The 52,356-nt window shown below is 40.8% G+C and overlaps 1 protein-coding gene across 1 annotated transcript; it reads right to left on the bottom strand.

Annotated features, from left to right (window-relative positions):
- Positions 1-23,359: 23,359 nt before the first annotated feature.
- LOC147894728 (uncharacterized) lies at positions 23,360-29,979 on the bottom strand. Its single transcript, XM_087384946.1, has 3 exons — positions 29,500-29,979; positions 29,103-29,183; positions 23,360-24,242 (listed from the first exon to the last, which is right to left on the bottom strand). The coding sequence occupies exons 1-3, from the start codon at positions 29,846-29,848 to the stop codon at positions 23,797-23,799; spliced, it is 876 nt and encodes a 291-aa protein (XP_087241072.1). The 5' UTR covers positions 29,849-29,979; the 3' UTR covers positions 23,360-23,796.
- Between the last annotated feature and the right edge of the window lie 22,377 nt (positions 29,980-52,356).

Here is a 52,356-nt window from a genome sequence, read left to right as displayed (position 1 = left end):
GATACTTCACATCGATATGCTTTGTCTTCACATGGAAGATAGGATTCCGTGCCAACTGGATGGCACTTTGACTGTCACAGTCCAAAACTGGAACCTCTCCAGCAATGCTCAAGTCTCCCACTAGACGAGTAAGCCATATAGCTTCCTTGCATGCCTCAATGGCTGCAACATACTCTGCCTCAGTGGTAGACAAAGCCGTACATGGCTGCAAATGAGAGACCCATGAAACTGCACCTCCAGTGAATGAGAAAACATATCCTGTAGTAGACCTCCTGGTGTCTACATTCCCTACAAAACAATAGATGTGTCCTTCCTCCCAAAGAAAATGCACATGTTCTTTGTACCATTCAAGTATCTCATGATACCTTTCACTGCCTCCCAATGCTTCTTACCAGGATTCGCCATATACCTGCTAATAGCTCCCACTGCAAAAGCAATATCTGGACGTGTAGCAACCATGGCAAACATCAAGCTTCCTACTACGGATGCATAAGGTATCTTTGCCATTTCATCCCACTCCTCATCTGACTTAGGGCTGTCCGCTTGGCTGAGTTTCACATATGGAGGCAACGGAGTACTTATGGACTTCCCCCTCTCCATATTGAAACGCTCAAGTATCTTGCTAATGTACTCTTTCTGTGACAAATGAAGGAGTTTCTTGTTCCTATCCCAAACAATCCTCATGCCAAGTATGTGACTGGCATCACCCAAATCCTTCATGTCAAAGGTCTCATGCAACCTTTTCTTCAAGGCATCCACATCCAAAGTAGATTTCCCAGCAATAAGCATGTCATCAACATATAAAATCAAAATAAGAAGGCTGCCATCTGATGCCTTCTTTGTGTAGAGGCAATGATCTGTCTCACTCCATGTCTACCCTTGGGATTGCATAAATGCATCAAACTTATGGTACCACTCCCTAGGAGTGTGCTTCAGCCCATAAAGACTTTTTTGAAGCTTGCATACCATCCGTTCTTTGCCCTGCACAACAAACTCCTCTGGCTGCTGCATATAGATGTTCTCATGAAGATCTCCATGTAGAAAAGCTGTTTTTACATCCATTTGGATAAGCTCCATGTCCTCTCTGGCAACCAATGCAAGCACTATACGAAGGGTAGTCATCTTCACCATTGGGGAAAAGATCTCATCAAAGTCAATACCCTTCTCCTGCTTAAAACCCTTGGCTACCAACCTTGCCTTATACTTAGGCAATGCATCTGCTAGAGACATCTTTAGCTTGTAAACCCATTTGCATGGCAATGCATGCTTTCCTTTGGGCAAATAAACCAAATCCCAAGTAGCATTCTTCATCAAAGAATCCATCTTTGACTACATAGCCTTCTCCCACTTATGCTTGTCATTCCTAGACATAGCATCCTCAAAGCATGAAGGCTGACCATAATCTATCAACATGACATAATCTAGAGATGGAGCATATCTCTGTGGAGGTCGTGAGACTCTAGTGGAACGTCTCAACACTTGCTCACCATGAGCATCTTGCTGTCCCAACTGATTTTCCTGCATAACTTGAGGTTGCCCATCTAGATGTGGCTCTCCCACCTCACATTCTATGGGCTGTCCATGCCCTACATCATGTGGAATAGGTTGTGCATGCCTCTCATATGGTGGTTGTCCATCCTCTTGAAACACCACTCTGCGAATCTCAACAGTCTTTTCTGGCTTCTTGTGCATCTTATCCTCATTAAAGATAATATCATGGCTGCATACTATCTTCCTGGCCTCTGGATCCCACAATCGGTATCCTATCTTGCCTAAATCACCATATCCAAGAAAAATGCACTTCCTTGACTTTGGATCAAGCTTGCTGCATTTTTCCTTAGGGATATGAACATAAGCTTCACAGCCAAATACATGAAGATGCCCATAAGATGGTGGCTTGCCTGACCAAACCTCTTCTGGCACTTTCCCATCTAGTGCCTTGCTAGGCGATCTATTGATAAGATGTATTGCTGTCTTGATAGACTCAGCCCAAAAGCCATGAGGTAGACTAGATTAGAAAGCATGCTTATATTTCTTTCTTGAATAGTTCTATTCATCTTCTCAGCAACCCCATTCTGAGAAGGATCCTCAGGAGTAGTCAACTCCCGCTTGATGCCATGTAGCTCACAAAAATTCTTAAATGCATGAGAGGTATACTCTCCTCCATTATCAGTGCGCAAGCATTTGAGCTTCTTGCTCGACTAATTTTCAGCAAATGCTAAGAACTTTTGAAATGCATCAAAAACATCACTCTTCTTCCGGAGAGGATAGACCCACACTTTCCGTGTAGCATCATCAATGAAAGTAGCAAAGTAAGAAGCACCACCCAATGAGACAGTAGGCATAGGTCCACACACATCACTGTGAACCAACTCCAATGGTTCAAGCCTCTTCTTGCCTAAAGATTTTTTATGTGAAGACTGTGTTTGCTTCCCATACATGCAATGATCACACATGCTAAAATCTAAAAAATTAAACACGGGAACATACTGCAAACCAGAAAGTATCTTCATTCCTGTCATGCTCATGTTCCCCAACCGATGATGCCACAAAGAGACGGATGGCTGCTCGGTCACATTGATTATATTATCTCTTATGCCTGACACATGCATTGAGTACAACGTTCCATGCTTGGAACCTCTAGTAATCACGAGTGACCCTTTGCTAATTTTCCATGTATTGTTGCCAAAAAACACATGATAGCCATCATCATCAAGTTGTCCCGTAATTATCAAGCTCTTTTCCAGATTTGGAACATGGCTAACATTCTTGTGTACAAATGTAGAACCATTAGGAAGAGAGAAGTGGATATCTCCCACTCCAACAATGTCACATGGATAATCATTTCCAAGTCTCACAGTTCCTTTTCTTCCTGCATCCTAAATGGTAAACCACTCCCTATGTGGAGTGACATGGAAAGATGCTCCTGAGTCTAGTATCCAATTTTGTGACAATGCATCATCACTAGTCACAAGAAAAGCATGCTCAAACATAGAGGCATTGTCACCCTCATCACTATTGTTACTTATGGCATTCACTTCCTCTATATTGACCATGGATTTCTCTTCCTTCTTCGGCTGCACATTAGCTTTGCCTTTGCCTTTATCGTTCTTCCATTTGTAGCAATCTTTTTTGAAATGGCCTTTCTTCCCACAATAGAAGCATTCCAAATCCTTTTTGGCATGAGATTTTTCTCTAGATTTGCTTCTAGACTTGCTTGTATTTCTGTCATGGTATTTCCCCCTGGAATATGACCTCCCTCTCACATTGAGAGCACTTGAACTTTTAGTTCCAGTATTGTTCTTTCTATTTACCTCCTCAATGAGAAGGCTACTCTCAACATCACTGCTTGTTAAGCCTCCTGTAGGGCTAAATTACTTATAGTAGTCCTAAAAGTGTCCCAACTTTTAGAAAGGGTGACCAATAAGAACATTGCCTTAACTAAGTCATCAAAGGCAATTTTCTAAGCTGAAATTTGACTGAAATTTGTGTTAAACTCATTTAAATGGCTAGACATTGAAGTCCCTTCTTCCATGCGAAGATCTATGAGTTTCTTCAGCCAATACACTTGACAAGCGGCACTCTGCTTCTCATAAAGATCATGCAACTTTGTCCACACACCATAGGCACCACCTGCAGTATCTTTCACATTGAAATACACCAATTTTGAAAGGATGGAGAGGAGCTCTTATCGGAGAGCAACAAAGAAAAGGAGAACACCGAAAATTGAAAGTGTGAGCATGATCATGGAGCGTGCAAGCTCATCCAATTCCTTGCACTCTTCATCATCTTCCCAATCCTTTGGCTTTATGCCTTTGCGTTTTATAGGCTTTACTTGCTTCTTCTGCACTAGAACATTGTAGATTTGCTCCTTTCAATAGGAAAAGTTTGTGCCATCCAACTTCTCAATGATAAACAATGCATTCTCTGATGCCGAAGCCATCACAATGGATGACAGAACAACCAAGATACACTGCATCAATGTACCAAACTCAAGCCCAAAAAATATCAACTGCAATGACAACAGCCACACTGTCACTGTCACAAATACATGTTCTGCTGTAAATGACCTCAGGGCATCCCAAAACTAGCCAATAGCTTTTGCACGGTAGCTCCGATGCAAAAAGTATAAACATAAGAAATGTAGCTTGTAGGAAACTCTACAACTTCTCACTTTATAGTAGGTCCAAAATCCTTACTGATTTTTCAAAATTTTCTATTGAAAATAGCCACTTGCTCACTATGTACTGCTGTCACAAGTTGCAGACCGCAACTGTTTGCTGTATTGCAGGTCTGATAACTTTTGACAGAGAATCTAGATCAAGTTTGAGAGATATTCTCTTCTGAAAGTGACTTGTAGAGCATAAGCATTGACTGTTACATCAAGAGCATAAACCACTTTCTATAATTGCATACCATGGAATAAAAAATGCCTTGTAAGTGCCCCCAATATGCATTTACTGCATGTACTTGGCCTCACTGCATATGAGCATCCATTTAGGCATCAAATATATGCATTTGCCACTCACCAATCATCCAACTTAGTGTCCCAAAAGTGCCTGCACAAGTCAAAAATTGCTTTTGTTGCTCCAAAAGTTGCATCAGCTCCCCAATATGATAGGCAATGATGTAGTATTCAGATCCAAGATTTGTGGTGCTTCCACACGCTATAGGTGACCTTCCAAAATGACAAAGCAAGGCTTCCTGCAACAATTCCAGCCACTATAGATGGCAATGTAGCGACTATGGCTTGTTCCCAAATGAACTTCTAGCTCCGTGGAAGGCTAGAATATAGAGAAAACAATTTTGAGAGCCTAATAGAGCTCAATTTGGAGCTTCCAATGTTGAAAAAGAACACTTTTACTGTACCGGACTGTCAAAAAACTGCTTGAAGAAATTTCCAGCCTGCTAGTGTGTGCTTAAAACTACCATTTATAACTCCTCCAAGCTTGCTACAATGCTCTGAATTGTTAATCAGGTGCCCAACTAGTATCCAAAGTTTGGGAAAATCTCAAACAAGCTTCCAGATGCAGGAAAGAACCCCGCAACCATGTGCACCTGAGATTTTTTGATTGCAGTTCTATAGGAACAGCCTGTAGCATAGATAACTCACAAAACACAACTCATTACAGCCTGGTTTTGGATCATTCTAGGTTGAAGTTACTGCAACAATTCTTCCTGTAGCAAGGCAAGTTGAAGAACATCTTGTTTGCAGTAGAAAAGCTTGAGAACTCCTTGTGTACAGCTCAATTTTGTCCCTTGAGAGTTGAGAAGCAGTTCAACAAGCTTGTGGGAAGATAGAACAGAATCCCAAGAGCTTTTCTAAAGCTTCTATAGTGAAAAACGAACTGTTCTTGAAGAGGAGAAACTGTCCTATGCTTCGCATTGCTCTTCAAGAAAACTGCTACGTAACAAAGATGAAGCTGCAGCTCACGAACGAAAACTCCACAAGTTTATGGATGAGATCTCCACCGATGCACGGAAGTCCCTTGCAATCCTTGGCAATGTCCATGGTGGCGATGTCCTCACCGACCTTGTTCTGCAAATGCCTTTACCTCGGAGATCACCAAGTACATCAAAGGCAAAGAATGCTTTGCACCACCTAGTGCATTCTCTTCTCCATCTCTAGGATCTCCATGCACCGTGAGCTCTGATACCACTTGATGGAGAGGAGGTCTTATCGGAGAGCAACAAAGAAAAGGAGAACACCGAAAATTGTGGGTGCTAACTCACCTAGATCAAGGTAAGCTCTTATTATGTATGTATGGTACAAAGGGGTATATCTTGGGCCATTGGCCTATACCCCAACATGTATTAGATGCTCTTGGTAGGTTCAGTTTATTTCTCTGATTGTTTGTGTTGTCAGCTCCCCATTTTGGTTGTGGGGGGGGATTGTTGGCATTATTGGTGTATGCACTCCCTCATGGGGGCCTACGTGATGGACAATGGACAGTGATGGGTCCATACGATAGGTTGGTACGTTGGCCAATGCATGAGAGTTGCTATACACTTGGCATGTATCTATGTGCATCTCGATGCTGGTTGTTCTTAGAGAGATCGATGCATGGGAAGGCGGTGACTGCAAGTGGTTGCAGCTCTACATACCTTGCTGGTGACACTTCTTTAGGTCTTCTTGTCGAGGCCATGGGCTTGCTGTGTCTGTAGTTGCTACTAGTTGGTGTCATAGGCATAGTCTTGTCATACACAAAGCTTTGGTCATAGACCTTTTTTGGTGAGGCAGCAACAACCTCGGTAGAGATGAGCTGACCAAATCTCTGTGTCGTAGTTTGAGTGTCTTTTAGAGTTATATTCATGAGTTGTATTTTTTCATTTTATGCGGGTTTCATATAAGTTCATTGCTCAAGTAAATGCGTGATAGTTAAGAGCTAAATCTACAGGAGGGAGGGAGGGAGGGACAGAGAACAGAGAGAGAGAGAGAGAGAGAGAGAGAGAGAGAGAGAGAGAGAGAGAACTGTGAGAGACAGCCAGAGAGAGGGAGAGAGAACTGAAACACACACACATACACAAAGAAAGAGAGAGAACAAGAGAGGGCGAGAGAACTGATTGTGAGAGAGAGAGAGAGAGAGAGAGAGAGGGAGAGAGAGAGAACTGGAAGAGAGACAGATAGAGAGAGAGAGAGGGAGGGAGAGAGAGAGAGAGAGAGAGAGAGAGAGAGAGAGAGAAAGAGAGAGAGAGAGCTAAGAGAGAGAGAGAGAGAGAGAGAGAGAGAGAGAGCTAAGGGAGGGAGGGAGGGAGGGAGAGAGAGAGAGAGAGAGAGAGAGAGAGAGAGAGAGAGAATTGGGAGAGAGACAGACAAAGAGAGGGAGAGAGAAATCTGTGTGTGTGTGTGTGTGTGTGTGAGAGAGAGAGAGAGAGAGAGAGAGAGAGAGAGAGAGAACTAAGAGATAGACAGAGAGAGGGAGAGAGAACTGAGAGAGAGAGAGAGAGAGAGAGAGAGAGAGAGAGAGAGAGATTGGAGGAAGCCTCATGGAGAAGCGTATTTGCTCTAAGGTTTCCTAGAGGCTTCTGATTAGTTGATAGTAGTGGAGCTTGAATTTTACTGGGCCATGCATCTTGTTGATGGGCAGCTAGTACGTGGTTAACACATGGCAAGGGCATGCATACTTGATGTTTAGAGAGGTGCTAGGAGCATCTTCACATGGTGGCGATTCAATCGGTCCTTTTGTTGAGGCTACAGCCTATAGAGGATGTAGCAGCTACTAGTTAGATAGTATTGTAGGGTCATAGATTGTGTTGAGCTTCTTGTTACTAGTAACAAAACCGGTAGGGGTGTGGTGAGGATCAGAGTTCTTTGCTTATGTTCATTTTATGAGAAGATCTATAAAGCTTTACGGTTCACAATTTTACTGTGTGGCTCTGATTATCGATAATTAAAAAGAAAATATATGGGATTTAAACCATTTAAAATTGCTTTAAACATACCTAAAAGTGCTTTCAAACACCTGAAGGTGTTGTTTCTCTAATAGAAATGTACCTTATAGCCCTTAATATCACTTTAAAGTTATTGCAAGAACTTGAACATGTAGGATTTCATACACACTTGAAAGTTATTTCAAGCACACATGAAAGCTCTTTCATGCACTTGAAAGTTCTCTTCTCTGTTGTACTTTATACCACTTGAAAGCACTTCAAGAACTTAAAAGGAGGTAGGAGAGAGAGGAGGGTGGCAAGCTAGTAAGAACTAGAGTAAGAGAAATAAATCCTAAGAGTAAGCTAATGGGGTTTGCATATAACATCAATTTGTATCAAGATTCAATATCATTGGATCCACCTAGATTTTGACATGGTTAGTAGTGTTTTTTTCCTAATTGCATGTTGTGGAGGGGTTAGTAAAGAAAATTGTAAGAAGGTATCTTCTTGATTAAGCAAACATGTTCTTTTAAGAAGGTATATTCTAGATTCTTGACATGTGTTGGTTGAAGAACTAATAGTACTTTAATATTTAATAAATCAAAGAAACATTGTAAATAAAAGAAACATATCTAATAAATCAAGCTATATCTAATAGTACTTTCTTCCTTGTGCCCGAAGAAATATTGGAAATAAAAGAAACATCTTTAAGAAATCAAACTATAACAACATAATACACTTTAGGAAGCTACTTGAATAATGGGAGAGTTGAGTTGTTTCCCTTATACCCAAAGACAACGAAACTTGTTTTTTGCAAAGGATGAAGGAATTGTGACATGCCCTAGTAGAAGAAAGGGAATTGTACATGCCCTAGAAGAAAGGGAGAGAAAAAATATTGGTAGTGATTTTTTTAAATTATTCAATCATTTATTACGTCTCTTGCATTTCATCCTTGTAATAACTTTGTCATCAATTGTATGTAACTTATCAAGAAGTGGGCATTGAGAAGATAAAATGTAGAGGAGAAATAAGTTATAAGCTATTGGTCTATGCAAACTTCTTCTTAGCAAACATAGTGACTATTATGCTTGCTTGAGGTGATGTGTAATACTATGTTACCCTTTTTGTAATTGGATTCAAAGCTTTGATCTCTAGTACTTTAAGAGTGGTGTAGGGGTGGTTGGGATGAATCAAAACCTTCGAAAGATTTTCGGTAGAGTGAAGGATTATTGGGTAGTTTTTCTCCATATCTAGTCCTAGGGGGTCACTTAGTGTGTCATGTGTATTCAAGGATTGTTTTCTACATCCTTATGTACCCTAATTATAGAATTTCATTATACCCCTAAGTGAAAATTTATAAAACTTATAAATCCCGTTATGTGAACATATTTTTTTCCCTAGAGGAATTTTTAAAGGGTTATGCTCAGACCCGCAACATCAATGGTTCACTTTACTACTTGACTTTCATCGACGACTATAGCATATATTATTGGGTCTACTTTTTGAAAGAGAACTCTGAAGTGTTTTCCAGATTTCAAGAATTCAAAGCCATGGTAGAAAACTAGACAGGCAGAAAGATCAAGGTCATGAGATCAGATAGAGGAAGTGAATACATGTCTTCAGCATTCATGAACTTTTGTGAAGTCATGGCATACGAAGACAATTCACATGTGTAGATACTCCTCAGTAGAATGCAAGAGCTGAAAGGAAGAATGGGACTTTAGCAGACAGTGCTAGAGCAATGCTTAGTGAAAAGCATCTTCCGAATCAGTATTGGGCAGAAGCAATAGCTACAGCAAACTACTTGATTATTCAGCTTCCTACCGAACCGCCTATCCAGGGTATGACTCCTTATGAAGCATTCAATCACTGGACACAAGCCACACATTGGATTGCAAGAAATTGGATGCAAAGTCACGCAAATGCATCATGGTTGGCTACAGTGAAGAAAGCAAATCATACAAATTGTATGATCCCATCAACTGCAAGGTCATTATCTCCAGAGATGTAATCTTTGATGAGGAATTAGAATGGAAAACCTCACCTACACAAGAGATAGAAGCATCGACTTCACAGTCATCTATAGAATAGGTTGATGAAGAAGAGTAAGAATTGCCAGAAACACCCCAAGTAGAGCCACAACAGCTTAAACGGTCTACTAGGGAAAGCAGACCTCTAGCCAGATTGACATATACTCAGAAAGGTAAAGCAATTCAAGTTGAAACCACCAACTATGCTCTTATAACTACCATCATGGCTACAAAAGAGCTAGTGTACTTCAAAGATGCAGAATTATGCCCCAGTAGCAAAGATGGATTCCATACGCTTCTTGATATCACTAGCGACACTCAGCAGATGGAACGTGTATTAGCTCGATGTCAAGAATGCATTTCTCAAAGGTTATCTAGACGAAAAAGTCTACATGCAACAACCAACAGGTTATGTTGAACCTGGAAAGGAGAATAAGGTTTGCCATCTCAAGAAAAGTCTCTATGGCTGAAATCAAGCACTCAGAAGTTGGTACAGTAGAATTCACAAGTATTTTGCTAATCTGGGATACATGAAATCCAATGCAGATCATACTCTCTCTACAAAGTTCAAGGGGAAGACATTACTATTGCACTTTTGTATGTAGATGATCTGATTGTGACAGGATGCAAGGATAGCTTCATCAGAAAACTAAAACAAGACTTATCTACAAAGTTTGACATGAAAGATCTTGGACTTATGTAGTATTGTCTTGGAATTGAGTTCTGGAGAGATTCAGATAGCACATTCATGAGTCAGCTCAAGTATGTTGATAGTCTCCTGAAGAAGTTTCATATGGCAGATTGCAAGATTGCAGCCACTGTTAGAATCCAAGAGCATGTGCCTAGCGTGCCCCCCGCAAAGACCGCTAGCACCTCACGGAAGTGCACAACCTTCATGGCCACTACGGAGGCTCTGGCATGTGTGTATGGCAGGTCCCCACCCCTGCCATAAGGCACCCTTGCCTAGCCAGCCCTCCAACCTCCACAAAAGGCAAGCTTGGGGGAATTGAAGATAGGAGGGGCAACTTGGACTATTTATGTCCCTTCATCTTCCACACACCTTTGTATGTGGGATAATTCAACCCTTTCTCCTTCTTCTTATCCCCTTTGTCCATGAGAGATTTGCACCTCCAACACCCCCCTCCAATCGATCATGGAGAGAGGTGGCCGGGGATCAGACCCGATCTCTGATACCATGTTAGAATCCAAGAGCATGTGCCTAGCGTGCCCCCCGCCAAGACCGCTAGCACCTCACGGAAGTGCACAACCTTCATGGCCACTACGGAGGCTCTGGCATGTGTGTATGGCAGGTCCCCACCCCTGCCATAAGGCACCCTTGCCTAGCCAGCCCTCCAACCTCCACAAAAGGCAAGCTTGGGGGAATTGAAGATAGGAGGGGCAACTTGGACTATTTATGTCCCTTCATCTTCCACACACCTTTGTATGTGGGATAATTCAACCCTTTCTCCTTCTTCTTATCCCCTTTGTCCATGAGAGATTTGCACCTCCAACAGCCACTCCCATGGAACAGAGTTTGAAACTTACTAAAGATTGAGAAAAGCCCATAGTCAATGATAGGTACTATAGCCAACTCATCGGATCTCTTATGTATTTGACAATCACATAACCAAATATTTGTTATGCAGTAAGCTCACTAGCACAGTTTATGGAAAATCCAAAACAGTCTCACTGGAATGCAGCCAAAAGAGTCTTGAGATACATCAAAGATACAAGACAGTTTAGGATAGAATACAGAGGAAGTCATCCATGGTTGCATGGATACTATGACAATGACTATGCCGGAGATCATGAGACCAGGAGATCGACACAAGGATATGCATTTTTCCTTGGTCAAGGTGCTATATTATGGTTGTCAAACAAACAGCCAACTATTTCTTTGTCTTCGACCTATAGAGCACTCACTATAGGTGCATGTCAGGCTATATGGCTCAGAAGACTATTGTTAGAAATAGATTACTTTGATGAGTCAAAGCCAACAACAATGTATTGTGATAATTGGCCAAGAATCCAGTATATCACTCCAGGACAAAGCACATTGATGTCAGAGAGCACTTCATCAGAGAAAGAGTGTTACTTGGTGACATCACACTGCAGCATTGTGATAGCAAAGAGAATGTTGCAGACATCTTTACCAAACCACTCGGTAAAGAGCTATTCAAGAAACACTGACTAGCTCTTGGTTGGACACAAAGGAAGGACATTCCCATTAAAGGGGTGTGATGGAATGTAATGCCGAGTTCTTCTTCGATTCCCCAAAATCATCATCTTGAGGGAAGGCCTACTTCATGATGTTGATCTTGAGGGTTCACACTCAACATCATGTGATCATGTGTGCATAGAACCATCACGTGATCATATGTGCATAGCACTAACCTTATAGAGTGCTATAAAGGAAAGGGTTAGATGGGTTTGTATATATTCTATTTTTTCAACTAAATCTAGTGTACAGTTAGTCATTTGTGGTGTGCTCTCTAGCTATGCCCTCTCTCCTTATCTCCACTCTTCTCCTCTCCCCTCTTCATATTTTGTCAAAAACAACTAAGAAACTTCAAAGGAAGAAGAAATAATCATCAGTGTCATGGTCATATCAAGAACAAGTTTATGATGCAACATAGAAAATATGTAGTCATTGAGAGCCTGCAAGACGAAACAAAAATCTAGCCTATTACAAAACCACAAGGATAATATAGTTTTCATTTCTACAATGCAAAAAAGAAAGTCAAGAATCATGGTATATTGAAAGTGGTGCATCGTCCCATACAATATGCCACAAGTAGTGGTTCATGGAAAGTATGGCACAAAAGATGTGGACACGTGGACTTTAGAAGCTCAATGTAGCTTAGAAGTTAGAATATGTCAATTAACTTAGATTTCTTTAAAAACCTTTTGAAGCATGTTGCTTAGGTAAACAAGGAAGAGCCATCGTTGGTGAATCAACACAAGGGTAAGAGGTGCCATTGATTTGATACACTTTGATGTATGGGGTTATGCACAAACTAGGAGCATCAATGGTTCATTGTACTACTTGACTTGTATTAAGGACTATAGTAGACATTGATGGGTCTACTTTATTAAATAAATCTTGAAGTCTCTTTGACAAGATTCAAAGCCCTAATTTAAAACCAAACAAGAAGAAAATCAATCTGTTACAACAGGAGAATACCTCTTTAGCCTTCATCATTTTTTGTAAGGATCATGGGATAAGAACATAATTTACTTATGTAGAAAGAGAATAAAATTTTAGTGGAAAGTGTTAGAGAAATTCTCAATGAAAAGCATTTGACAACTCAATATTCGGCAAAAGGAGCCAATGTAGCAAGACACTTATTGAATAGATTACCAACTAAACTAATACAAGGAATGACTCATAGGAATCAATATTAGTACATAGAACGAATAGAACTTTAGCAAATAGTGCTAGAGCAATGCTCAATGAAAAGCACTTGCCAACTTAGTATTGGAATGAAGCCCTCAATATAGCATACTACTTATTGAATAGGTTACCAATAGAAGGAATGGCTTCTAATGAATCATTTATAAGATACAAGACAAGGATTGGTCACCTTAAAGTCTTTAGATGCATAGCATATGCATATATACATGATTATCATATAAGAAAGCTTGATGTGAACTCTTGAAATTCATATAAATAGAAATGGATATGTTGTAAACATAGAATAGCCTATAAACTACATAATACAATAAGTAGAAAAACAATTATCCCAAGAGATGTATGTTTGACAAGGAATCAAAATGGAAATAATCAACTTCACAAGAGATGATTCTAGCCATAAGACATAGAAATAAGAACTCCTAGAACGAGTAGATGAGCCTATAAAAGTACAAGCGCTCAAGAGATCTAATCGAGAAACAAGATAATCACCACGATTGACATATGTTCATAGAGGAAAATTTATTGAGGTTGAAAGTACCAACTACATTCTGACAACAATTGTTGAAGGCATAGCCTCCACCCACGTGAACACTAACCATGGGATAGATTAAATACACCTCTGGTAAGAGGGAGTTATTAGAACAAGGTGGTGGGATCATTTTGTAACTATAGGGACAATTGTAACTGTCCCTAATAGCACTCCTTAGTGGCCTTATCCACCACATAATGTTTTTGACTAGGACTGTTACATTTTGAAACTTATTATTGCCTTACGATAGTCGGACTGATCTCGGATAAGTATAAAAACTTGTATCAGCTCCTATTGAGAGTTTGAGTTGTTGAGTTGATGTATTCTCTATCAAAACATAATATACACTGCTGGCACCTTGTTGTCAGGAGTGGAGATGTGTTTGTGTTTTTCACTTGTCTAAAGACACTCTGAACAATCAACTATCGTGCTAATAGAAGAGCCAATTTTCTTTGTTGGAGGTGCAACTCAAAAGTTTGAATGGTAGACATCAATACAAGAAAAAATACACTATGCATTAATAAGCTTAAAAATAGCAAACCAATGTAAGGAAACAACAAATGCTAGATCTAGAAACAATCTAAGAAGAAAGTAATAGACAACTTTAGGAGACATCCATTTCACAATCCCGAACAAAATTGAATTAGACATCTCTAAAGAGATAAAGCCTCTCTTATAAATATGATAAAGTCTTTTAGCACCAACCATTTATGAAGCTTAACTCTCTAACAACAACAAGGACTATAGTAGAATGAAATTACAAGCTCACATAAGCAAAGAATGGTGAGCAAGGATATTGACCAAACTTATGAACTTTATCACTCAAAAATGAAAGGCATACAAATATCAATCATTAGTTAGTCACCAAATTACTATATATTGTTTTGCCAAATTTTACTCTTAGAAAGCACAAGAAACCAAAAAACCTCAGTAGAAAGAATTAGAACCTCCACATAGCACCCACAAACACTTAGCTAATGAAACGACTCTAAAAACAACCAAGCAGAAGAAAATTTTATAATCAACACACCATTGTAAAAGGCGGCGGGAATACATCTAGACTTTTCAATGCCCCTAAAGTTCTCCAAACTAGAACATCTAATAACCGAGATAAGGAATCGACTTTGCACAACCAACAAATAAATCAAGTCGACTAGAACTCCTATCACACGCACAAAGAGTGGCATAGTAATATGGAAATGACATATGTTTTGTAGTTTTTACTTCATCAAAATTGAAGTAGATATACAATCTCCACATAAGTTGTTTGTGGATTATGAAAATCGTCCACAATGTATGTCATGTAAGGATCCATCGCTCACGTAGTAAGCATAAAAGTTCCTTGAACTTTCCAAATTTTCATAGGGTGGAGTCTGATCCTTCACACCCCATGACACACAATCAGTCATGGTGCTTTGTTATTGCATTGTAGTCTCCACGTTTTTTTCTCTATACCTTTTTGGAGTTAGTAGTATCCTTGTATGTCCTTTCAATTTTGAATTGATTTTTCTTTTGTGTGTGTGTGTGTGCGTGCGCATGTGTGCGCACATGTGTGTGTGTGTGTGTGCACGCGCACGCATGTGCATACGTGCGTGCGTGCGTGTCTACATGCATACAGTCACACACGCACGGGATGATATTTTTTGTAGTCTATTTATTTTATATTTATATTTTATATTATAAGAATCAATTTCCACATAGGTCACATGCAATTATAACTTTAGAAGATAGCATTGCATGATAGGTATGTACCCCTGCCTAGCAGGAGGGATCTAAAATAGCCAGAAATGCTTGCTAAAGCAAGCACTCGAAAAATGTGCCTATAGAAGTTGTTGTAGAAAATATAAGAAATCATAAGTCTTAAGGCAATGCCAAAAGAGGTGGGCCATGGACTCTCTTGAAGCTAGACATCTGTGACAAGTAGCAGGTATGTCGGTGTGCCAGGATTTGTCTAGATGGGATAACTCCAAGCATAACCCGCCATAAGAAATTTGTTGGTGAAGAGGGAGTTCACAACTCCAAAGTTGCTTTAAACTTTTCTGTCACCACATTGCATTACGAATCATAGACCAAATGTGATTCACACAATCTGATGGAGGCAAAAAAACATTATTATTCAATTTAGCAAAAGCATAAAAAGAGATCTACCCTGTGAGACCATCCGTACTCGAAGACTTCCAATTGCCACATGACTTTATTGCATTTTTCAATTCCCTTGATTTGAAAGGTGTGCTACATAGCCTATGTAGGGGATGCAATTGGGAAGATTTCATGCTGGAGAATCTCATGTCATGCTGACATCACCTCATGCTTAAACTATTTGACATAGTGCCTATTGCAAGCCTAGGCAAACTTTGCCTAAATTTTTAAATCAAGATGCCCAAACTGTTTCGCATAGTGACTCATGCAAGCCTGGGCTAATTGTGCCTATGAGGCTATCTAGCAACCATCAGTAGCTTTACAACAACCCTTGTCAAGAAAGGCCCTTTGCTTGGCCTTAGTTTCACATTTTTAAATTTTCATGTGAGCATTACATTGTAATAAATGCCTAGCCTGACATAGGTATGCACTCTCAACCTAAGACAAATCCCGCATGTAATAAATTTTTGTCAAACCCTAACAAGTACTTTTGACTTAACAATAGCCTCCCTTAAATCACCCATGCAATTCTTCTCATGTTCACGAATTGCATACTGCATTTAAGTGGTAAAGTCACTTCGTGCGTAATCAATATCAATCATATTCCATGCCCAAAGAGGTGCAATGGCATCCCGTACCATGTCTTTATATGTGTCATGCTACAAATAGTTAATACTTTTATTATGAGGAGCCTTTTATTTGGTAGCTTGTCATAGTCCACCCACAATTGGTAGGTAAGGGTGTCATATCAATGGGCATTAACCATATAGCAATGATCCAATCGTGCCCAATAAGTAGCCTATGCATTATGTTGGGAAAGTACACTTAGGAAGTCAGGCATGGGATTCTTTCCAAAGGTTGACAAGACTCAACTGAAGTATGAGTTGAGCCCAATATCATGTTTTGAAGCTAGCATATAGGTATGAACAAACATATTGGGGAGAATAAATTGAGGCAAACCCAATGATCTCTCCTTGTATGAGACATTTCATAATAATCCATCTATCTGCTTGATCATTAAACACCACTAAAGGGCATGTTTCACTAGAACAGCCACAGTAGAGAAGGAGTGTTCTCCTACATAAAAAATGTCAAAGTTGGCAAAGTGCCCCATCTTGTCTGCATACACAAGCTACTTATGCTCTTTTAGAGCTACTAACACAAGCCTACATAGGTTTCATTTGTGTAGATCACATAACCCTTGTACATTATATGTCGAACATTTTTAAAATTGTTCCAACTTATTTACGGGTATGTACAGGATATGTACAGACACTATTGCATAGAAGAGGGCAATTAAGATTGCATGTCAACCTCAGCAATACCAATACATATTGACCAAGTAGTAAAAGTGCTACTTCACCTTTTGAGAAAAGGGCTTGACATTCAATCATTGCAGCCCAAGTAATGTCTACACCAAAGTTCTCTATAGGAGTATGTCTATCAAAGGAAGCACCAATCCAACTACGAGGTGGAAGGGTCTTCCTACGCGGGGATGGTTTTTTGGAGAATTTTCAGCCTTCAATGGAGACTTTTTTAAAGCAAAAATAGGTATTGAGGCATTAGCATTTCCAACATGAATGATTTTAGCCTTTGCTTTGTCTTGAACAATATGGGCTAGCTTGTTGGTTGGATTTATTTTGTGTCTTAGAAGTCCCATGAGAATCCTTATTTTGCACTAATGCACGAATTGCCTCAAGGGGCATCTTATGCAAAGTTAATGGACATTGTTAGGCCATGTGCCCAAACTTGTGATATTCAAAACATACACTAGCAAAAAGGCCAGATGTAAGCTTGTGAAAGGCACTACCCATCAAAACTTGTGACATTCAAAACATGCACTAGAAAAAAGGCCCCATGTAAGCTTGTAAAAGCACTACCCATCACAACATTATTGACAATAACATAATCCAATTAGGGTCTGGCATCATCAGTGTCCCATAAGATGAAAAAACGATTGGAGTTTCTACTGAGGCGATAGGCCCACAACCTTTCCCAATGAAGTTGGCAACAAGGTCTCCAAGCACTTGGGAGGTCCATAATCAACTTAAATAGAGAATTGATGCTTAATCAATGATTATTAGTCTCGTGTAGGAGAACATGGCAAGACATGTACCATCTATCGACCATAGGAGAGCATTTGCTTATATTTCTCTTTGTCCAAAATAACCTCAAAGAAGCCTTTGGCTACACAAAAGACTTTTAAAACAATCTACTGCAATAGGCATGCAACCCAGAAAGATAATGATAACTACATTCTTTGCATATACTTGAACTAGTAAAACTAGCTAACATCACGCACAACACACAACCCATCTATAGACAAACACAAGCAAAAAAGTAAAACGATATCACACAACAAGCAAAATACAACACACATGACAAAAAAAAAGAGCGAAATCAAGTGCACGTGATAATGCCACAATAAAAGGTCAAAATTTGAGTCTCTCTCTCTCTCTCTCTCTCTCACACACACACACACACACACACACACACACACACACACACACACACACACACACATACGCATGCACACATGCAGGGCAAAGAGCAATAGGAAAAGAAAGTTGTGCATAAGGGAGAGAAGGGGCTAATGAGGCAAAGCAACGGTCACCAAACAAGTCACCGAGCAGGTCTTCAAGTAGTTTAAACGATTTGAAGGTTGCAACACTCTTCAAAGGCGGTTTTTCTACACAAGGGCAAACAAAGAAATGAACCTTCGAAAGAAGTGCCACACTGGAAAATTTTTCAAAAGAAGTGCCACATTACCATTTAAAAATAGCTTAACTAGAAGTAAAACTCTTAAATTACCCTTCAGAATGAAATTCTAGGCTAGGGCCATCAAATTTGAGGCCCATTCAATAAGAGGTGGTGGCGGATCTTTAGCCAGTTCATGACCTAGCAAGTCGCCACCGATCACACACATACACATGTGAAATTACACACACACACACACACACCCCATGCACTCATATACTTTTATATGATGCACTTCATTGTGCTTCTGTCTTACTCAGACTTACAGGTTTAAATGTTGTTAACCTCAAGTTATTGGTCCAAAGCTTGAGTCGATCTGTAAGTTTGTTAAACTTTTGTGTTAAATGCATTTTGCTTTTCATAGGAACCTTCATGATTTGTTGTAAATATTCCCTAGTTATAAATAAGGATATTAATGAGTTGTTTATAATTATCTAGTCCTTTAGAAGACCACCTGGAAGTTTTGTTTCTCTTAAACCATTGGCTTATGGAAACTTATTGGTGGCTCTTGCCATTTCATCTCATTATTCAAATATTATTTGTCTTGATTAGACTCTATAAGTTTGAGCCTTAAATGTTTAAAAGTTTCTTATAATAAACAGGGTAATAATCAAGAGTATAAATCATTTAGTAGAATGTCCCCAACTCAACAAGACTGCAACATTAGTTGTAATAAGTGAGGTGAGAGGGGGAGGGGGTTGCATAATTATGGGGGAGGAAAGGTTGGTCACCACTTTTGTCTCCCTTGCTTGCTATCTTGGCGCTCCATTTGCTCGCACTTTCACGTCCCCCTACTTTAGCTCCCTCGACCCTTGGAGCTCCCTCTTAATCAATGCATCTCCCAAATCTTCCTACTTGCCATCTTAGCATTATCGTTGCCTTGCACCCTCACCTCTTCCTGCTCCCACTCCCTAGATCCCTCTTAATCATTGGAACTCCCCCAAGTATCGTTCAACATTTTTCCTCCCTGGATTCTGTCTAACACAGGGTGATCGAGGACGTTCAGGGGTTTAAGGATGATGCCTCACTTAATCTAAATATATGACTCGATAGGGATCACTTTATCAATAAGGTTGCTCCAATCCAAATAACTCCCGGGATGTGTTACTAGTCTTCTTTGTGGAATCGTCATCACGCTATAGGTGGATGAATCTAGCTTGTGATTGGCCTACTAGTTCTTATTTAGTCCACAGACTTGATTTATAGTTTTGGTCTTCTGCTAATGGAAAGGATATCTCCACCTTTCGGGTCAAAGATCTTATTGTGCCTGACTTATTCCTGGTTTCCTCATGGGTTTGTGAGGCCTGGCATCCAGCGGCTCTGCGCGACTCAATGTACATTTGGCTCACGAGGGTTTGTAAGGTGACGCCTTGTGCTCGCCTTAATTTCACACTTTGGTGGGTGCTTTCCACTAAGTTGTTGGCTTTGGACAGATTGGAACATTGGACTTCACTTTCATTTGTCCACTGTGCAAGTCAAGTACAGAGACTTATTACCACCAGTTTTGGCTGTGCTTGGTGACACGCCCACTATGGTACAAGTTGTTTCGTTGGATACGAAGGGCCAACCTTTGCTTTCTGATCACTTGGACCATTGCCTTGCTCAGTGACAAGGGTAGACTTAACGATGCTTAGCATCGTATTTGGCAAGTTGTGCATGTCTTATTATTATATTTCATATGGAAAGTGTGTAACAATGTGGGGATTTGTTGAGGTCTCTCACCCTTTTTGGCTCTCGGCATGCCAAGTTCCGCCTTGCATACTTTGGATTATTAGCTACCAAGAAGTTTGGGCAAAGCAGATGTATTTCCCCTTTCTTCTTTGAAAAGTTATAGAATTTCTTTTTCTCCTCATTTTTTTAAATAAAAAAAATCATTCAATAACCTTCCCCCTCGGTGCGTCTTTACTCTTCCCTTGCCCTCCTCTATCTTCAACTAAAGGTGCCTCTCTCTCTCTCTCTCTCTCTCTCTCTCTCTCTCTCTCACGCATGCGTGTGCGCGTCCCTATATTCATCCTCGAATGAGCCCTCCACTCCGTGTTTGTAGCCTATGTTCCATTCTCAATGCCCTTTAAAAATCCATGTTTTGCTACCTAACCTCGTTCAACCTCTTCTTTCATATCTGCCTTGCTCATTATCTTCCTTCAATTCCTTCCACTTTGCTTGCTCCACTTCCTCGTTAGCCAAATCAGAGAGAGAGTGCTTCCACTCACATTTTCAGGATCCTCAAATGAAGTCTCTCCTCTTCGACTCCTTGGTTGGCATGTATGGTAGACCATGTTGGGGACTAGATCTCCATGATGTAGAGTGGGCTCGAGTAGAGCATCTCTAGGTTCTCATGCTATCGAGGATGATACAATGTAAGCCATTCGTTCCCGACCAGATCATCCAGGCCGAGTTTGGGTCATCCCCACTGTAGCTTGATGCAGCATTCCGGGTCATCACTCATCTATATCAGGTCAGATGATACGGCAACTGCACTTCAGGGCGACGCAGGCTACCATGGTTAGCACTATCCTCTTCCATGACCTTAGCAGTTGAGGGTGACCAGAGATGCTGCTATGTGAACACATGTAGGTGGTTTGAGAGATTGGAACTCCACATGGACAGATTACCTCCTTTTCAATATAGCATTGATGTGCCATTTCTCCTGCTTGGGTACCATGAGGTCAACCAGGTCCTACGCGAGCACCTCCCACAGTTACACACATTCATGACCTGTTTGGCACCGAGTGAGCTCCTAGTGAAGCTCAGCTTCTACAAAGATCACTGCCTATACATTTTTTATGAGGGCTTCATTGATCCTCTGGGATATACTCATCTCCTCCACTCATTTGAGGATCTCTAGTGGTCAGTTTGGGTTTAATCCCATCTACCCTGTATTGAGGTGGACGAGCTAAGGGATTACCTGGAGAGAGGCAGATTTGTACCTTGTGTGACCTATAGGAGATTGCTCAAAGGAGCATTTCATCTTCAAGTGCCCAGTGTACTATGAGATTTGAGGCCGCTACTACTCTCCCACTTCCTCTCATATCAAGATCAAAGATGCTTAGCCGCCTTCATCCATGAGGCACAATTAGGCATCGAGAGCGCCTATTCAAATTACAAAGACAAGGACAAGGGATGCAGGCAGGCCCATTTCAGAGCGTGATCGCATAGTTCCTCGAGCCAGATCGCACAGATGACGGTCCCACATGTAGTCGATGAGGTAGAGATCCAGAGCCAACAACACAGCACACCAGATAGAGGGAGGATGTACAAATCGTGCTTGGGGTTTAGACTCAAAGCTCAACCTATCATGCCCCATAGGAGTTACCATGGCCCTTGTCAAATGTAGAGCCACAACCAAGAGGACACGCCAACCCACACATTATAGACAACCATCAACGCTCTATTTCTTATCTTCTAGCACCACAGCCATGCCATTCATTGGGTCCCTCATGACTTCACCTCCACGAGATCCTCAGTATCTTCCATATACATTGGACCAAACTTGGGATCATATTTGATTTGACATGATGATGGTGATGATGGTGTAGATGATGTTAACGTTAGGACCGTGTAGTATTAGTGTCTTCTATGATTGTGTGACACCTTTAGCATCTAGCATGGGTGATGGTGCTCATTTCAATAGCTTCGCCCTCTTAGCTTGTTGTATCATCTTTCTTATAGTCTCATAGACCCATCAGCCTTCCAAAGACTTTAATAAACTCTCTCTCTCTCTCTCTCTCTCTCTCTCTCTCTCTCTCTCTAGGTGCTCATTTCAATAGCTCCACCCTTTCAGCTTGTTGTATCATCTTTCTTATAGTCTCATAGACCCATCAATCTTTCGAAGACTTAAATAAACTCTCTGTCTCTCTCTATACATACATACATACATACATACATACATACATATATATATATATATATATATATATATATGAAGACTCTTTTTTGTTCCTCTTTAAGGCATATAAAGTACTTTTATTTCCCACCCCATCATAGTAGTCATCTATTAGTGGCACACATATAGAGAGCTTTGATCCATTTCATAGTATATGAGCATAACTTTTTCTGGAAAACTTCATGTGCTTATTGCATTCGTGAAGAATGTTCTGCATCTAACGAGCATATCGTGAGATGTTTGTCTACAGTTAAGGTGTGAAGTCTATCATTTGAGCGAAATAAACTTTGCATTCAATAATGTATGATGGTACAACATTTCAGCAATACATACGTTGCATCCAATAGTATCTGATGTGCATCACATATTCGATTAAATTCTTCAAAAACTCTCCAATTTGAGGAAGTGGTTAGAGCTCCAACTATCATAGTAGTCATCTATTAGTGGCACACATACCACCCCTTCATGGTAGTCATCTATTAGTGGCACATATAGAGAGCTTTGATCTATTATCTCTGCTTTCATAATATATAAGCATTACTTTTTCTGGAAAACTTCATGAGCTTATTGCATTCATGAAGAATGTTCTGCATCTAATGAGCATATCGTGAAGATGTTTGTCTACACTTAAGGTGTGAAGTATATCATTTCAGCAAAATAAACTTTGCATTCAATAATGTCTGATGGTACAACATTTCAGCAATACATACGATGCATCCAATAGTGTCTGATGTGCATCACATATTCAATTAAAGTCTTCAAAAACTCTCCAATTTGAGGAAGTAGTCAGAGCTCCAACTAGATTCCAATCAAAGACAGGCCATCATCATGGTATAGCATCAATGGAGATATAGTTAATCTTTCACAATGAATTGCCATTCTTAGTCCATGTAAGTTGACTAAAAATGTGTTCTAAATTGGAGACTTTCTTTACTAATAAATCACATGTTGTAAAGCAAATGTTCTTGAAGATTGAAGTTCTTATTTACTAGCAATTCAAATCAATGGTTTGGACTGCTAAGATTCTTTGTTTTATGTCAGACTTTGCACTGTGAAATACACAAAATCTACAATCTGCAATGCTTAATTAAGATTTGTTAGAGTATTGTCGTTTATGTTTTCCCGGTACATCTTTCATTTAAAACCCACCCTCAGATTGTGTTGAAAAGAAGGCAGAATATGCAGCACTGATATATTGATGCTCCACTCTGTGTGAATATGATAAAAGGTGACATACACAAATTTAGAGCAATTGCAAAAAATGATGTATTGGGTGTATTCTCGTGTACAGAATTCAGTTCAAGCTAAGCCTTCAAACTGCTTTCTCACACATTTCGTTTTGAAGGGATAACATGTGCATTTGCTTCCACATCCCAGGCAAAATACGCGGGTGGAAAAAATGTTGGTGATGTTTACAAATTGATTGCAGAAATCCTCCACAATTCTTTTGAACGGAGTATAGACTACTATGGAGTGATAACAAGGGGAAGACAGTGCTTCCCAAAAGCCCGAGATGTAAAAGGTCCGAAACTACTGAGCTCAATCTGTAGATCCCCGAGTAGATACACATCACCCTTATATCTACAAGATGAGCACATCTCTCTGTAGAAGTAAAGACATGCTACAAATTCCTCCCTCCACAAAAATGCAGTCCCTAGATACAGCTGATAAACTATGTCTCCCTAGGTCTCCTTGCATTGTGGGGATTGTCGTACAACTCGTCTTCTTCCCAGTCATTATCCAAACCACCTGTTGCAGGTCCCTCATCCTCATCAGAGGAGAGAATTGAAGAACCCATCCAAGATCTGAATCCGGCATTCATTCTTTTCTCCATGTCAGGAGAAGGGAGTTCAGCTGGAGCTTCCAGTAACTCCATGCCAATAGTTCGGCTACCATAAAACTCACCTTCATCCATAATAACTGCAGCTTTGCGACGCAAGAAGAAAAAGGTGCCACCAAAAAGTAGCACCAGGCCCCAACATGTCACTTCATAGCACCAGAAAAGGGTAATGGAACAATTTGTCTCCAGTGTGAGAATTGTTGAGCCGAGGAAGAGTGCCAAGAGCCCAAACACGATGGCAAAAGAGAGATTCAAAGTTGCAAGGCAACGAACACCACCTAGAAAAAAAATCAAAAGAGATGAGCCATCTAATGAAAGCAAAAACTTGCTACTATCAGCCAACCTAGCAAGAGGAACATAGAAACGTACTGTGGTAGGGAATAAGCCTACAAGTGAAGCTTTTTCATTTTTCTTTCCTCTTGTTTTGGCTGGGGGCTGGGGGAGCAATCTGTGAAATGCATATTGTATTATAATTCTATCACTATACATTGAAAGCAAGAATTTCACTTGGTAACCACCCAGGATTTAGACCTAACAACACATACATATTGAACTCGTCAAAGATTCTCCTGAAAAGATACTTACCCTACTTATATTATGCTAAATTCTGCTGACAAGCTACTTACCCTACTACATGTATCCTTGCTGAACAACCTGTTCAGAGATATCCACAAATTTCAGATGCTCAATACAACTTCCATTCATGAGCATAACTCCAGATAGCACTCACCTTGAAGAATATTTATTCCTCATGTCCATATCCTATACCATCAATTATTAAGGGCCCGTTGGTGTAGGTACATAATTCCAATTCTCAGGAATTATGATACATCCACCAGGGACGTCCATGCCAACAGACCATCCCTGCGTATGTCTTATTGGGATGCTACTTGACCTACACTACATGATACTAGATCATGATTCAGGCCAGATCCATTCCGGATCTAAGAATCTTGTTTGCTGTTCGATTCCAAAAAATCATCAGACATGATTTCCTCTCCTTATATACTATGGCCTTCAGAAAGAGAGGTAAAGGGTGAAAACTCAGTCAACATTACAACTTGACTCCTCAATGCCCATCTGGACACGAGACTCAATCTATGTGTATTTCTAACATGAATATCCTTGTTCACAAGGTTAATTTTCAATCCTTTTCTTTGTATCCTCAAGATACTGGAAAGATTCTCGACCATGTCCATTATGACATGCAAGTCCAGGCCACGCATATCCATGCAAGGCTACAAACCAAAAAGTACATCAAAGTAATCGATCATTTCTTTTTATTTATTGCCATAGCACATGAATCTCTCAATTTCAGTTGAGACCCAAGGAATCTCACCAATTCAGGGTTGCAACTTAATCGATTTAGTCACCTTGATGACCAACACAGTTTTCAGATGGTCGGTCTGCACATAGTAGATGTATTGAGCAGGGTAATCCAACCCATACCGCTGACCCAACTTCATCACGGTGAAGAGGGTTTCCAACTCAATAGCTAAAGCATCTCTTACTTATAACCAAAACCCAAGCACTTGAGAACTCTTGCACAATTGCCAAAACCTGGAACATGTTTTCCAGTCGATAACATTCCATCAAAAGAGACTATAAGGAAATAACGTGAATCATAAAATAGTTTTGACCCAATGGAGGCAAATAAGGAAATCTTTTCGCTCTTCATCAGATTTCTCGAGCTTCCCTAGGTCTACCATCGACTTCTTTATGTTATTGGGGAGCATTTTGGCGCGGTTGCTGAGATCCCACCCCTCCCTGGGTTGTCAGCAGGAAGATCTTCTTTGACACCTTTGATATTGGTTTCAACCCAGTGGAGGCAAATAAGGAAATCTTTTTGCTCTTCATCAGATTTCTCGAGCTTCCTCAGGTTTACCATCGACTTCTTTCTGTTATTGGGGAGCATTTCGGCATGGTTGTTGAGATCCCACCCCTCCCTGGGGGGTTGTTGACTGCAACAGAGGCAACCAAGGCTGATGGGGTACCTAGAGTTAGGGTCCTCTGTAAGGATCCCAACCTCATGATGGACCATGTTATGATCCAACGCCCTGATGGTTCCTTTTTTCACCAGAGAGTAGAGATTGCAGGTAGGTAGGACCAATGCAAGATTTGCAGGACCATTGGACACTCTGCCAGGGATTGCCCCAAGAAGAAGAAAAGGCCCAAGAAGCCATCTGGTACAGCCACCGCCCCACGGCCTCGACAGGGGGTGGTACAGGTCCATCATCTGCTCATCGGCCTCGACAGGGGGGTGGTACAGGTCCACCACCTGCTCCTTGACCTCGACAGGGCGATCCTTATCCATATTCAAACACTAGCACAATATTTTGGACAATATGAAAATTTAACACGATTCTATTAAAGCAATCTCGTGAATGAGTGCAATTATGTACAAATATGCAAAAATATGTGTGAATTGTTCTTCATCCACAAAAAAGAAGCGGTGACAGCCTCAAAACAAACTTAAGAATTTTGCATGTACAATACAGCCTGCTCTCATTCAACAGGAACAAATCACCTTGGCTACCTAATTACTTTTCATGTAACCAATTGACAATCTAATTCTATAAAGTCCATGACCTGAAGTAGAGACGGGTCGCACACATATGCAACAAATTCCATATTCTCTTCGCTCCAAAATGCAACACTTGGTGAGGAAGCTCCTCTACCAAATGGCACAAACTTACCAATAGGCAGGTCCACCTAAAGATCAAGTCTTTGTCAAATCAAGACAAACAAGCATAGCAAAGCAACATGCTTTAGTCTAGCCAATATTGCATAGCAGAATCATCACTAAACAAATCACGGAATAGAAAACTATTAGGGTAGAGCTAGCAGCTCACCTCCCATCTATAGGCACTTCAAGCCACCCCCCACAAGAACTTGCTAGCATCAAGGTCATATCATGCATCCCATACCATATGACCCTTTGCCTAGCTAGAACTCCCTGGTCAACAAGACATCCAACTCCAGGTTCTCCACTCCTAGGATTGTATTTATAAGCCTAGCCTACTATCTTTATCAGTTAGCCTTGACTTTAAGCTCTCATGCGTGAAGTAGCTTTACTTTCCACAAAGACCTCAGCTTTCCCCAAAACAACTTAATTTAGCTTATCCTTTCATGGGTCATCTCTCATCTAAACCTCACCCATGCTAGCTCCAATCTCAACCATAGGTTAATCCAAACCTTAGATTAGACTATGTCCTAGTAGTTGATCCAATCCAAGATCATAGGTTAGCTCGACCTTGACCCTAGATAGTCCAATCTTAGTTAATGCAATTATGGACATAATAACATCTCTCTTTCTTCGCGTTCCCTCCCTTCTCCCTTCCTTCCCTTTCTTCCTTTCCTCATTTGGCTAGCACAAAGCACCTAAGTAGACACAAGGTTCACAAGAAACCCGTATCATACTTGTAAGCCTCTTTCATAACTACTAACTCTTCATGATTGATATGGCATCTATGGCTAAATAAAGCACCGGCAACCACATCCTCTTTTCCAGGTGTGTAAACATTAAATGCAATTAAGAATTTAGCCCATCTCATATGCTTCTATCTCACAAGTTGCTATGTAAGAAAGTGACAATCACTCTGAAAGTTGTGTATAGCAAACACTCTGAAGATTGGTGTGAATCAACAAACCAACGTCCAATAGATAGTGCTTCCAAACTCATAAAGCACGAACCCTTTTCGTACACATCAAACTTCAATTCAAAATCCTTTAAATCTTCTCCTTCTGTAAGCCACTATAATGTCTTTCTTGCAAAAGGTTTGATCATGGCTGAAACTACAAGTGGGCTTAGTAAGTTGGGCATCACTAAAAACAAAAGCAAAAGTTAGAGCTTTCTTTCTTCAACTAGTCAAAAGCTGTGTTCTCTCTAGAGATGCCTTGTATTTAAAAATTGTGAATAAACCTCATGTAAAGAGAGCATAGCCCTAAAAATGACCTTACTTCATACACCGTCTCCAAATCCAGCCACTCTAAGATTACTTTCAATTATCAGGGGAACCGTCTTAATCTCTCATTTGGAAATTACATGCCCTAGAATTAGCTTTTCTTGGAATCTATAACTCATTGGTGTATCTTCAACAATTCAAACACAATCTTTAGTATTTTCTCTCTTCCTCGTCATCTTTACAGACCACACAATGATATTGTGAAAGAATGTGTCAATAAAAGACGTGTGTTTCTAGAATATGTAACGCATCATTTGATTAAATATGGTTGGTGCATTGCTTAACCCAAAAAGAGCTACCAAGTACTAAACTTGCAGTGCTATTCAAAAGGCACCTTTGTGAATAACAAGCGACAATCCTTAATTAGTGCTATCCAAACTTAAGATCTACCCTGCTAATGCTCTTTGCTTCTTTTAAGCTATTCAAAATCTCATCACATCTCGATTGTCATCCTCCTTAAGTGACAAAACGGAAGGGTGAACTAAAGCAATTCCTGAACGTGCTTCCGGATTCATTCTTTTGCGGCTTCTTGACTCACTAAGGAGATATGATTGACAAAGTGCTGCCAGGAATCAAATCTATAGTGAGATCTTCTAGGCCAACTGCCCAATCGAACAACGAAGCCAACTTAAGCAGCTGGCTGACTTGCCATTGACAGTGCTAGCCATCCAGCAAACCCACATTAATGGCTTCCTAGAAAAAGACTCTCTCATAATGATAGAGCGGCACAAACTTCCTCTTTTAATAAATATCATCCATATATCTAGATGAATCCAGCAACATGCCCAAACTCATCTTCAAAAAATACAACACAGTGTAGTTTCAATCTCATGATAGTCACTCATAAGATTAAAAACCATAAACTCCATCACGCATAGCAAGGTGACATCCCCATTGCCGTGCATGTTGGTTTTGCATAAGAGTCAGCCCTCAATGCCTCTTAACCTTATTCTCTATCAAGGTTCAGTGCTGTTCAAGATAATGTCACAAACCGAAGAAGCATAACATTTAATGATCCAATTTCATGCTAGTGGGATTAAGTGACTTCTATGCTACTAAAACCTTCCTTTGATTATCATGCCCAAAGGAAACACAATCAGAATCGTCATAGCAGCAAGAACTGAAAGCGTTGAGAACTGCCATGAAAAACAAACAACCAATCTGACCAATTACCTCGTTTTGATGCACAGCAGTTGTTTTCCACCACCCTAATGCATCCATGTCTCTCTGGAGCAGAATAAGCCACAGCCATACCTGCCATATTGTCTCAGACGGCATTCAGAACAAAGATCAGTCCTTGCTCACCCAAACAAATTGTATGTCAATTTATCCACTAATAACAGTGCATCCATAAAGCCTGTTGATTGGTCTGTTTGCGGAAGTTTGGTGTAGCACGATGGATGGAAAGAAGGAAAGAAGATTTCCGCTCAAAAACGTTTCTTGGAAGATAAACGCGCTGTAGGTAGTCGACGAAAAGGAACCTCATTAGAGAAGGATCTCAACATACGTGATTGCACAACCATTGCCGTGCCAACGATGTGCTCTCTCGAAAAATTCAAAGAAGCCTTACCTGCCAGGAGGTAAGTCACAGAGACACAAAACACCAGGGCCGTTGGTATGAAGACAACGAGCCAGAAATATTGCGTGGCCTCAGCCTCCGTCAGAAAAAAAGAATGCCTGGAGTCATCTGTGATAGGCATGGAACAAAAAGGGCGATCGCCACTTCGAGGGAAGACGATGTTCAAGGAGACAAGGGCGGCAGAGGCGACAGACAAGCACAAGGCACTAGCAAGAGCGATGAAGAAGGGCCGCTGGAGCCGTCGCCAGAGTCTGTCCTCTTCACGGAGATCTCGATACTCATCTTTAGACATGAAAGCTTGGCGAAGGAAGGCGCCAAGGGCCTGAGAGGCTCTCTTCATGACTGGAGAAAAGCCAATTGAAGGGAGATGGAGAAGCAGAGGTGAACTTGATGAGAAAGGAAGACAACAGAACAAGCAACAATACAATACAAAAGAAAGAAATATAAGTGAGTTACTTGCACTTCACAAAACTCTTCAGCAATAAAAGAAGCATACAACTTGGTTGGTGTGCCCTCCACTTGGCGCACCCTCAACATCAACCTTTTCCAATTAATTCTCTTTCTAGCCCATGCTTCCGTGCTTTGGACCTGAGCTCAACCGTTTTCGCCTGCCCTGGGGGTAGCCTTTAGCAATGGCTTGTTTTGAGCAAAGCAAAAAATGGCTAATTTATGTTTTCTTCCATGCTAATTTTCTAATTGGTCCATGTGTGATGTCCGGATTGGATCTGAGGCAATATTCGTTACGTGAGCTCCTTCATTTCCATCGCAGTTCGTTTTTGGGCTACATCTTTTGGCGTTTTCCCCATTGCTTTGATGAGAGTCCATATACACTGGCTTCAGCACACGGATGTTTGTATGTTTCTTTGACGATCTTTATTGTTTGGCGGCCTCGTGTCCTGGTGCGATTGAATCGTCTGGCTCCCGTCACGTCTTGCTGCTTCTTAAATTCCTTGGAATGATCAATGGGTGAACAGTACACAATTTTCTTACTGTGCATGTCACGGATTTCTTGCTGCAAGGGCAATAACATTTTTGTAGTATATAAATGTGCATGCTGCAAGCAATCCGTAGGTACTACTCTGCTCTGTGTGTCCGAATCTGCAAATGGATGGTTGTAGTGACTATATGGATACGAACAGCGGTGCGTTCATCAAAGGTTTGTAGATGAACTTTGGCCTTCTTTAATTGATTTGTAATCATCTTTCGTTCATTCGTCTTCATACTTACACTACTTCTGTTTTCTCACAGGGCTTGCTAAAGTATGTCCCTAGGTGGTCGACTCTCTTTTGACTCCAATATTTGTGAAACGTTTTGGTGGTTAACAAATCAAAAACATTGGAAAGGTGACTGATGCAATGGAAGGTACATGCATGCTTTTATTTGGTAGACAAAGCTTTCCGTTTGTGACTTTGTGATAGTACGACTACAAGAAAACAGAGGGAGTTGGATTTCCATCTGGCTTCGCAATAGTGTAGCTGCTTTGATAGACTTATGTTTGCTTTCCAGGTAAGTTGTATCATTTTTCTTCATCGATGCATGAAGGTCGCATGCACAGCAGTCCCGAGCCTTTCGTCTCTCTTTCTATCGTCGTTTTATTCACCACCAGTCTTGACTCTTGCTTTGTCGAAGTTGCAAACGCTCTTTTGTCTTTCCTTTGTCCTCTGCTTTTCTTGTTTTACAAGCAGGGGGGGTAGAAGCCTAGACCGAGGTGATTTGGCAAGGATATGGACTTACCAAGGTCGTTGAAGCTCGGTTCAACTCTTTGATAGTTTACGAAACCGGACAACTCTCTGGCTCTATGTTGCTCTTCGTGTCACACTACGTCCTTTGCTATCTTGTTGTCTCCCTTGTTTTGTTTTTCTTCTTCCTCTCACACACAGTTCTCTGAACACAAAGTTATAGACGCCTCTCTTTATACGTCTCTTCACTTTCAGCGAACATTCCTGTTTACGTAGATTTTAATTAAACCGAGATGAAGATTGCTTCTTTCTTGCTGTCCACCTGTTAACGTAAGAAACAGTGACGGCATTCGTTGTGAAGATGACCACACTTAGATGTGTACTTGGACTTGTGGTAGTAGAGGATATGGAGCTTATGTAGATGGATGTCAAGACAACTTTCTTACATGGGGATTTGCATGAGGAAATTTACATGGTACAGCAAGAAGGCTTTGAAGAAAAGGGCAAAGAGCATTTGGTTTGCAAGCTGAAAAAGAGTCTCTATGGCCTTAAGCAAGCTCCTAGAGAATGATATCAGAAGTTTGATGCTTTCATTCGATCCCAAGGTTTCAGAAGAAGTGAGATTGATCACTGCCTCTACACTAAAAGGGCTAAGGATAATAGCCTGATACTCCTAGCACTTTATGTGGATGATATGCTATTGGCTAGCATTAACAATTATGAGCTAGATGCATTGAAGGCCAAGTTTCATGAGGCCTTTGACATGAAGGATTTGGGACTTGCAGGTCATATTCTTAGTATGCGTATCACGTGTGACCAAAGTAGGAAAATCCTTTGGCTTTCACAGAAGGAGTATTTTACAAAAGTGTTGCAGCATTTCAATATGGAGGTGGGGCCAGGCCTATAGTCCCAAATCAGATGAGGAGAGGGCCATGATGGCCAAGGTTTCTTATGCATCAGCGGTTGGGAGTCTTATGTATGCTATGATAGCTACTAGACCGGACATTGCATTTGCAGTGGGAGTTGTCAGCCGGCCTATGGCTAATCCAGGAAAGAGGCATTGGGAGGCAATTAAGTGCATCATGAGGTACATGAAGGGTACCAAGGGGATGTGCATCTACTTTGGTAGAGGAGATATGTGTGTACTTGGGTACACAGATTCAGACTATGCAGGGCATGTGGATATCATGAGATCCAATTCTAGTTATGTGTTCATCTGTTTTTTTTTTTAGCAGGTGGTGCAGTGTCGTGGATGTCTCATGCACAAAAGTGCATTGCTTTGTCTACCACAGAGGCCAAGTATGTTGCAACCAAAGAGGGTTACAAGGAGACTATATGGCTTGATCATCTAGTGGGAGATTTGGGGATTCATACAGGTGTACCGACATTACATATTGATTCCATGAGTGCTATTCAGCTATCACAGAATCTGGTCTTTCATGAAAAGACCAAACACATTGAGGTCAAGTACCATTTCATCATGGAGGTACTTGAGGAAAAGTGCATAGAGCTTGTCAAGGTTCATATAGGTGATAACCCTACAAATATGCTGACGAAGAGTCTACCTAGTCATCGATTTGAATATTGTCGTGTATTGATGGGCATTGGATAGTATGTCCATTGGTTGTTCTCCCTTAAAGGCACATTGGCCTTTAAGTGGGAGGTTGTGGGAGTTAAAGGCCATTGTACCTTAACCACAGTTATGTACAATACTCAAACACATATATATATGGATAACATAGAAGATTAGGGTGTGCTGCACCCGCAAAACTTGTGTGGATCTCTCTTTTGGCTCTCTCTCTCTCTCTCTCTCTCTCTCTCTCTCTCTCTCTCTCTCTCACCTTCTTCCATTCTGCTTCCGTTGTTGAGATCTCTCAAGGTGAATCCTCTTTGGGAGAACCACATAAAGAACATTCAAGAAGAAGAACAAAATTTACAAAATGATGGAGAGAAGTACAATGTAACTCAAGAAGATGAACTTGCAACAAATACTTTGGTGCATGAATATATGCAAGCTAGCAAGTAGTTGATTTTGAAAGTCAAACAATTTTTGTGGCTCCATCTGAAGGATTTTCTCCGGTTAGCATTTTCAAAGACAAATTCTCTGAGGAACTAGCATATCCAAAACTTTTCTTTGGCAACCCAAGAGAATACATCCCCCATTGTACATCATACCAAGAAATAGTTTGTTGGGAACTAACGAATGTTGATCATCATTTCACACTATCAATAAACAACCTCTTTTTTAAGACAATGAAAATCTTAGTACGTTAGGTGTTCTCATCTTCTTGGGAACAAAGGCGTAAAGCACAAACAAAAGGCAAAACTTTGTCAAGTAAAGGATGCACTCTTGGATACAAACATAGAAAAAGTTCTACAATCAAACATAGGATTTCGAGATTTCACCCACTTAAGAACTTCCATTGACTACAAGTACCATCTGAAGAAAAACATATTTGCAATGTTACGACAACTTGGGCCCCCATGTTTCTTCATCACTCTTTCAACAGCTGAAAAACTTTGGGAGCCGCTAATGGATGCTCTCAAAAAACTCAATTTGGATTTCCACGTTTACCAATGGAAAATACTAAAATCTTGGTACCACTACAAGAAGATTTCGATCACAAAATCCCAAACAAAATAATTGAAAAACATATATCTTCTTTGTTGGATGACAAAACATTATTATTTTTGAAGAGGCACCCAAAAGATATTTACACAAAAAAATTCAATCCAACTTTTTCCAAGCTATGGGGAGCCAACACAAATGTTCAATTCATTTTAAACCCCCATGGAGTAGCAGCATATTGCACATCATACATAACCAAAATAGATATGGGAACAACAGAAGCAATGAAATTTGCTCTAGCATATTTACAAATGCTCCACCAAATGAACAAATTCATAGAGTGGGTAATGCAATATTAAACACACAACATATAAGTGCCCAACATAGCTCCCAACAAGCTATGTACTTGGCTTTGTCATTGCCACTGACGTCATCGACAAGACAATTCCAATATATCAACACTAATCCACCACAAGCAAACGTATATGCTGAAACAAAGAGAGCAATTACAACTACTTCACCCTGAAAGTACAGACATCTTCTTCGATGACATTATGGCAAGCGTTCAAGCAATCTCTACAACATTTGCTTGGCAACATTCGCAAGTGAGTGCACAATTTTACCATCTAAGACACAAAGAAGCAAAAAAACAAAATCATTCGCTACAACAACTACAGCGGGTTGACTGATCCAGAGAATTACTATCAAGAACTCTATGTAGTCTACTTGCCGTACAATAACAACGAACCTCAACTTGACGAAATCACTACAACATGGCATGACATGTATTATGACAACAAACAAACCATTGATTGTAACAAAAACAAATTTGGCAAACTCATCCCAAAGTTTCCCACATTGTCAACAAGCAATACCTCTAAAACATCATCCTCATCTACTATGTCATCATTCAAGATGATCGACAAATATGATGTTGGTGTTAACATGCATACTCATCCAAGACAAACAGAATAATGACACAAGTACTTCCTTACATACAAGATGATAACTAATCATGAATACTACTCAACATTGAGAAAGCTAAATTATCAACAACATTTGATTCTCGAAGACATCACCTAAAAAAAAGATGCCAACCCAAAAGACCACATCGTGTCTTCTTGACAGGAAATGCAGGAACATGGAAAACATTTATTCTACTACTCATAGTACAAGCTCTACTAAGACACTATTCTCACAATCAAGGTACATGCTTAGAACTCCCAAAAATACTACTACTAGCATACACTGGGAAAGCATCTTTCAACATTGGTGGCATCACAATACACCTTCATTTACCACACTAATGGATTCTCATTACACAAGTCTTTCAGCAAAAAAATTGCAAGAGTTGTCGCAACTATACAAAGACCTTAAAGTTATTGTTTTTGACGAGGTATCGCTCATTGGTCATAGCACACTAATTGCAGCGGACATGTGCCTCCATGAAATCAAACACAATCACCTAGAACTATTAGGTGGAATCGATGTTATTCTATGCGGAGATTTGTGCCAAGCAAGTCCTACAAAAGATTCATGGATATTCATGGACAAATCATCAAATTCTTCAATAATTTCATCATTCTGGAAGGACAACGTTCTGCTATATGAACTATCCACTCCAATGCCTCAACAAAATATCCAATATATAGAACTACTCAATTGAATAAGAACTGCAGAACACACTCTTGAAGACATCTTAATATACCTTAACAAGCAAGATCATCATCAGCCAAAGGGGAAAAAAAATGTGCCTCACCTTTTCTATACCAACATGTCAAAGGATGCTCACAATGAGGAGGTTTTCTCATTGTTAAAAGGCAATCCACACATCTTAAAAGCAATTGACAAAAGATAACATGTAGCAAAACAATAACAATTCCAACATGCCCAAAAAACACTGCAGGACTAAACACTACACCTTAAGCCAGGAGTGATAATTGAAATATGTTTGGGAAACTTGGATATTTCAGATGGATTGGTCAATGGTGCTGATGGTATATTCCAACATTCAAGAAAAACAAGTGATCACCAAGTTGTTTGGGTTTTGTTTAACAACAAAAACATTGGAAGAAGAACACGCTACAATAACTCATACCTCTACCAAACTAATATTCCACCCACTTGGACTCCCATACAACCAATAACAAGAGAATTCCAAATAGGGAAGAACTACTTGAACTCTATCTCTAGACATCAATTTCCATTGCAACCAGCTGCTGCTAGAACTATTCATCGTTTGCAAGGCTTATCAATGGATTGCCTTGCATTTGACCCATCCTTCATTAAAGCACATGGTCTTATATACACAACACTTTCTCACATACGCAATCCAAAAAATCTTTACCTTATCAACCAAATCCAACCAAAACACATAAAAGTAGACAAGAACGTTCTAGAAGAAATTCAACGACTACGATCTCAAAGAAAATGGATTCCCCTGCAAATAAACTTCTCCCATTTAGCAAGCACAATAAAGACATTGCAATCTCTTAACACAAGAGCTTTTGCTTCCCACTACAAAGACATAATTCATGACAAAAGCCTCCTACATGATGCAACAATTCTCTATTTGCAAGAATTGCATTGCAAAGAAAATGAAAAAATAATGTTGCCCGAATTCACATGCTTGCAAAACAATAATGGTGTTGGGATGGCAACTTGTTTCAAAAAATACTTGACCTTGGAAAAGGTAGAATATATCAACAATAAAAAGTGCAATAACATGCTAACAATATATGCAATGACCATCCTTTTTCGCTTCGCCATCATCAATGTATATAAGCAACCTTCATCACCACATTCAACACTAATATCTCTCTTGAAAATTCTTCTACACAAAATAGAGCAGCAAATTCCAATAACTATAATAGGAGATTTCAATATTAACTATAATAATGCAAGCACAATCTCACCACAACTTTGTACATTTCTAACGCAAAGAAAATTCCAACAATTGATCCATCAACCTACAACTATTCAAGGATCAACTATTGACTACATTTGGACAAACAAAGCAAATGAAAACACAAAATCCGGAACAAAATTCATTTATTGGTCTAACCACTCTCTTATTTACACATACCTTGACATTCGAGAAGGACAAGCTTTTTGAATGTAATTCACCTTGTGTTTTTTTAATAAATAATTTCCAAAAAACAAGCCGACTTGTATTGCAAAACCGAGAGGAGGAACATGCTCTTTATGTGGAAAAGCAGTGGAAGATGCTCTTCATATGTTTTGGCATTGGTGCAAGGTGGTGGGTGGAAGCAGGTGATACCTCAGGATTTTGGTAAACTCAAGGCTTTACAGGATAGTGTTTTATTGTTCAGTCCTTGGAGGACATGGTGGGTTTTTTACTAGTGTAAATAACATCCCTTGTGGAGATGAGTCTAGGTGCATAGTGCAACCTTGCCCATCCATGATCCATGGGTAGTCTTGCCCACTTACACAAAATGGAGCACCCTCCATATGTGTCTCTATGTTTACAAACTTTAGGCACCCATGCCTGTCTAGGGTGCATCAAATGCATCTGGGTCATGGGCTGGGTGTGGGCGAGCAATCTTGCCGGTCCCTGATCTGTGGGCAATCTTGACCACTTACAAAAAATGGATTCCAACTCTCTTTTCTAAGGGTATTTATAGACTTTGGACACCCATGCCAACCCATGGTACATCGAATGCATCTAGGCCATGGGCAGCCCCTCCATGACCCATGGGCAACGTTGACCACGATGGGGCATTCTTGTGACTCTTCTCCATTCCTAAAGCTTGAATCTTCTTAGATTTCAAGCATGGATTGCCAATGTGTGGCCCTTCTCCGCCATCATGGCTACTCAATACCCAAGTAGCGCTTGCCACCTTTACATCCTCATCTTTTGTATATTTTCTATGTTTTATTTATTGAGTTTCACTTTACCAAAGACTTTTATGCATTTTTACCATATATGATCTGATCTAATTAGTTGCCATGTGTGGTCTAATCTAATTAGTTCTTTATTCAATACACATATGATTAATATTTATCGTAAATAAAAGCCCAACTTGATGGAGGTGAGAATGCATAATGAGATTCACCTCTTGATGACAAGGAGAAAGGCTTGTAGAGCCAAAGGGATTATCGTTCAAACAAGTGTCATGAACCATCCGCTAAAGGTTGTTTTGTGTGTGTGTGTGTGTGTGTGTGTAAAGAAATAAGTGTCTTTGTGTGTGAGATACATTTACTAAAATCAAATTTATTGTGTGTTTAAAGAAATAAGTGTGTGTGTGTGTGAGATACATTTACTAATCAAATTTATTGTGTGTCTGAGTGTGTGTGTGCGCGTGCATGCTCAAGGCCTAGAAAATGACTCCTAGAAACTAGGTGCTAGAGTTTTAGGAAGGCCGAGGAGGATATCCAAGTGCAAAAGGCTGAAATATATGTCCAATAGGTTCCTATACTTATATTAGCACTACCTCCTTAGAGGGAGTGCTATTCTAGAGAATTGAATTTTTTCTGTGGATTTCCACGTGTAATTTAGTTAAGTTGCATGTTTCAAATTTCCATTTATGGAGATTATCCTATAGAAATTGTCTTTTAATAACACCCTTTTAAAAACCATTTGCTCTCTCTTCTGCATCCAAAAGCACTTGCTCTACCACTCATCCAAAAGCACTTGCGTTACCACTATACTAGGAGGCAGTGCCCACATGCACTTGTGTAGTCTTGTCATGATAAGTTGTTGCTATCTAGATGCTTTGAACAAGTAATTCTATAATGTGAGAGGGTTTCTCTTTTTTTTTAATATTAAAAAAAAAGAAATTCAATAAAAAATTCCATAAAGAACAACTCAGAAAGAACAAAAATATGTTGCAACTCCAACTTTACTCCAAAGTAACAACTTGACCTAGCACCATCCAACATAAATAACAATAAGTTAGTCCATGATGGAAAAGCAGGTATCATGGGTCCTAGCTGCACATAATTGATATCAAGAGAAACACACACACACACGTGCATGCGATGAGCCAACACAGACACACCACCTATCTTGTGGCTTAAAAAATAATTAGTCATACCACATGCATAAATTATTAATATCCTAGGACAAATAGCAAGGTGTCCATCATCTGGATTATACAACTTGGATCCTTCCACCTAGATAACCCTGAATATATACATCCCTAATCATATTTGTTAGATCAAGACAAATCAACCTAGACTTTAGCAGTTGTATACAGCTTTGGATTCTAGTATCTAGATTTGATCACATCAATTTAGGCTAACTTAAATCAAACCCTAGATCATATAGCTTGGATTAACCCAAATCATACCATGTTCATCAACCCAGATATTAGCAACCTATTTCATATAACTAGGATCAAATCGGATCAAAATCATCCCGAATATAAATATACCCAATCATACCATTCAAATTATACCAAATAAACCAAATTATCATGAATCAATCGGTATTTGATTTGATTATCTTGGATCAAGCCAGATTAGACCAAATCAACTCGGATGTATATATCTCAAATTCTCCATATCCTAATAGCCTAGATAGCCCAGATTCCTCACATTGACTGTTTTAATGGCTATAGTTGAGCAACACTAACATTTAGTTGCAGAATTGAATGATGTGAAGAGAAATAGCTCATAAACAATCCATGGTAGTTTCTTATGGGCTTTAGGATTATCAAAGAGGTAGTGAGATAATTTTCTCTATTGATCTTTCAAGCTATGGCTTTGTTTGCAATGACAAGTATACCTTTGTAAGACTAGAATATATCCAATCGTACAAATTCAAGTTTTTACAACAAGGAGTCCATGACATTTCACGACACAATAAACAACCCATTATAATTGATAGCACGTAGAGCACATGAAGATGCATGTATATAATGCTTTTTTTGAAAAATATATACATTCCATGGTCCAAGTTACATAATTTATAAACCACACCTAGCAGCAGTTAAGCACAAAAAAGAAGAAAGTAGGTTATGTCAAGCATGAAAAAATTATGAAATAATACTAAGCTTGCTAGTTTCTTGGGAGTCGGGACATTACTAGTAGAAATCAAGGGGGTTGCACCATCCAAATCAATTGTCAACTGCATAGTTTGAGACAAAGTGGATGCAACCCTTTTTATAGTAAGCATTTGGGAACCCATATTTGAGTTGGTTAAAATGAGATCAATTGGCTCTCCTACGAGAACTATAGATTCATTAGGCAAAATTTGCATACAATGCTTTACATTCTTATTATGGAAAAAATTTATAAAAATTCATGTGTCTGTGTGCACATGTGTGCATATGATGTGCATGTGTGCATGTGTCTCTTGGGAGTCGGAGTCCTTTTGTGTGGTCCTAATCCCCTTGTGGCCTAGTGACTAATGCAATTAAAAAGGGTAAAAAGGTCCTTGGCTCACATGGATGACATGTGGCAGATTGAGAAACTATCCCATAGGCAACAGTGTGATATGATAGATCTTGAATATAATGAAGGATGGTACCCCTCCTCCATATCCAAGCCAAACTTTTTTGTTAGATATGGGGGAGGCATGCATGGCTATGGGGTGGGGATTGAGACCCCTGCCCTCGATGCTCCTTTGGCTACCAAGTCACAAAACCTATTGCTTTTTCTACATGGTATCAGAGCAAGAAACCCTTGTGGACTTGGTGATTAGACCACATGGCATCTTTGGCGCACACTGTGTACTATGTACTCTGTTGGCGGCCTCGTGGACTATGTAATAGTGCATGCATGGGGAGTGACATCCCCACGTGCACTATGAATTGCAGTGACATATGTCGCTTCTGACAGGCGATAGCTACAGAATCAAGACTATGTGGAATCATACTGAGTGTACATAATCAAAGAAATAGAGTGAAAAAGTGGTGGTTGGTGTAGGAATTGATGGCCTTCATCAATGTGTCTTGTGATCTATCCATGTATTTAATTGTTGTGAGGGTGGTCATGATTGTTGACTAATAGACCTTGCCTTGTGTGGGTAGTCAGAATCTAATTGCTTGATCTTGCCCTGTGTGGGTGATTAGTGGTGTTTAGTTGGCTAGGTCTCACCCCATGGTGTTTGGACCATTTGGGGGTGTTATAATATGGGGTTCTTGTGTGTGGTCCTAGCCTCCTTGTACCCTATTGACTAATGCAATAAAAAAGGGTTAAAAGGCCCTTGGCTCATGTAGATGACATGTGGCAAATTGAGGAACTTATCCCATAAGCAATAGTGTGATATGATGGATCCTAAATATAATGAAAGGTGGAACTCCTCCTCCATATACCAACTGGATCCTTTTGTTGGATATGAGGGAGGCATGCATGGCTATGGGGTAGGGATTGGGACCCCCGCACCCGGTGCTCCCTTGGCTGCCAAGTCCTAGAATCTGGTGCTTTTTCTACATGAATTTCTTTAGAGGCATATAGGTTGCAAGAGCAATGAACCAAAGCATATGACAAGAAGACCTAAACTTTCTCTATGTGTATTGTAACTTTGGGTTTGAATTTTGATAACAAAGGGAGGAAATGAAGAACCCCTAATGAACAAGATATGCTACAAACGAAAGTCCAAGGTCAAAATCAAGAGACAAATATAAAAGGTCAAAATGGATGAAGTGAAACGTGAATGGCAAAAGCTCACAAACCTGAAAAAGGATGGGACCGAGCAAGCACAAAGGGGCTATTGATGGTGTGAAACCAGAAGAAGATGACATCAAGAAAGCTGTGATGGGTGCAACATCACCATACGAAGAAAATAAGAGGTGGAGCAAGCATGAAGGATTGATGAACTGTGCAAGACCAAAAGAAGGCTAGTAGCAATGAGCTTCAAGGGATGCAACCACAACAAGAAAAGAAGCCAAGGCAGTTGGCATGAACTAGATTTAGAGGATTGCAATCACGGGATCAAAGACCACAGGATGAAGGATGATGATCAAAGCGGTACATGAAGGCCAGCCAAAGGGAGCTGAACCAACAATGAAGGTTAACACCAAAGCTGAAGACCCGATCATCAAAGCCAAAGATGGATTGAAGACTAACCAAAGTACAAGGAAAAACCATGAACCAATAAAGCAATCAATAGACATTTCCATCAAATACATGAGACCAAAAGAAGGCTGACAACAATGAAGATAAATAAATGACGACTTCAACAACACAGCCATGGGAGCACCAAGGTTAACATGGATGAACTTAGAGAGGGGAATAAATATCAACATCGAAGAAAAGTAGTATTAACATCAAGAACAAAGATAGAAGACAGGGGCAAAAGATGAAGGATGGAGAGAGAAGGTCTAGCTAGAAGACGATAAGCTCTAGACCCAAACCAATAGACAATAGAGGATGAGCATAAAGCTGAAAGCAAAGGTGAAAGATGAAAGGCTTAAACCAAAGACAAAGGCAAAGGAAAAGGGAAAAGCACCAAAAGACAAAGCCATGAGACAAAAAGGACGAGGATCTCCAAATGAGGATGGATTGGCAAGTATCGTAGGACTTGACAATCAAGACCATGATGACAGTTGGTGGGGATGTCAAGATAAGGATGGCTGAGGAAATCCATGCAGAAGTGCAAGTGGCTAAGAGAATAAAGGCAAGGGCATCGGCCAAAATTGTATATAAGGGTGTGGCCATCTCTTTGTAAGGGGTTTGTTCGATCGTCCATCTCAGAGAGACAGAACTTCTCCAAATCTCCACGAAATCATGCAAGAGTTGACAGGTAGGGGTTTTTGGGGCTTGGAATGCAATGGAATGGATAGTTTTGGAAACCGTGGTCCCAATCACCGGGCCCAACACACGAACCAAAAAGCGTTTTTGCAAACAAACCTGTTTGTAAACACTACCGAAGTGTAAATTATGAGCAACACAGAAGTTTTAGGACCTCCTGAGTCCACCAAAATTGATAGATCTATGAATGGTTGCTTCAAACTTAAGTTCCAACACCCTAGCTAAAAAACGTTGAAGCAAAGATAGTGAGTCTGAAATCCAACAAAATGATGCCAAATTCAAGAATAAAGGTGTTTTGGAACTCCCAAAGTGCAATGGACACCAAAAGTAGGCAATGGTTGCCTCTACAGGTCATTCTAGACTCTCAGTCATCGTCATTGAAAGGAACAGGGGAATCATTTGAAAACGTCTTTTTTTGCTCCAAAACCACTCAGAGAGCTTTCCAAAGGTTTTTGTTGGGTCTCTACACACCAGGATGTAGGTAAAGTCATCTAATGGAGCTTCTCCTTCCTCCCACAGAGCTGTAGCACAATAGACTTCGAGCTCCAGGCTCAGTTAGAACACCCGTGCTCTGATACCAGTTGAGAGATCTCAACAACAGAAGCAAAATGGAAGAAGGTAAGAGAGAAGGAGAGCCAGAAGAGAGAGAGCCACACAAGTTTTGGTGGGTGCAGAACACCCTAATATTCTATGGCATTCTTAGATATATGTGTTTGAGTATTATTCATAACCCAGGTTAAGGTACATTGGCCTTTAACCCCCACAAGGGACACTTGAATTTGGCATCAAATCTCACAGGCATTGTTGCACACCAAACATTTTATGCAATATGCTATGCCAAAAGTTGTTGGTGGGTAATCTCGATAAGGAGATCAAGGTGAGAGAGGGAGGGGGAGGGGGAGAAATATAAATGGATGCAGTTTTTTATGCCATGTAGAGAGTTCCATTTGTAGGGACCATCTAAGGTTGTTATCACATGGATGAGACAAGTATGGGTCTAGGATGGGAATCTATTTTTCGTCATTAATAAAGTCCTAGACCAAGATCAATAATCAAGGGCCTGCAATGAGACAATACAAATACTTATGAGTGAGTTCTTAATGATCTTTCATAGAAAGTCCGATCCCTACTACCCTAGAGCACATGGCCAAGCCAAAAATTTGAACAAAACCTTAAATAACACAAGGACATGCAAGGTGGAGGCCAGCCAATATGATTGGGAGGACAAGCTCATTGATGTGCTTGTGGCTAAATCATATAGATAATAGCATATAAGGTTGCAAATAGTTGCACCACATTTATCCTTGCCTTCGAGGTAGAAGTAGTGATTTCTATGGAGTTTATAGTACCTGATTGCAACTAATTCCTTTGAATAATCTTTTCTTGACTATACCCCATTTAGCCTCGCCTTCTAGGTAGAAGCAGTGATGCCTATGGGTTGCAATCATGGAAAGATAATCCTAAGAACCCATACCAAAAAGGTTTATGAGCTTGAACAACTCGACAAAACCAGATTAAGGGCTGCATATGGCATGAAAGTAGAAAATTTATGCCAAAAATGTTGGTTTGACAAACAACCTAAGGAACAAGGACCTTATCAAAGGCAACCTTGCATTATTGTATAGTGTAAGGAATACCAAAAATAAATTGTATTATCGTAGTATGGGTCCCTTGTTGAGAGTTCATGTATTAAGATATCTAGCATATCGACAAATTTATATGATCCCAAAAATAGGTTAGAACTCTCTAAACGCTCAACATCATGTGATCATGTGTGCATAGCACCATCACGTGATCATATGTGCATAGCACTAACCTTATAGAGTGCTATAAAGGAAAGGGTTAGATCCCCTAACCCTAACCCTAAAAGGGTTTGTATATATTCTATTTTTTCAACTAAATCTAGTGTACAGTTAGTCATTTGTGGTGTGCTCTCTAGCTGTGCCCTCTCTCCTCATCTCCACTCTTCTCCTCTCCCCTCTTCATATTTTGTCATGGTATCAGAGCTCCCTTGCCTTCCGTTGAGGCATTGCAATTCTTGAGAGTGCGAGAGAGATTGTGAGATAGAGAGTTCTTTGATTGAAAGCGAGAGAGAGTTTTACATTCATTGCTTGAGTTCTTTGTGAGGACTTCCATTGTGATTGAGAGAGAAAGTTTCCGTCCACTATTCTTCGTTTGAGAGAGAGAAGTTGAAGGAAAAAGAGAGTCCTCCAACTGTTCTACAACAAGCTTGTGGAAGAACTCCAGCCAGAGAGATCAAGCTTCCAAGGCAACCTCAACAGCAAGCTTCTACGGTCTTAGTTCTCCTTCAAGGCACACCTTCAAGCTCCAATGACCTTAGCTTGGCAGCTCACGGCCTCCTAAAGCTCATACGGATGGCCGAGTTCTTCTCAGAAACTGGAAGCCTTTGCAAGGACTTCCAAGCTATAGTGTTGTGTCTCCTGACAGACCTCCAAGCCTCTCCAACGAGCAACGTGCTCCTTCACGGTCTGCTCCACCGTCTTCAACCGCCAACAACCTCTAGCGCCATACCTCTAGCGCCATATGGCTCTTCCATAGCAACGCCCTCGATGGCATTTCCAGCACATAACGCATGCAACGTTGACGTTGCTCAAACTCTTTGGGCATCTTCAAAGCTCTCTCCAGCCTCAACGTTTTACTGATGACCATTATCCATGCTCTCTTGCCTACAGCTCTCTACAAGCGAGCTCCTACACTCCGCAGGGCAGTCTCCTCCATCGAGATCTCCAATAGCAACGACCTGTGCAGCAACGATTTGAGCAACAAGCTCCTACGCAGCCTTGGTGCTCCAGCATCCATGGGAGAGATGGACTATCTCAAGACTTCCTAACAACCAAGAGACAGACTATCTCCAGCGCCCGACCATCGCCTTCTAAACGCTTAGCTCTCCATCGACCGCCTAGCCTAAGCATCATCCCTCGTTCAGCCAACAGCCAACCACTGGCTCAGCTCCATCACGAGTGATAGCTCATGGTAGCAATGCTCCTCCAACAACCTCAATCAGCCGTCAACCAGGCCCTGTAGCGACTACCTTGCATAACGATGACCAACTGCACGCAAGCCTCTCCAACAGAGCCTCTACACCGGCCCTCCAAGCAATGCCTCACAACGGTTTTGGCCTGATGGTTTCAGCCCGCTTCATGGCTCCGACTGCCCGTAGACTCCGTCTGCCCACAGCTACGCCTTCAAGCTCTCGACATCTGACGGGCAGCTCCATCATCTCCTAGCAACGAACCAACGGAGAAGACGACGGAATCTCCAAGATTCTGTCAGAATCTTGGATAGATTTCGGTGCCTCGCGTTCTGACACGTGGTAGATAGAGTTTTGCCACATGGCAACCTTATCTCCAAGTGCCACGTCATCTACCACGTCAGCACCGACAGCCACATCATCTGGCCACGTCACCAGTGCCACATCATCACTGACTACCACGTCATTAGTGACATGTCATCAGCCACATCACCTGCCACATCATCAGTGACACGTCACCTCTGCCACATCAGCAGTGCCACCTCAGCACTGTCCCCTGCAGGCACAGTCCCTTGCCAGGCACACTGTTCACACACTGCATGTGCACACTCCTGCCACCTCAGCACAGAGCTTCATTGGCACACCTCTTGCTAAGCACAGTGCCACATCATCACTGCATGTGACTCATAGTGACACATCATCATTGAGCACCATTTGCACTCCTTTTGCCCCTCCACCTAGATCAAGTCGTATCTCTTGATCCAGGAAGAATTTGAGGGTGCTCCAAAAAGGAAAGTCGCTCGTTTTTTCGTGCTCTACGCGCTCGTCACATCACGCGCACATTTCGGTGCAAGTTACACTCACATTTGAGCCTCGCCAACAAAACCACTTCCTTCACGCAGATTTGCCTCTACATCGACGCATCTGACCTAGCACTTAGAACAAAAGAAAAGGAATTATTTGCTGTTCTTTCATCGATCGACGGTTGGTTTAGATCTAGATCAGAGTAGACTAGATCGCCATAGAGGGGACGCTTTGAATTTCCCCAAGTTGCCAATCTAAGCCATGCCCGAAATTCCCGACTAGTACCTACTCCATACGCTCACATCCGATTTCACATCATTACATTACCTGAAACCTTACGTTCATCAGTTCAGTGAGCAGGCTTCAGAGTTCAGAGGCATTGCAGATTGATTCAGTGGGCAGATAGCACTTGATTTCACACACACATGCCACCATTGTAAAGCCTATTCGGCTATCTCACGGCATTGTGCACATCATTTTTAGCCTTGTAAAGCCTCTTGGCTATTCCCGGCATCATTGCCACAAGCCTTGTAACACAGATCAAATTTTATATACTGCAGTTCTATCTTCACCGACGATACAGAGATTTCACTTGGCATCTTCAGTGTATTTGCAGTTGATTCATACAGAGTTTTTCAGGACACTTTTTTGAGTACATTGTTTGCACCATGTCGACTAGCAACCTCAATCTGGAGGCATCTGCTAAGTTAGACAACTCCAATTATGGTACATGGAAATACCGAATGGAGACCATTCTTGTGCTTCAGGACAAATGGGAGTATGTCGATGGATCTATACCTAGACCATTGGCCGATCCAGCCACCAGTAGCTCTACTCCATCTGTTGTCACAGCACCAGCAACGGAATCTACATCAGGATCTACATCTACACAAATAGTTTCCGCACCATTAGCAGATCCTGCCATTGCCCGAGCTCAAGCAGAATGGGATAAGAAAGACAAGTATGCCTATCACCTGATCAAGCAGAATGTGCAAGATGTCATGCTAAGACAGCTCAACACAGTCAAGACATCAAAAGAAGCATGGGATATGTTCACAGCTCTCTACGAGTCCAAGAACACATCCAGGATTCTCACCCTGAGAAACCAGATCAACCAGAGTTTCCGCAATAGCAGTGAAACTGGTCATGCTTATGTACTCCACATCAAAGACTACAACAATCAACTTGCAACAGCAGGAGAGACTATGAATCTCGCAAAAATGGTTCAAGTAATCCTGAATGGACTAGGAGAAGGATATGAGAATCTAGTCCAGAGTATTGCCATCCAACGGCAAATTCCAACACTGAAAGAACTTCAGTCAGTTCTACTTGGTGAAGAACTCAGGACTCAGGCTATTCAAGCACATAAAGGTCATTCTAATGATCAAGCATTCATAGCTTCAGACAGAAGCAGAGGCAAAGGTAGAAAAAGAGGTAGATCATATCAGAAAAGTGGTCATCATCAACAAAATCAAAGTCAAAATCAGCATCAGCATCATCCTCAGCAACATCAGAATCAGCAAAGAGGAAATCATTCCAACCGAGGAAGATTTCAAGGACGAGGGAATGCATTCACCAATGTGTCAAACATCCAGTGCAAATACTGTCACAAGTTTGGACACTATGAAAGAGATTGCCGCAAGAAGCAGTATGACCAAGGCGGTCAATCCAGCAGTAATCGAGGGAATTCCCGAGGAAGAGGAAATCATCGTGGTGGACATTCTAGTCACAGTCATTTTGCAAATGAACATGGAAATATGTTTCTTGCAAGTGAGGAATTGCATCAGACTGATACAATGCACCTAGACACTGATTTCAATCCCAAAGAGGATTTCAGCTATCAAGTCGACCAAGTGGAACAGGATCCTTGGTACATCGACAGCGGTGCATCATCTCATATGACAAATCATCAGGAATGGTTCACAGAAATGAAGCCATTAGAAGGTCAAAAGAATGTCATCTACACAGCAGACAATACACCGAATCCGGTTCAAGGGACAGGTGTTATCCCTATGAACAATTTCACTGGTACAAAAGGATTAGTCAAAGATGTGCTCTATGTTCCGAAGCTCAGCAAGAACCTTTTGTCAGTAGGTCAAATGACGGAACACAACTACAAAGTCATCTTCGACGGTGATGAATGCACTATCAGAGACAAATCCAAAAGAGGTCAGCTAGTAGCAAAAGATGTCAAGGAAGGATGCTTATACAGGATGCTAGCTATAGTACCAGATAAGCATGCCATGTCAGCTCAAATGCAACAGATGCCACTATCTGCAAAATGGCACAAGAGATATGGTCATGTCAACTTCAAGTACTTGTTAGATCTAAGGAATCAGAATATGGCAATTGGGATTCCGAAGCTACAGTTTCTTGGAAAAGTTTGTGAAGCATGCTGCTTTGGCAAACAAAAGCGAACCAACTTTGTCAGAAGTACCTCTCGTGCACGAGGTATTCTTGATTTGATTCATACAGATGTATGGGGTTATGCCCAGACCCGCAGCATCAATGGTTCACTTTATTACTTGACCTTCATCGACGACTATAGCAGATATTGTTGGGTCTACTTTCTGAAAGAGAAATCGGAAGTGTTTGCCAGATTTCAAGAATTCAAAGCCATGGTAGAAAACCAAACAGGCCAAAAGATCAAGGTCATGAGATCAGACAGAGGAGGTGAATACATGTCTTCAGTATTCATGAACTTTTGCAAAAATCACGGCATTCAAAGACAATTCACATGTGTAGATACTCCTCAGCAGAATGCAAGAGCTGAAAGGAAGAATGGGACTTTAGCAGACAGTGCTAGAGCAATGCTTAGTGAAAAGCATCTTCCGAATCAGTATTGGGCAGAAGTAATAGCTATAGCTAACTACTTGCTTAATCGGCTTCCTACCAAACCAATACAAGGTATGACTCCTTATGAAGCATTCACTGGACACAAGCCACGCATTGGGCATCTCCGCATATTTGGTTGCATAGCATATGCCCACATACATGATGATCATCGCAGGAAATTGGATGCGAAGTCATGCAAATGCATCATGGTTGGCTACAGTGAAGAAAGCAAAGCATACAAATTGTATGATCCCATCAACCGCAAAGTCATTATCTCCAGAGATGTAATCTTTGATGAGGAATCAGAATGGAAAACCTCACCTACACAGGAGATAGAAGCATCGACTTCATAGTCATCTACAGAACAGGTTGATGAAGAAGAGCAAGAATTGCCAGCAACACCCCAAGCAGCACCACAGCAGCTCAGACGGTCTACTAGGGAAAGCAGACCACCAACCAGATTGACATATGCTCAGAAAGGCAAAGCAATTCAGGTGGAAACCACCAACTATGCTCTTATGACTACCATCATGGCTACAGAAGAGCCAGTGTACTTCGAAGACGTAGTAGATAAGCCAGAATGGCAAACTGCTATGAATGAAGAAATGGACGCTTTGTATAAAAATAACACTTGGGAATTATGCGACCTTCCACCAGGAAAGAAGGCCATAGCCAACAAATGGGTATACAAAGTGAAGTACAATCCAGATGGCAGTATTCAGAGATACAAAGCCAGATTAGTTGCAAAAGGATTTGCACAACAATATGGCCAAGATTATGATGAGACTTATGCTCCAGTAGCAAAGATGGATTCCATACAGTTCTTGATATCACTAGCGACACTCAGTAAATGGAATGTGTATCAGCTCGATGTCAAGAATGCATTTCTCAATGGTTATCTAGACGAGGAAGTCTACATGCAACAACCAGCCGGTTATGTTGAACCAGGAAAGGAGAACAAGGTTTGCCATCTCAAGAAAAGTCTCTATGGCTTAAAACAAGCACCCAGAAGTTATAACAGCAGAATTGACAAGTATTTTGCTGATCTAGGATACATGAAGTCCAATGCAGATCATACTCTCTACTACAAAGTTCAAGGGGAAGATATTAATATTGCACTTTTGTACGTAGATGATCTGATTGTGATAGGAAGCAAGGATAGCTTCATCAGAAAATTAAAACAAGACTTATCTACAGAGTTCGACATGAAATATCTTGGACTTATGCACTATTGTCTTGGAATTGAGTTCTGGAGAGATTTAGATAGCACATTCATGAGTCAGCTCAAATATGTTGACAACCTCCTGAAGAAGTTTCATATGGCAGATTGCAAGATTGCAGCCACTCCCATGGAGCAGAGTTTGAAACTTACTAAAGATTCAGAAAAGCCTACAGTCAATGACAGATACTACAGGCAACTCATTGGATCTCTTATATATCTGACAATCACATGGCCAGATATTTGTTATGCAGTAAGCTCACTAGCATAGTTTATGGCAAATCCAAAACAGTCTCACTGGAATGCAGCCAAAAGAGTCTTGAGATACATCAGAGGTACAAGACAGTTTGGGATAGAATACAGAGGAAGTCATCCACGGTTGCATGGATACTGTGACAGTGACTATGCTGGAGATCATGAGACCAGGAGATCGACACAGGGATATGCATTTTTCCTTGGTCAAGGTGCTATATCATGGTTGTCAAACAAATAGCCAACTGTTTCTTTGCCTTCGACTGAAGCAGAATATAGAGCACTCACTACAGGTGCATGTGAGGCTATATGGCTCAGAAGACTATTGTCAGAAACAGATTACTTTGATGAGTCAAAGCCAACAACAATATACTGTGATAATCAATCAGCTCAAGCATTGGCCAAAAATCCAGTATATCACTCCAGGACAAAGCACATTGATGTCAGAGAGCACTTCATCAGAGAAAGAGTGTTACTTGGTGACATCACACTGCAGCATTGTGATAGCAAAGAAAATGTTGCAGACATCTTTACCAAACCACTCGGTAAAGAGCTATTCGAGAAACACCGACTAGCTCTTGGTTTGATGCAGAAGAAGAACATTCCCATTAAAGGGGTGTGATGGAATGTAATGCTCAGTCCTTCTTCGATTCCCCAGACTCATCATCTTGAGGGAAGGCCTACTTGATGTTGATCTTGAGGGAAGGTGTTGAGAGTTCACGCGTAACATCATGTGATCATGTGTGCATAGCACCATCACGTGATCATATGTGCATAGCACTAACCTTATAGAGTGCTATAAAGGAAAGGGTTAGATCCCCTAACCCTAACCCTAAAAGGGTTTGTATATATTCTATTTTTTCAACTAAATCTAGTGTACAGTTAGTCATTTGTGGTGTGCTCTCTAGCTGTGCCCTCTCTCCTCATCTCCACTCTTCTCCTCTCCCCCGTTCATATTTTGTCATCCCTATAGGGTTGTGGAATACCAAACATAGATTGAAATATCGTAGTATGGGTCCCTATCACATGCTTTCCACATGGGGGAGGTTCTAGCGTTGTTGATTACATCATGGGATCCCTTATCTTCACATCTCACATCACTGATTTTATTGTAGGACCTCTTCCTCTAGGGGCTGATCATACCTACCTATACTTTAGCATTTCTACTCCCCGTCGCATAGCACCCTCCACCCCACTCAGTTCTTACTCCACCTATCATGATATACGCTTCGACCGCGACCACTCACCTATTTACTCAGGCCATCTGTACATACTTCTCGCTTATATTGACTTCAGAGGATAGCGCTGCCCTGATCACCAACTCACTACACGAGGTTGCCCTTCATGCTTTTCCTCACACCACCCACTCCACCCGAGATTATGAGCACTATGGGGTTAAACAAGGGTGTCCTTTATCACCTACCCTGTTTGGCCTCTACATAGATGAGCTCGAGATAGTGATGCAGACATAGGGGGATGGATGTTCTCTTGCTGGCACGTTGATCCAAACATTGATGTATGCAGATGATCTGGATCTCTTGTCTTCCTCAGTAGAGGAGCTCTAGACCTTGAGTCACTTCAGTCCTTTTGTAAGTCTCATGATTTGAAGATTAACCTGGGTAAAACCAAGGTTATGATCTTCAACACATCTTGAGCGTCATGCACCAGGAGCAGTTCATGCTTGATGGGTCGCTTGTTGAGATAGTTTCATCATACAGGTATCTTGGGGTTGTATTCTCGGACCCATCTTCATATGAGACCCATGATGTAGGCCTGCTTG

The sequence above is a fragment of the Dipteris shenzhenensis genome, chromosome 14 (genome assembly GCF_047967505.1).
Source record: "Dipteris shenzhenensis isolate YYH24624 ecotype China chromosome 14, Dip_SZ_1.0, whole genome shotgun sequence".
Classification (NCBI taxonomy): domain Eukaryota; kingdom Viridiplantae; phylum Streptophyta; class Polypodiopsida; order Gleicheniales; family Dipteridaceae; genus Dipteris; species Dipteris shenzhenensis.
Note: the sequence above shows the minus strand (reverse complement) of the source record. Positions and strands in the feature narration are given on the sequence as shown.

Coding starts and splice junctions, on each gene's coding strand:
- LOC147894728 (XM_087384946.1), bottom strand. CDS start 29,848: ATGAAGAGAGCCTCTCAGGCCCTTGGCGCCTTCCTTCGCCAAGCTTTC. Junction 29,184..29,499: donor TGTGACTTACCTCCTGGCAG/GTAAGGCTTCTT, acceptor ACAATATGGCAG/GTATGGCTGTGGCTTATTCT. Junction 24,243..29,102: donor CTGCTGTGCATCAAAACGAG/GTAATTGGTCAG, acceptor TTTTTTTTCTAG/GTGGTGTTCGTTGCCTTGCA.